At 44.5% G+C, this 71,531-nt stretch overlaps 4 protein-coding genes and 1 non-coding gene across 7 annotated transcripts in view; 2 read left to right on the top strand and 3 right to left on the bottom strand.

The window, feature by feature from the left end:
• Positions 1-12,395: 12,395 nt before the first annotated feature.
• Positions 12,396-27,012, bottom strand: stx12 (syntaxin 12). The gene is made up of 10 exons (XM_046361389.1): positions 26,392-27,012; positions 22,525-22,702; positions 21,729-21,798; positions 20,631-20,730; positions 19,973-20,110; positions 19,820-19,863; positions 19,577-19,682; positions 17,341-17,413; positions 15,520-15,602; positions 12,396-13,892 (listed from the first exon to the last, which is right to left on the bottom strand). Exons 2-10 carry the CDS (start codon positions 22,622-22,624, stop codon positions 13,800-13,802), a joined length of 807 nt encoding a protein of 268 aa, XP_046217345.1. The 5' UTR covers positions 22,625-22,702; positions 26,392-27,012; the 3' UTR covers positions 12,396-13,799.
• A 504-nt stretch (positions 27,013-27,516) lies between these two features.
• LOC124043150 (tRNA selenocysteine 1-associated protein 1-like) lies at positions 27,517-40,771 on the bottom strand. 2 transcript variants are annotated; one of them, XM_046361387.1, is made up of 9 exons: positions 40,610-40,771; positions 40,198-40,295; positions 34,700-34,802; positions 34,364-34,416; positions 34,069-34,200; positions 33,690-33,806; positions 33,179-33,365; positions 28,173-28,206; positions 27,517-27,883 (listed from the first exon to the last, which is right to left on the bottom strand). In XM_046361387.1, exons 1-9 carry the CDS (start codon positions 40,631-40,633, stop codon positions 27,723-27,725), a joined length of 909 nt encoding a protein of 302 aa, XP_046217343.1. In that variant the 5' UTR covers positions 40,634-40,771; the 3' UTR covers positions 27,517-27,722. The 2 variants fall into 2 exon arrangements, with proteins under 2 accessions (XP_046217343.1, XP_046217344.1); XM_046361388.1 differs by having other exon boundaries at positions 34,700-34,799.
• Positions 40,772-41,632: 861 nt separating this feature from the next.
• LOC124043149 (phosphatidylinositol-3-phosphatase SAC1-A-like) lies at positions 41,633-62,285 on the bottom strand. Its single transcript, XM_046361386.1, has 20 exons — positions 62,153-62,285; positions 60,476-60,573; positions 59,619-59,693; positions 59,110-59,237; positions 55,811-55,960; positions 54,134-54,193; positions 53,829-53,862; positions 52,690-52,791; positions 52,399-52,484; positions 50,187-50,273; positions 49,800-49,868; positions 48,120-48,199; positions 47,878-47,976; positions 47,299-47,437; positions 46,746-46,815; positions 45,604-45,676; positions 45,172-45,265; positions 44,874-44,966; positions 44,437-44,494; positions 41,633-44,228 (listed from the first exon to the last, which is right to left on the bottom strand). Exons 1-20 carry the CDS (start codon positions 62,194-62,196, stop codon positions 44,092-44,094), a joined length of 1,776 nt encoding a protein of 591 aa, XP_046217342.1. The 5' UTR covers positions 62,197-62,285; the 3' UTR covers positions 41,633-44,091.
• A 6,119-nt stretch (positions 62,286-68,404) lies between these two features.
• On the top strand, positions 68,405-68,487 carry LOC124044782. The gene has a single exon (XR_006840721.1). It is a non-coding gene; the product is annotated as a small nucleolar RNA Z195/SNORD33/SNORD32 family (small nucleolar RNA).
• Positions 68,488-70,479: 1,992 nt separating this feature from the next.
• LOC124043148 overlaps positions 70,480-71,531 on the top strand; it is a 5,167-nt gene continuing 4,115 nt past the window's right edge. The window contains exons 1-2 of one of the 2 annotated variants that reach the window (XM_046361385.1): positions 70,480-70,866; positions 71,045-71,531. The exon at positions 71,045-71,531 is cut by the window's right edge and continues 1,103 nt beyond it. The gene's annotated coding sequence lies outside the window, so the exon portion shown is untranslated. The remainder of the gene's footprint in view (positions 70,867-71,044) is intronic. The other variant, XM_046361384.1, reaches the window with a different exon arrangement.

Genomic DNA, 71,531 nt, shown 5'->3' with positions numbered 1-71,531 from the left:
TTTGAAGAGAGAGGGGGGGGGGGGGGGCTTTAGACAGCATCCAAAATGGTACCATATTCCCTATTTAGTGCACTACTTTAAACCAGAGCCACTAGGGAGCTAATTGGGACATGGCCTATTGTGTTCCTCCACATTGGGGGAAACCTGCTTGGTCCTAGCTGTCTTTATCCAGTTTCCACTCTGTTCTGAATCCACTCGCTAGTCTGGTAAATTAACAAGACATCTACTGACAACGTAGGCACCGAAATATAACATGTGCAGGACACTGAGTCACAGCCAAGACATGTGAGCTCCCTCCAAGTAATGAAGGACTGGAGGGTTTCTTTATTTCCACTCTGCCTCTTTCATCTTCTTTCTCATGCATCCTGTTGGTGCAGGAAAAAGAAATGGATGATTAAAGCTGGCAGCAATAAGAGGCTGCCATTGGCTGTCCTGTGAGTTAGCCAAGAAGAGGGAAGTCAGACTTGAAAATAAGAAATTAAACATCAGATAAATCCATTGGGCTCAGCTCTTATATAACTGGTGGTGAGCGTGTAGGAAAACAGAGCATGTGTGTATGGTCTACTGTTGACTGTGAAAACAGAGCATGTGTGTATGGTCTACTGTTGACTGTGAAAACAGAGCATGTGTGTACGGTCTACTGTTGACTGTGAAAACAGAGCACGTGTGTACGGTCTACTGTTGACTGTGAAAACAGTGCACGTGTGTACAGTCTACTGTTGACTGTGAAAACAGAGCACGTGTGTACGGTCTACTGTTGACTGTGAAAACAGAGCATGTGTGTACGGTCTACTGTTGACTGTGAAAACAGAGCACGTGTGTACGGTCTACTGTTGACTGTGAAAACAGAGCATGTGTGTACGGTCTACTGTTGACTGTGAAAACAGAGCATGTGTGTACGGTCTACTGTTGACTGTGAAAACAGAGCATGTGTGTACGGTCTACTGTTGACTGTGAAAACAGTGCACGTGTGTACGGTCTACTGTTGACTGTGAAAACAGTGCATGTGTGTACAGTCTACTGTTGACTGTGAAAACAGTGCACGTGTGTACAGTCTACTGTTGACTGTGAAAACAGAGCACGTGTGTACAGTCTACTGTTGACTGTGAAAACAGAGCACGTGTGTACGGTCTACTGTTGACATTGTTGTAATGTTGTTGAGACTGGGAATGAAGCCAGCTGGTTCTGTTGTTGAGACTTGAATGAAGCCAGCTGGTTCTGTTGTTGAGACTGGGAATGAAGCCAGCTTGTTCTGTTGTTGAGCCTGTGAATGAAGCCAGCTGGTTCTGTTGTTGAGACTGTAAATTAAGCCAGCTGGTTCTGTTGTTGAGACTGGGAATGAAGCCAGCTTGTTCTGTTGTTGAGACTGTGAATGAAGCCAGCTTGTTCTGTTGTTGAGACTGGGAATGAAGCCAGCTTGTTCTGTTGTTGAGACTGGGAATGAAGCCAGCTTGTTCTGTTGTTGAGACTGGGAATGAAGCCAGCTTGTCCTGCTGTTGAGACTGGGCATCTGTGGGTGATCAGGGGCCGTCACATGGGAAGAAAGCATGACAGATTTACAAGACACTGATCTTATGGTATTCATAGTTACCGCAGTAAAAAACATCTAAATCTAGAGATTTTCACATTTCTTCAATGTTTTGGTTTTATACATTTATGGAGAATAAAGAAAAGTAAAGTTAAAGATATATGGTTCTTTATTATCATCACTCAATGTAAGCACAGAAAGTGCTGTGTCGTAACGCAACCCGTCACACGAATCAGCAATGACGTGTCAGAGTGACACCTCTGAAGGAAACGGGGTTGGCTGGGTGTAAAGAAACATGACGTGTCAGAGTGACACCTCTGAAGGAAACGGGGTTGGCTGGGTGTAAAGAAACATGACGTGTCAGAGTGACACCTCCGGAGGAAACGGGGTTGGCTGGGTGTAAAGAAACATGACGTGTCAGAGTGACACCTCTGAAGGAAACGGGGTTGGCTGGGTGTAAAGAAACATGACGTGTCAGAGTGACACCTCTGAAGGAAACGGGGTTAGCTGGGTGTAAAGAAACATGACGTGTCAGAGTGACACCTCTGAAGGAAACGGGGTTGGCTGGGTGTAAAGAAACATGACGTGTCAGAGTGACACCTCTGAAGGAAACGGGGTTGGCTGGGTGTAAAGAAACATGACGTGTCAGAGTGACACCTCTGAAGGAAACGGGGTTGGCTGGGTGTAAAGAAACATGACGTGTCAGAGTGACACCTCTGGAGGAAACGGGGTTGGCTGGGTGTAAAGAAACATGACGTGTCAGAGTGACACCTCTGAAGGAAACGGGGTTGGCTGGGTGTAAAGAAACATGACGTGTCAGAGTGACACCTCTGAAGGAAACGGGGTTGGCTGGGTGTAAAGAAACATGACGTGTCAGAGTGACACCTCCGGAGGAAACGGGGTTGGCTGGGTGTAAAGAAACATGACGTGTCAGAGTGACACCTCTGAAGGAAACGGGGTTGGCTGGGTGTAAAGAAACATGACGTGTCAGAGTGACACCTCTGAAGGAAACGGGGTTGGCTGGGTGTAAAGAAACATGACGTGAGACACCTCCACACACAGGCTGAATGGTTACCAGACCATGGTAGCGTCCCAAATAGCCCCGTATTCCCTTTATAGTGCACTACTTTTGACATTGGCCTGTTCAACAGTAACACACTACATAGGAAATATTATGCCATTTGGGACACAGACCAGGATGTGACATAATGCCTTAGTACCATTGAGCGCCGTGGCAACGCCCCGGCTGTTTAACCTTGACCAAACGTGTCTCAAATGCCACCCTATTCCCTATGTAGTTCAAAAAAATAAATTTAAAAAAATAAAATAAAAATATGCCATTTAGCAGACACTTTTATCCAAAGCGACTTACAGTCATGTGTGCATACATTCTATGTATGGGTGGTCCCGGGGATCGAACCCACTACCCTGGCGTTACAAGCGCCATGCTCTACCAACTGAGCTACAGAAGGACCACTACTTTGGTCAAAAGAAGGGCTCCAAGGGCCTCCCGGTTGGCGCAGTGGTCTAGGGCACTGCATCGCTAGCTGAGCCACCAGAGGGTTCGCGACCAGGCTCTGTCGCAGCTGGTCGTGACCGGGAGGTCCGTGGGGCGACGCACAATTGGCCTAGCGTCATCCGGGTTAGGGAGGGATTGGCTGGTAGGGATATCCTTGTCTCATCGCGCATCATTGCGCACCAGCGACTCCTGGACCGTGCCCCAGGACTACCTGACATGATGGCTCCTTGCTGTCCCCAGTCCATCTGACTGTGCTGCTGCTCCAGTTTCAACTGTTCTGCCTTATTATTATTTGACCATGCTGGTCATTTATGAACATTTGAACATCTTGGTCATGTTCTGTTATAATCTCTACCCGGCACAGCCAGAAGAGGACTGGCCACCCCACATAGCCCGGTTCCTCTCTAGGTTTCTTCCTAGGTTTTGGCCTTTCTAGGGAGTTTTTCCTAGCCACCGTGCTTTTACACCTGCATTGTTTGCTGTTTGGGGTTTTAGGCTGGGTTTCTGTACAGCACTTTGAGATATCAGCTGATGTACGAAGGGCTATATAAATAAATTTGATTTGATTTGATTTGGTGCGCGGGCCGGGCGCAGTGTGCGCTAACCAAGGTAGCCAGGTGCACAGTGTTTCCTCCGACACATTGGCTTCCGGGTTGGAGGCACGCTGTGTTAAGAAGCAGTGCGGCTTGGGTTGTGTTTCGGAGGACGCATTGTTGTTAGTAAAGTCTATTTAAAATGAAGTAATTATTTTTACTCAAATTTGTCTCCTTTCAGCACCTCGAGCTGTCCATTTCTGATTGATTGTGCCGAGGCTGCTGCTTCAAGTTTCAGCACCATGTAAGTTATTCAAATTTGGCTTATATTGAGGTCAATAAGTCTGATAAGTACATCATGGGCAAAGAAACATAGTTTTTAGCAAGATGAACTCCGATTCTCCTCAAACTGAACAGAACATAGGCTCTTCTAGGCTAGTCCGTGAGCAAGACGGTGAATATTTCTGGACTAGGCCTAAACAAAACAAAAAAAGAAAGCTTTGACTCTCTGCCCGAACTGCCACCGAAGCCCTACACAGTACAGATACTGGTTATGCAGGACACAAGAACATTTTGATCAGCAAGAGCAGAGCAGGCCGGGGCTGGAATATATAAAAAAAAACAATTGTTAACCTTTATTTAACCAGGCAAGTCAGTTAAGAACACATTCTTATTTTCAATGACAGCCTAGAAACAGTGGGTTAACTGCCTGTTCAGGGGCAGAACAACAGATTGTCAGCTCGGGGGTTTGAACTTGCAACCTTCCGGTTACTAGTCCAACGCTCTAACCACTAGGCTACGCTGCCGCCCCTATCCACTGTAGTGTGTAATGCATCCTAGTTTTAATTACACCATCCCCAGCAGCTATATTAGGAATACAACTTTTTTCTCCAAGCAGATTTTTAGTAGCCTATAGGATTGAGACCACACTAAATAGCCTATAGGATTGAGACCACACTAAATAGCCCATAGGATGGAGACCACACTAAATAGCCCATAGGATTGAGACCACACTAAATAGCCCATAGGATGGAGACCACACTAAATAGCCCATAGGATGGAGACCACACTAAATAGCCTATAGGATTGAGACCACACTAAATAGCCCATAGGATGGAGACCATACTAAATAGCTTATAGAATTGAGACCACACTAAATAGCCTATAGGATTGAGACCACACTAAATAGCCCATAGGATGGAGACCACACTAAATAGCCCATAGGATGGAGACCACACTAAATAGCCTATAGGATTGAGACCACACTAAATAGCCTATAGGATTGAGACCACACTAAATAGCCCATAGGATGGAGACCACACTAAATAGCCCATAGGATGGAGACCACACTAAATAGCCTATAGGATTGAGACCACACTAAATAGCCCATAGGATTGAGACCACACTAAATAGCCCATAGGATGGAGACCACACTAAATAGCCTATAGGATTGAGACCACACTAAATAGCCCATAGGATGGAGACCACACTAAATAGCCTATAGGATTGAGACCACACTAAATAGCCCATAGGATGGAGACCACACTAAATAGCCCATAGGATGGAGACCACACTAAATAGCCTATAGGAGGATTGAGACCACACTAAATAGCCCATAGGATTGAGACCACACTAAATAGCCCATAGGATTGAGACCACACTAAATAGCCCATAGGATTGAGACCACACTAAATAGCCCATAGGATGGAGACCACACTAAATAGCCCATAGGATGGAGACCACACTAAATAGCCTATAGGATTGAGACCACACTAAATAGCCCATAGGATTGAGACCACACTAAATAGCCCATAGGATTGAGACCACACTAAATAGCCCATAGGATGGAGACCACACTAAATAGCCTATAGGATGGAGACCACACTAAATAGCCCATAGGATTGAGACCACACTAAATAGCCTATAGGATGGAGACCACACTAAATAGCCTATAGGATGGAGACCACACTAAATAGCCTATAGGATTGAGACCACACTAAATAGCCCATAGGATGGAGACCACACTAAATAGCCCATAGGATGGAGACCACACTAAATAGCCTATAGGATTGAGACCACACTAAATAGCCCATAGGATGGAGACCACACTAAATAGCCCATAGGATGGAGACCACACTAAATAGCCTATAGGATTGAGACCACACTAAATAGCCCATAGGATTGAGACCACACTACATAGCCCATAGGATGGAGACCACACTAAATAGCCTATAGGATTGAGACCACACTAAATAGCCCATAGGATAGAGACCACACTAAATAGCCCATAGGATGGAGACCACACTAAATAGCCCATAGGATTGAGACCACACTAAATAGTCCATAGGATTGAGACCACACTAAATAGCCCATAGGATTGAGACCACACTAAATAGCCCATAGGATGGAGACCACACTAAATAGCCTATAGGATTGAGACCACACTAAATAGCCTATAGGATTGAGACCACACTAAATAGCCCATAGGATGGAGACCACACTAAATAGCCCATAGGATTGAGACCACACTAAATAGCCCATAGGATTGAGACCACACTAAATAGCCTATAGGATTGAGACCACACTAAATAGCCTATAGGATTGAGACCACACTAAATAGCCCATAGGATGGAGACCACACTAAATAGCCCATAGGATGGAGACCACACTAAATAGCCTATAGGATTGAGACCACACTAAATAGCCCATAGGATTGAGACCACACTAAATAGCCCATAGGATGGAGACCACACTAAATAGCCTATAGGATTGAGACCACACTAAATAGCCCATAGGATGGAGACCACACTAAATAGCCTATAGGATGGAGACCACACTAAATAGCCTATAGGATTGAGACCACACTAAATAGCCCATAGGATTGAGACCACACTAAATAGCCTATAGGATGGAGACCATACTAAATAGCCTATAGGATTGAGACCACACTAAATAGCCCATAGGATGGAGACCACACTAAATAGCCTATAGGTGCAATTTATATTGCTCGCCTAGCGGAGAATCCGGGATGAGGGGCAGCATTGGGCACATCAATATATAAAGCCTAATAAGCAGCTCATTCAAAAGAAAAAAAGGAGAAATATTGAAATTTCATCAACTACAAATTACATGACGCTCCCCTGGACTAGATTTCAAAAACACTAAACCCCCCCTTGACTGAAATTGAAAAAGCATGACCCTCCCCATTGTCTTTCAAGTAACCATTCTGTACATTTGTATCTAACCCTAATCTAAATGACAGTGGGAAAATAACTAAGCCTGTACAGAACAAAAATATATTTTTAAATGCATCCTGTTTGCAATAAGGCACCAAAGTAAAAATAAATTGTGGCATAGAAATGTACTTTATGTCCTGAATACAAAGCGTTATGTTTGGGGCAAAACCAACACAACACATCACTGAGAACCACTCCTCATATTTTCAAGCATGGTAATGGCTACATCCTGTTATGGGTATGCTTGTCATCGGCAAGGACTGGGAGTTTTCTTTTAAATATAAAAATAAACAAAATAGAGCTAAACACAGACAAAATCCCAGAGGAAAACCTAGTTCAGTCAGCTTTCCAAACAGACACTGGGAAATAAATTCACCTTTTAGAAGGACAATAACTGAAAACACAAAGCCAAAATATACACTGGAGTTGCTTATCAAGATGACCTTGAATGTTCCTGAGAGGCCTAGTTACAGGTTTGACTTAAATCGGCTTGAAAATCTATGGCAAGACCTGAAAATGGAGGTCAAGTGATGACGAACAAAAAACTTGACAGCGCTTGAATAATGTGCAAATATTGTACAATCCAGGTGTGCAAAGCTCTTAGAGAGGTGTCTAGGAAGAGTCATCGCTGCCAAATGTAATTCTAACATGTATTGTGAACACTACATGAACAAAAGTATGTGGACACCTGCAGGTCGAACATCTCATTCCAAAAACATGGGCATTGATATGGATTTGGTCCCCTCTTTGCTGCTATAACAGCCTCCACTCTTCTGGGAAGAGGGGACTTGCTTCCATTCCACCACAAGAGCATTAGTGAGGTCAGGCACTGATATTAACCGATTAGGCCTGGCTCGCAGTCGGCATTCCAATTCATCCCAAAGTTGAACGATGGGGTTGAGGTCAGAGCTCTATGCAGGCCAGTCAAGTTCTTCCACACCGATCTCGACAAACCTTCTGTATGGACCTTGCTTTGTGCACGGGGAAACAGGAAAGGGCCACAAAGTTGGAAGCTCAGAATGGTCTAGAATGTCATTTTATGCTGTAGTGTTAAGATTTACCTTCACTGGATCTGGGGCCTGGCCCGAACGATGAAAAACAGGCCCCAGACCATTATTCCTCCTACACTAAACTTTATAATTAGCACTATGCATCGGGGCAGGTAGTGTTCTCCTGGCATCTGCCAAACCCAGATTTGTCAGTCGGACTGCCAGATGGTGAAGCGTGATTCATCACTCCAGAGAGCACATTTCCACTGCTCCAGAGTCCAATGCTTTACACCCCTCCAGCTGGCGCTATACGCATTAGGCTTGTGTGCGTGCAGCTGCTCGGCCAGATAAATCCATTTCACAAAGCTCTTGAAGAACAGTTATTGTGCTGACTCTGCTTCCAGCAGCAGTTTGGAACTCGGTAGTGAGTGTTGCAACAGAGGACAAACGAACGGTCCCGTTCTGTGAGCTAGCGTGGCCTACCACTTCACGGCTGAGCTGTTGTTGCTCCAAGACATTTCCGCTTCACAATAACAGCACTTACAGTTGACTGGGGCAGCTCTAGCAGGGCAGAAATTTGATGAGCTAACTTGTTGGAAAGGTGGCATCCTATGACGGTGCCACATTGAAAGTCACTGATCACTTCAGAAAGGCCTTTCGACATCCAATGTTTGTCTATGGAGATTGCATGGAGGTGGGCTCGATTTTACACACCTGTGGCTGAAAATGCCGAATCCACTAATTTGAAGGAGTGTCCACATACTTTTGCATATATTGTTAATCTCTGTATTTCCAATACAATTGCAAAAAAAAATAAAACATGATTTCACTTTGTCGTATTGTGTGTAGATGGGTGAGAAAATATATTTCATCCCTTTTAAATTCAATTCAATTTTGTGACAACAAAATGTGGAATAAGTCAAGGGGTATGAATATTTTCTGAAGGCACTCTAGAGTATGTCTCACCAGATGGTTTGTAGTTTGCAGCTCCTCTTTTAGAACTAAAGTTGCGTAGACAATTACATGTTTTCCCTAGCCTGTAGTCAGAGCTCCACTGACCCCTGCTGGCTGAGGTCATAACTGTTTTCCCTAGCCTGTAGTCAGAGCTCCACTGACCCCTGCTGGCTGAGGTCATAACTGTTTTCCCTAGCCTGTAGTCAGAGCTCCACTGACCCCTGCTGGCTGAGGTCATAACTGTTTTCCCTAGCCTGTAGTCAGAGCTCCACTGACCCCTGCTGGCTGAGGTCATAACTGTTTTCCCTAGCCTGTAGTCAGAGCTCCACTGACCCCTGCTGGCTGAGGTCATAACTGTTTTCCTCAGCCTGTAGTCAGAGCTCCACTGACCCCTGCTGGCTGAGGTCATAACTGTTTTCCCTAGCCTGTAGTCAGAGCTCCACTGACCCCTGCTGGCTGAGGTCATAACTGTTTTCCCTAGCCTGTAGTCAGAGCTCCACTGACCCCTGCTGGCTGAGGTCATAACTGTTTTCCCTAGCCTGTAGTCAGAGCTCCACTGACCCCTGCTGGCTGAGGTCATAACTGTTTTCCCTAGCCTGTAGTCAGAGCTCCACTGACCCCTGCTGGCTGAGGTCATAACTGTTTTCCCTAGCCTGTAGTCAGAGCTCCACTGACCCCTGCTGGCTGAGGTCATAACTGTTTTCCTCAGCCTGTAGTCAGAGCTCCACTGACCCCTGCTGGCTGAGGTCATAACTGTTTTCCTCAACCTGTAGTCAGAGCTCCACTGACCCCTGCTGACTGAGGTCACAACTTCTACTTCACATATAAGATTGTATGTTTTGCATTTCACCTTATATAACAGAGAACGGCAATTATATATATATTATATAATTAACACAATTATAACTCCATTATAACACCATTATAACTCCATTATAACACCATTATAACGATCCAGTACATTGAAAAATTGGAGGCCCCTTACACGTCAACATGGTGAAGCAAAAACAAATCGAGCAAAATGCGATTCACATAGAATTAAAAAGGTATTGTCGGATATTATTCATCCTAATCAGACAGGTTTTTTATTTTACATGGACAATACATTCGAGATAATATAAGACAAGTACTGGAAACAATAGAACACTATGAAATATCTGGGAAATCAGGCCTGGTATTCATAGCTGACTTTGAAAAGGCTTTTGATAAAGTATGACTGGAGTTTATATATAAATGCCTGGACTATTTTCAATTTTAGGAGAATCTCCTACAAAATATTATGTACAGTAACCCTATGTGTAAAATAGTAAACAATGTCTACATCTCAGAAAGTTTTAAACTGTCAAGAGGAGTAAAACATGGTTGTCCACTATCAGCATATCTATTTATTATGGCCATCAAAATGTTAACTATTAAAATCAGATCAAACAATGTTGATCCCTCCACAACCTCATAGATGAAATAGATACTTGTTCCAACCTCTATGGATTACAACCAAATTATGATGTGTACTATATTACGTATCGGATCACTGAAAAATACACACAAGTCCGGGCTCTGACTGGGTCACTCAACATTCAGAGACTTGGCTTGAAGTCACTCCTGTGTTGTCTTGTCTGTGTGATTAGGGTCGTTGTCCGGTTGGAAGGTGAAGCGCTCTGGAGCAGGTTGTCATCAAGGATCTCTCTGTACTTTGCTCCGTTCATCTTTCCCTCGATCCTGATTAGTCTCCCAGTCCCTGCTGCTGAAAAACATCCCCACATCATGATGCTGCCATCATCATGCTTCACTGTTTCCTCCAGACGTGGCGCTTGGCATTCAGGCCAAAGAGTTCAATCTTGGTTTCATCAGACCAAAGAATCTTGTTTCTCATGTTCTGAGAGTCCTTTAGGTGCTGTCATGTGCCTTTTACTGAGTAGTGGCTTCCGTCTGGCCACTCTACCATAAAGGCCTGATTTTTGGAGTGCTGCAGAGAAGGTTGTCCTTCTGGAAGGTTCTCCCATCTCCACAGAGGAACTCTGGAGCTCTGTTAGAGTGACCATAACATGCTTGGTCACCTCCCTGACCAAGGCACATCTCCCCAGCTTGCTCGGTTTTGCCAGGCAGCCAGCTCTAGGAAGAGTCTTGGTAGTTCCCCCCCACACAACCATAAACTCACATTCTCAACAGTTGCACCATCCCAGAGCCCAACTTAAGAAAGGTCCTGATTTACAAATGCACTTACTGTTGCAGCTGCAAGAATGCGCAAAAAAATGGGCAGAAATTAAAATATTTTATTTAACATTGTCACGTCCTAGATGATGGAGGTCAAATGTACACCTTTTCCCTGAAACACCCACAAAACGGTCCCCCGTACTGACCATATTCCAAAGCATCTCCATGCAGTCAGACCTTTGATTTTGTGCCACCAGGGCCACAATAATATACCCCCTCTCTGAATGTCTGAGTGTGACCCCCTCCTCATGGGTTACTGCAGCTAGTATTGCCAGCACTGCCACTGCCTGGGTGGGGGCACACCACCGGCTAGGTACAAGGTCGTTGATGGCAGCTTTGCAAACTTGTTAATTGAAATGCAATCCAGGTGACTACCTCATGAAGCTGGTTGAGAGAATACCAAGAGTGTGCAAAGCTGCCATTAAGGCAAAAGGTGGCTATTTTGAAGAATCTAAAATATATTTTGATGTGTTTAACACTTTTTTGGTTACAACATGATTCCATATGTGTTATTTCATAGTTGTGATGTCTTCACTATTATTCTAAAATGTAAAAAAAAACAACAGTAAAATAAATTAAAACCCTTGAATGATTAGATGTGTCTAAACTTTTGACAAGTACTGTATATGGGGGATAGAACCATCCCAGCTCTGCAGCTTTTTCTGTGAAGAGACAGAATCATTAGATCATTTGTTTTGGTACTGTCCCCATATGTAACTTGTTTTTGGTGGCAGGTTCAGGAATGGCTGAAGAATTGCAACATTTCCCTGGAGCTAACTGTGCAAATAGCACTGCTGGGTGATTTAAAATGTTTATCTTTAATTTACAATTGGTAGAACCTAAAAATAACTAAAGTAACTAAAGTAAAATATAATGTGCCCGTAAAATATATATAGTATGTATAAACTGGAAGTAAAAACCTAAGTGTAGGGGTAGGGGAAAATAATAAAAGGAAACTATATATCTTATATATTTACGGCAGGTAGCCTAGTGGTTAGAGCGTTGCACTCGTAACCAAAAGTTGCAAGATCGAATCCCCGAGCCGACAAGGTAAAAATCTGTCGTTATGCCCCTGAACAAGGCAGTTAACCCACTGTTCCTAGGCAGTCATTGAACATAAGAATTTGTTCTTAATTGACTTACCTAGTTAAATAAAAAAGGTCAAATTCAATAAATATATTTACGAAAAAAATATATGGGGGATTAGAAATTATGCAGATAATTACATTGGATGGAATCTACAATATTCAAGCTGATCCACCCACTAAAATATGAAAACAATTATAACAATTATAAATTGGATAATAAAAAGATATACAAAAAATATAAAAACAGCTTTACAAAGGTACAACAGTGATTATATTTACACTATTGTCTATTTGGAAGGAAAAGTCATGACAAAAAAGTCTCACAAAAAGGAACTTGTATTTAAGAGTTTTTATTTAAGCATATTGATAGAAGCCATAGATATCAATAAAACAGGTTGACAATTACTTTTGTTTTGTTTTTAAAACTATGGTTGCAATTAACAGATATAATATTGTCATTATAATGGGTTTGTAGTCCAAGATTGTAATATATAACCAAAAATAATGTGCATCATAACGAGAACATCTGTCATAAATTATGTTTTACAGCACATCAACAACTATGGTCATCGTATCCAGTCAACACCATCTACGACAAGGATTATAAACTAGATTTGAACCGCGGGATGATTAAAAAAAAAAAAATTATTGAGCGGATGGTTGGTCAAGGTGCCGGAAACATAATTACAAATAATTTGAAGCTTAAATCGGTGTTTTGAAAACTGCTAAGAGGTTTGTTCTTCAACAGTGTTAATAAATGTGTTTATTACGACCAGAGAGTTTGTTATTATCATGTAGACAGTTGGATAAAAAACAAAAAGTTACAAAACAAAAAGGTTCACTATCAGAACCTGATCTCACCTGAGCAATATAAGGACTATGGGGTGGTTTTCCCGGACACAGATTAAGACTAGTCCTGGACTAAAATGCAAACTCAATGCAGAATCGCCATCGAGGCTCAATCTGTGTTCAGGAAACCTCTCCTATAACTTGAATGGAGTGTGGCACTCTAAACTGTTTTACATACCAGAAAGGTGCAGGAAATGTACAGGTTACCAAAATCATTTATCTCCCTACAAAACCCAGAGATGAATTTACAAAAACAACAGTTTTATTTTCTTTCCCATATCGGTGTCCGTCCCCAATTGATATATAATAGTTCATCAACAATGATATAACAATAATTATGTATTATGTGTTTGGAAATACAATGAATGTTAGTGTAGTAAATATCACAAGTAGAATTAAACAGAATATTTTTATATTAATCCACACTCTCCTGCCCCATTTTACTCCAATACTCTCCTTCATTTGAATAGAAATACTACTGCCTTGTCTCAGGGTAAATGAGACAGGAGTTTAGCTGGAGGCCTTGAGCTCAGGTAGGGAGTGTCAGGTTACATATCCCAGACCCATCCCTTCGCCCTGATGCCACTCCCCTGACCCTGGCAACAGTGAGATGGCTGGGCATCGCTCCGGGCATCCATCCCGGGCTGGTGTTTCAGGTTGGAGGAGATCCATCCCGGGCTGGTGTTTCAGGTTGGAGGAGATCCATCCCGGGCTGTTGTTTCAGGTTGGTGGGGATCAATCCCGGGCTGGTGTTTCAGGTTGGAGGAGATCCATCCCGGGCTGGTGTTTCAGGTTGGGTGGGGATCTATCCAGGGCTGGTGTTTCAGGTTGGGTGGGGGAATTAAATAAATAAAGATGTGAAAGAGAGGAGGGTTGTCTGTCTCTCTTCTCATTTGGTGGCTTGCCAGATGATGATGCCTAGTATGGTCAGTACTATGGACAAGACCATGGCCAAGATGCACATCTTCTTACGGGACTTTTGCTGAGGGGAGAAACAGAGTAGAGGGATGGTAGGTTGGTGACAGTCGATGTGCAGAAAACATCATGGCACCGATTAATTTAATGACGACAGCTCAACGCTATGTGGGCGATCTTTTTATCAAGCAGCAAACCCACAGCATGCGAGGTCGTGCTTAGCGGTGTAGTGGAGGGTATTACGTCGTATGCGCACATTTTCTTATCAGTGGGCTTTGTCTATACTCACTCCTCAATCCCCACTGACGTGTAATCAAAGTAGTGTAGGTGGAGGGTACACGGCAAATCAATCATGAACAACGTAGCCTACACAAATGCAAGTCAGTAAAATACTTGGCAAATATATATGGGTGTGAAAAGTGCGAGTGTGAAAACATAAAAGAAACCTATATTATTCCGCACCCAGGGTAGATAATGTGGCCCGGCGCTTGTTGCACCCGGCGAGAGTCGGCTCAAAGGTTTCAGCACCGGACCGGAAGAGTTTAAGGGACAGGTTATGAGGTTTAGGCCCTGACTTGAACAGGTAGCCACGATTCCCACTAGATTAAATAGGCTGGGTTTCTGTACAGCACTTTGAGATAAACTGATGTACGAAGGGCTATATAAATAAAATTTGATTTGTCTCATCGCGCACTAGCTACTCCTGTGGCGGGCCGGGCGCAGTGCACGCTAACCAGGTCGCCAGGTGCACAGTGTTTCCTCCGACACATTGGTGCGGCTGGCTTCCGGGTTGGATGGCGCTGTGTTAAGAAGCAGTGCGGCTTGGTTGGGTTGTGTTTCGGAGGACGCATGGCTCTCGACCTTTGTCTCTCCCGAGTCCGTACGGGAGTTGTAGCGATGAGACAAGACAGTAACTACTAACAATTGGATACCACAACATTGAGGAGAAAAAGGGGGTATTTTCTTTTGTTGAAAAAATAAAGAAAGGTTATACAAGAATAGTAATATTAGCGTAGAAATGTAGCCTTGTTTTGTTACCCATAACTCTCCTCCAGCAAAGCGCCTGTTGCTGATCTCAGCAGCGAGTAGCATCCAAGCCTTTAGCTGAGGTGAAGTGCAGGAACTATCCCGTTCTCATGTAACGCTGTGCCACCAGAGACTCTGGGTTCGAGCCCAGGCTCTGTCGGTAAGCTGGTCTTTTTCTGAACTCTGTGCTTATCGGGTCCCTTAGCCTAAAGTATCAGCCATAAGGGCTGAGCCTATTGTTTCATTCTAGATATCATGGTCCAGGACCATATCATGGTCATTGCCATGATTTAGGTCATTCAGAGTACACGCCACCGTTTCTCAGAATTGTTCACGCCCCTTTCCTACACCGGGAAGGCCATTTAGAAAATTAGAGTATACCCACTTCTCCATGGCATCAACAGCCAATCAAGCACGGCCTGGAAGCTATAACGATCCTCGATTGGTCAGTTGCACCATTATATATCGTGCTATGATATCGACCTGGAATTTACATAATGTTCAGCTTTTGTCAACTTTAATGTTCTGTTCACACTTTGTTCAAACTCAGTTCGCCGTGATGCACTTTCCTTCTATTGAAATGTAATGGGTTCCCTCATTTTGTCGGCAGTCATCGCTAGCTAGCAGCGGACACACACTTACTCTGCCGCAGTGACACTCAGTCTTACCTGGTAGTAGGAGGCTCTCTGGAGCTGTTCTGTCCCTCGGTCTACGTGGACCTCAGCACTCTCCACGTTGGCCTCTATGCTGTCTGTGGTGTAAACACAGAGGGTCAGACGTACTGCCTTAACAAGGTACGGCAGATTTTTTAAAACTTTTTTTGTATTTTTTAAATGTATTTTTTACACATATGTATCGTGCCTTCAGAACGTAGTCACACCCCTTGACTTTTTCCACATTTTGTTGTTTTAGAGCCTGAATTTAAAATGGATTAAATTGAGATTTTGTGTCACGGACCTACACACAATACCCCATAATGTGAAAGTGGTATTATGTTTTTTGACATTTTTACTATGTCTTCAGTCAACAAGTATTCAACTCCTTTGCTATGGCAAGCTTAAATAAGTTCAGGAGTAAAAAATTGCTTAACAAGTCACATAAGTTGCATGGACTCACTCTGTGTGCAATAATAGTGCTTAACATGATTTATGAATGACTACCTCATCTCTGTAAGGTCACTCAGTCGAGAAGTGAATTTCAAACACAAATGCCTTCCTCTTGCAGGAACTGCTGACACACTCCAGCCACATGAGGTCTAGCATTGTCTTGCATTAGGAGGAACCCAGGGCCAACCGCACCAGCATATAGTCTCACAAGGGGTCTGAGGATCTCATCTCGGTACCTAATGGCAGTCAGGCTCTCTCTGGCGAGCACATGGAGGGCTGTATGGCCCCCCAAAGAAATGCCACCATGACTGACCGACCGCCAAACCGGTCATGCTGGAGGATGTTGCAGGCAGCAGAATGTTCTCCACGGCGTCTCCAGACTCGGTCACGTCTGTCACGTGCTCAGTGTGAACCTGCTTTCATCTGTGAAGAGCACAGGGCGCCGGTGGCGAATTTGCCAATCTTGGTGTTCTCTGGCAAATGCCAAACATCCTGCACGGTGTTGGGCTGTAAGCACAACCCCCACCTGTGGACGTCGGGCCCTCATACCACCCTCATGGAGTCTGTTTCTGACCGTTTGAGCAGACAGATGCACATTTATGGCCTGCTGGAGGTCATTTTGCAGGGCTCTGGCAGTGCTCCTCCTTGCACAAAGGCAGAGGTAGCGGTCCTGCTGCTGGGTTGTTGCCCTCCTACGCCCTCCTCCACATCTCCTGATGTACTGGCCTGTCTCCTGGTAGCGCCTCCATGCTCTGGACACTACGCTGACAGACACAGCAAACCTTCTTGCCACAGCTCGCATTGATGTGCCATCCTGGATGAGCTGCCTTACCTGAGCCACTTGTGTGAGTTGTAGACTCCGTCTCATGCTACCACTAGTGAAAGTGAAAGCACCGCCAGAATTCAAAAGTGACCTAAACATCAGCCAGGAAGCATAGGAACTGAGAAGTGGTCTGCGGTCACCACCTGCAGAACCACTCCTTTATTGGGGGTGTCTTGCTAATTGCCTATAATTTCCACCTGTTGTCTATTCCATCTGCACAACAGCATGTGAAATTGATTGTCAATCAGTGTTGGTTCCTAAGTGGACAGTTTGATTTCATAGAAGTGTGATTGACTTGGAGTTACATTGGGTTGTTTAAGTGTTCCCTTTATTTTTTTTGAGCAGTGTATATAATATAATAATAATATAATATATTTTGAATTCAGGCTGCAACAACAAAATGTGGAATAAGTCAAGGGGTATGAATACTATAATACAGATGTTTTGGGGTCAGTTATTTTTTTTAGAGAGTTCAAATCACGTTTCAGAGACGTGGTTTTTATGAAGGAAGTAACTGATTGGGCACTGTACTCCAGTACTACAACAGTGATGGGACTCACCAATCATCTCTCCCTGATCATGGATCATCACTGCTAGATCCTTGAAGATCTGGTTCACATCCAAGATGTCCGACTGAAATTACACAATAACACTCAATAAAAAAGGCCACGCTGAAATAACACATAACTCAATGAGAAAGGTAAAGCATTCCTGTTTATTCCATGTGCTCCCGAGTGGCGCAGAGCTCTAAGGCACTGCATCTCAGTGGTCGAGGCGTCACTACAGACACCCCGGGTCGAATCCAGGCTGTATTACAACCGGATGTGTTTGGGGGCACAATTGGCCCAACGTCGCCCGTGTTAGGGTTTGGCCGGGGAGGCAGTCATTGTAAAATAGGAATTTGTTCTTAACCGACTTGCCTAGTTAAATAAATAAAAATAAATGTAAAAAATGTGATGAGCATTGGTCCCCAGGCTCTGGATACATCCTGAAGGGCACCCTATTCCCCTGGGCATTAGTTGGGACCAGCACCCTATTCCCCTGGGCATTAGTTTAGACCAGCACCCTATTCCCCTGGGATTAGTTTGGACCAGCACCCTATTCCCCTGGGCATTAGTTGGGACCAGCACCCTATTCCCCTGGGCATTAGTTTAGACCAGCACCCTATTCCCCTGGGATTAGTTTGGACCAGCACCCTATTCCCCTGGGCATTAGTTTGGACCAGCACCCTATTCCCCTGGGGATTAGTTTGGACCAGCACCCTATTCCCCTGGGCATTAGTTTGGACCTACTCCCCTGGGCATTAGTTTAGACCAGCACCCTATTCCCCTGGGCATTAGTTTGGACCAGCACCCTATTCCCCTGGGCATTAGTTTGGACCAGCACCCTATTCCCCTGGGCATGAGTTTGGACCAGAACCCTATTCCCCTGGGCATGAGTTTGGACCAGCACCCTACTCGCCTGGGCATTAGTTTGGACCAGCACCCTACTCCCCTGGGCATTAGTTTGGACCAGCACCCTACTCCCCTGGGCATTAGTTTGGACCAGCACCCTACTCCCCTGGGCATTAGTTTGGACCAGCACCCTACTCCCCTGGGCATTAGTTTGGACCAGCACCCTACTCCCCTGGGCATTAGTTTGGACCAGCACCCTATTCCCCTGGACCAGCACCCTATTCCCCTGGACCAGCACCCTATTCCCCTGGACCAGCACCCTATTCCCCTGGGCATTAGTTTGGACCAGCACCCTATTCCCCTGGGATTAGTTTGGACCAGCACCCTATTCCCCTGGGCATTAGTTTGGACCAGCACCCTATTCCCCTGGGGATTAGTTTCTGACCAGCACCTTATTGGCTACCCTGGGCATTAGTTTGGACCTACTCCCCTGGGCATTAGTTTAGACCAGCACCCTATTCCCCTGGGCATTAGTTTGGACCAGCATCCTATTCCCTGGGCATTAGTTTGGACCAGCACCCTATTCCCCTGGGCATGAGTTTGGACCAGAACCCTATTCCCCTGGGCATGAGTTTGGACCAGCACCCATCGCCTGGGCATTAGTTTGGACCAGCACCCTACTCCCCTGGGCATTAGTTTGGACCAGCACCCTACTCCCCTGGGCATTAGTTTGGACCAGCACCCTACTCCCTGGGCATTAGTTTGGACCAGCACCCTCTCCCCTGGGCATTAGTTTGGACCAGCACCCTACTCCCCTGGGCATTAGTTTGGACCAGCACCCTATTCCCCTGGACCAGCACCCTATTCCCCTGGACCAGCACCCTATTCCCCTGGACCAGCACCCTATTCCCCTGGACCAGCACCCTATTCCCCTGGGCATTAGTTTGGACCAGCACCCTATTCCCCTGGACCAGCACCCTATTCCCCTGGACCAGCACCCTATTCCCCTGGGCATTAGTTTGGACCAGCACCCTATTCCCCTGGGCATTAGTTTGGACCAGCACCCTACTCCCCTGGGCATTAGTTTGGACCAGCACCCTATTCCCCTGGGCATTAGTTTGGACCAGAACCCTATTCCCCTGGACCAGCACCCTACTCCCCTGGGCATTAGTTTGGACCAGCACCCTATTCCCCTGGGCATTAGTTTGGACCAGCACCCTATTCCCCTGGGCATTAGTTTGGACCAGCACCCTATTCCCCTGGGCATTAGTTTGGACCAGCACCCTATTCGTTTGGACCAGCACCCTATTCACAATGTAGGGAACCGGTATAATAAGGGACATGACCACTATTTCAGATTGTAGGAGGTGGGGTGGGGACGGGCAGAGACAAACAGACTGACCTCCAGCTGTCTGATGTTGGTCTCTCTCTCCTTGATAAGCTCCAAGTCCTCTTCTGTTATGGCCTCCTCTGTCGTCTGTGTGGTTGTCTGACCCCAATCTTCTTGGCTACAAAAAAAGAAAGAGCGAAGAAACACTTGTATGGAGAGAAGGAGATACAAACAATATTTAAGAAACCAGGCACCATATCCTAGAGTAGAGAAGTATCAAAACATCCTCCCTCAGAGAGAGAAGCTTGAACCTACTTATCAAAAGACACGAGCTGTTCCTCAGAGGCACCATCTTCAGCCTGACAGAGAGGAACCAGACATCACTTGAAGTATGATCATAGAAAACCTGCCAATGGTATGATACTCAGCATTCCAGCCATTGTTCTATCTGTATTTTCAAAGCCTTCCAGAGAGACGGGAACCACCTCTGGCTCTGGCCACAGACTCCTTCTCCTTCTGTGCTGCCTGGCGCTGTACGGCCTGGAAGTTGTTGAGGGCAGCGGAGAATTCATTCATCAGCCGGTCCTTCTGGATCTTCTGTTGCCTCTGTGGGTTGAGAAGAAGAAATGGGTCATTCAAACACATTGTCCCTGTCAAGGAGTTGTCCCTGTCACCGAGTCCCCCCCCCACCCCTAGTTCCCCCCAGGCACCGAGTCGTTCCCCCCCCAGGCACAGAGTTCCCCCCAGGCACCGAGTCCCCCCCCAGGCACCGAGTTCTCCCCCCCAGGCACCGAGTTCTCCCCACCCAGGCACCGAGTCCCCCAGGCACCGAGTTCTCCCCACCCAGGCACCGAGTCCCCCCAGGCACCGAGTCCCCCCAGGCACCGAGTTCCCCCAAGGCACCGAGTTCCCCCAGGCACCGAGTTCCTCCCCAGGCATCGAGTTCCCCCCTAGATCTTGGGCCAGTTCTGCATTTCCCCCACTAACGGTTAAGGTTAGGATCGGTGAAGAGGGGATGCTAGATCTGTACCTATGGGAAACTTCAACCTGGAGCCATTCAAACACACAAATGGTTACTCAAGGAACTCCCATTGTCATTGTTGGGATGTCCGTCCCACACACAAACCTGCTCTGAAGGTGCTGAAGATAGTGAGACGGAGCCCAGGTCTTTCAGGTGCTTGTTGGTCTCCTTGGCCAGCTGGTTTGTAAAGTGCTGTATGTGCTGCCTGAAAGAACATGAACAGTAAGGGAGATACTAAACTCTCAGGGAGAAACATAGAACACACACACACTGTTCTGTATACAGCACATTAAAAAAGTTTGTCAGTGTATGTACTGTAAGTACATTACCAGTCAAAAGTTTACACTCGCCTTCTCAGTCAAGGGTTTTTCTTTATTTTACTATATTGTAGAATAATTGTGAAGACAACAAATATGAAATAACACATATGGAATTATGTAGTAACCAAAAAAAAGAAACAAATCTAAATATATTTTAGATTCTTCAAAGTAGCCACCCTTTGCCTTAATGACAGCTTTGCACACACTTGGCATTCTCTCAACCAGCATCAACTGGAATGCTTTTCCAACAGTAGTGAAGGAGCTCCCACATATGCTGAGCACTTGTTGGCTGCTTTTCCTTCACTCTGCGGTCCAACTCGTCCCAAACCATCTCAATTGGGTTGAGGTCGGGTGATTGTGGACGCCAGGTCAACTGATGCAGCACTCCATCATTCTCCTTCTTGGTCAAATAGCCCTTATAATGCCGGGAGGTGTGTTTTGGGTTATTGTCCTGCAGATTGTATTTGCATTTATTTGGGTTGCAAGTTCTGAGGCTGGTAACTCGAATGAGCTTATCCTCTGCAGCAGAGGTAACTCTAGGTCTTCCTTTCCTGTGGCGGTCCTCATGAGAGCCAGTTTCATCATAGCCCTTGATGATTTTTGCGTTTTTGTGACTGCAAAGCTGTCATCAAGGCAAAGGGTGGCTACTTTTGATAATCTCAAACATATTTTGATTTGTTCAACACTTTTTTGGTTACTACATCATTCCATATGTGCTAGTTCATAATTTTGATGTCTTCACTATTATTCTACAATGTAGAAAATAGTAAAAATAAAGAAAAAACCCTGGAATGAGTAGGTGTGTCCAAACTTGACTAGTACTGTATGTACATTAATACCTTTATCAACGTATGTACAAGCAAAACATTTTGAGAATACTTACAGACGGTCCTGCAGTTCGCTTGTGTCTTGTCTCGTCCCCAGCTGATTCACCATGCTCTTTATCTGAGCAGCTGGGAAAAGAGAAGACGTACATTCTCTAAACTGTAGGCCAGGGCTGCATAACCCTCTTCCTGGTGATCTACTGTCCTGTAGGTTTTCAGTCCAACCTTCTTCCTGGTGATCTATAGTATTGTGGGTTTTCAGTCCAACCCTCTTCCTGGTGATCTATAGTCTTGTGGGTTTTCAGTCCAACCCTCTTCCTGGTGATCTATAGTCTTGTAGGTTTTCAGTCCAACCCTCTTCCTGGTGATCTATAGTCTTGTGGGGTTTCAGTCCAACCCTAATTTAACACACCTGATTCTACTAATTACATGCTCAACAAGACCTTAACTAGCTGAATCAGATATGCTAAATTAGGGTTGGACTGAAAACCTACAGGACAGTAGATCTCCAGGAAGAGGGTTGGAATGAAGACCTACAGGACAGTAGATCTCCAGGAAGAGGGTTGGACTGAAAACCTACAGGACAGTAGATCTCCAGGTAGAAGGTTGGACTGAAAACCTACAGGACAGTGGATCTCCAGGAAGAGGGTTAGACAGAAAACCTACAGGACAGTAGATCTCCAGGAAGAGGGTCGGGCAGCCCTGATGTAGGCTATAGGATACATCATGTATAGATCATTAAAGTACTGTAAGTCGCTTTGGATAAAAGCGTCTGCTAAATGGCATATATATTATTATTACTGACTGAATTATCTTCCATCACATCAACTCTTCTCTTTCTGTAGCAATACTTACTGTTCTGTGTGATCTTCTGGATGTTTGAGCTGCATGTCTGGATGAGGGTATTGGAGTCCCGTGGCTGGGTGCGATAGCTGTCTGCTTTACTATAAGACATTGCTGCCTGTGTGGCGTGCTCTTAAGTCTCACGGTGAAGACTGTTGGGTGGTTGCGTGGCAGGTGTATTGGGAAAACTCTGGGAGAGGAGAAAGTTGTTTAAAAGTTTTGTTATCAAGACAGAGATATACAGAGGGTGCAATCTGGGACACAGCCTAAAAATCCTATCCAGCTGTTAATAATGGAGAATAGAGCATGATGTCCACTATATAGTGCATTCGGAATGTATTCAGACCCCTTCCCCAACTTTGTTACTTTACAGCCTTATTCTAAAAAGGATTAAATTACTTATTTGCCTCATCAATTTACACACAATACTCCATAATGACAAAGCAAAAAAAAACGTTATTTTTATATTTACATATAAAAAAGAAAATAATACATTTACATAAGTATTCAGACCCTTTGCTATGAGACTCGAAATTGAGCTCAGGTGCATCCTGTTTCCATTGATCATCCTTGAGATGTTTCTACAACTTGATCGGAGTCCATCTGTGGTAAATTCGATTGGACAAGATTTGGAAAGGCACACACCTGTCTATATAAAGGTCCCGTCTGGATTACTGCAACTCGCTGTTGGCTAGGCTCCCTGCCTGTGCCATTAAACCCCTACAACTCATCCAGAACGCCGCAGCCCGTCTGGTGTTCAACCTTCCCAAGTTCTCTCACGTCACCCCGCTCCTCCGCTCTCTCCACTGGCTTCCAGTTGAAGCTCGCATCCGCTACAAGACCATGGTGCTTGCCTACGGAGCTGTGAGGGCAACGGCACCTCAGTACCTCCAGGCTCTGATCAGGCCCTACACCCAAACAAGGGCACTGCGTTCATCCACCTCTGGCCTGCTCGCCTCCCTACCACTGAGGAAGTACAGTTCCCGCTCAGCCCAGTCAAAACTGTTCGCTGCTCTGGCCCCCCCAATGGTGGAACAAACTCCCTCACGACGCCAGGACAGCGGAGTCAATCACCACCTTCCGGAGACACCGGAGTCAATCACCACCTTCCGGAGATACCTGAAACCCCACCTCTTTAAGGAATACCTAGGATAGGATAAGTAATCCCTCTCACCCCCCCCCCCTTTAAGATTTAGATGTACTACTGTAAAGTGACTGTTCCACTGGATGTCATAAGGTGAATGCACCAATCTGTAAGTCGCTCTGGATAAGAGCGTCTGCTAAATGACTTAAATGTAAATGTAGGTCCCACAGTTGACAGTTCATGTCAGAACAAAAACCAAGACATGAGGTCGAAGGAATTGTCGGTTGAGCTCCGTAACAGGATGGTGTCGAGGCACAGAACAGTGGAAAAATATTTCTGCAGCATTGAAGTTCTCCAAAAAACACAGTGGTCTCCATCATACTTAAATGGAAGAAGTTTGGAACCACCAAGACTCTTCCTAGAGATGGCCGCCCGGCTAAACTGAGCAGTCGGGGGAGAAGGGTCTTGGTCAGGGAGTTGACCAATAACCCGATGGTCACTCTGACAGGGCTCCTGAGTTACTCTGTGGAGATGGGAGAACCAGACAAGGACAACCATCTCTGCAGCACTCCACCAATCAAGCCTTCATGGTAGTGTCCAGACAGAAGACACTCCTCAGTAAAAGGCACATGACAGCCCGCTTGGAGTTTTCCAAAAGGCACCTTAAGAACTCTGACAATGAGAAACAACATTCTCCGGTCTGATGAAACCAAGATTGAACTCTTTGGCCTGAATGCCAAGCGTCACGTCTGGAGGAAACCTGGTACCATCCCTACGGTGAAGTATGGTGGTGTCAGAAATCGACGGAAAGATGAACGGAGCAATGTACAAAGAGATCCTTGATGAAAACCTGCTGCTTAGCCCCCAGGGCCTCAGACTGGGGCGAAGGTTCACCTTCCAACAGGACAATGACCCTAAGTACACAGCAAAGACAACGCAGGAGAGTCTCAATGTCCTTGAGTGGCCCACCTGTAAGTTGGAGCAACAACAGCTTAGCTGCAAAGTGGTAGACCACACAAGCTCACACAACAGGACCGCTGAGTGCTGAAGCATGTAAACATCCTATCTTCGGTTGCAACACTTACTACCGACCTCCAAACGGACTCTGGAAGCAGAGTCAGCCCACATAGGGAGCTTCATGAAATTAGTTTCAATAGCCGAGCATCTGAACACAGGCCAAAGTTCACCATGCGCATTGTCAAGCATCGGCTGGATTGGTGTAAAGCTCGCCGCCATTGGACTCTGGAGCAGTGGAAAGGAGTTCTCTGGAGTGATGAATCACGCTTCACCATTTGGCAGTACGAAGGACAAATCTGGGTTTGGCGGATGCCAGGAGAACGCTACCTGCACCAATGCATAGTACCAACTGTAAAGTTTGGTGGAGGGATAATGGTCTGGAGCTGTTTTTCATGGTTCGGGCTAGGCTCCTTCGTTCATGTGAAAGGAAATCTACAGCAAACAATTACATTCTTGATGATTCTGGGCTTCCAACTTTGTGGCAACAGTTTGGGGAAGGCCCTTTCATGTTTTAGCATGACAGTGCCCCCTTGCAAAAAGCTAGGTCAATAGAGAAATCGTTACAGATCGGTATGGAAGAATTTTACTGGACTGCGCAGAGCCCTGACCTCAAGACCATCAGGACAAATTGGAACGCCAACTGCGAGCCAGGTCTAATCGCCCATCAGTGCCCGACCACTCTAACGCTCGTGGCTGAATGGAAGCAAGTCCCTGCAGCAATGTTCCAACATCCAGTGGAAAGCCTTCCCTGAAAAGTGGAGTCTGTTATAGCAGCAAAGAGACCAACTCCATATTAATGCCCATGTTTTTTAAATGAGATGTTCGACAAGCAGGTGTCCACACACTTTTGTCCAAGTAGTGTAAGAACTATTATCAAACGTATCAGTCAGGTTTGTCCTAAGATAGGCCTAATTACAAAGTGTCACAAGTTAAATATTAAAAGTGAAATGCCTTGTCATAACTGGAGAGAAGTGCTGTCACAAATTTATGTAAAAGTGGCTTTATAAATATATTTTATTTTAGTGTGAAGTATGATTTAAAAAGGTAATGACTCCACACACTTATTTCACGATCCATCCGGAACAGCTCAGATACATATAGTAGCAAACACTATCTAGCCATTTAGGACAATCATTGGTTTAATCGATTTTCTCTTCCACAAGCTTTTAGACAGAAGAGTTCCAGGGAACGAACACAAAGTGCCAGGTCACACAGTAGCAAATCAGACAGTGTATTGAGTGACACACTATTTTGAAATAGCAGTTTCTCACTCCCAAAACATCAGACTGCCACATAACTACCTAGCCAGATATTTTGAGTAGGTAAGCTATTAAAATCGACCACAAGCGAGATTTAGCCCTTGTTGCCGTCGGCTTTTTCTTCCGAATTTAACTAGTTATGTTACGGCTGCTAGCTAGTTGGCTTGCTAGATGATTTACAGCTAAAGTTATGTAGCTTGCTTGCTTGCAAGCTAACTGGCTTTTCACAAAACAGCTGTTGTTTAATACAAAGTTAATGAATGTTTCCAAATTGTATACTTTAATTGGGAGTTGTAATTGCTTACACAGGCCTGCTCTGATGACGCAAGAAAATAGCCGCGCTAGCTAGCTAGCTTCAATGCTAATCGTTAGCACAAAGACATCAGAAGCGTTTACTCGACTCCCAGCAAATTGTAGACATTTGTCAACAAAATGTGACTTTTTAAAACGTCAAACAGCGAGTTAAACATTAACGCAGGTTTAAACTGAAAAATAAATAAAAAAAAACCCCAATCTTACTTGTTTTAGTAGGCTGTTGCACATAAAACATCCGCTGTGCTTTCACTTTGTTCCACCGTCAAGAAGCTAGCCTCCCAAAACGGTCAAATGACGTCATTGCGTACATAAAATAAACCTTTGGGTGGCGCCAACAGTAATACATAAGAGTAATAAAAAATTAATAAAACATTAACGTACATATTGTCAAAAAAATAGTGTTGACGCGTTTTTACAACTTTCAATCGGGGGCAGAAGACGATTACCTACAAAATGCTATTCAGAAACTAAACAAACTCAAGAGTAGGCTTAGTCATGCAAAAATAATAGCTCAAATCCTGTCCAGCGTGGGATTCATTCAATGGGCATCCCGTCCCTCCCTTTCAGTCACTGGGAAATCTTGTGACTCGTGGTTTTCTGCTGATGAAACCAGCGCTCTCACTTTGCTCAACAGAGACTGGGGCACATTTAGCAGTACACGCCGTTAGAGAACACGCAGATAGAAAAATACAACCATCACGCCTCTGACATGTAGAATAAGGAATCATGTCCACTCTTAGTCATGACATTTCTATCCGCAGCGTTCCATAACGTTGTGCTGGCTAAACTCTCCCCAGTCTATGAGACTTTAAATGTTTAATTTATTTTACCTTTATTTAACTAGGCAAGTCAGTTCAGAACAAATTCTTATTTTCAATGACGGCCTAGGAACAGTGGGTTAACTACCAGTTCAGGGGCAGAACGACAGATTTGTACCTTGTCAGCTCGAGGATTTGAACATGAAACCTTTCGGTTACTGCTGCCCCAGGGTAGCCTAGTGGCTACTCCTCCTGTAATTTTGGTTGGGTCATTTTATAAGACATCTCTAACTGGCAACATGATACATACACGTTTACTCCATCTTTACAAACACATATGGAAACAGACAGAAGGCAGTTTAACAGCAGATTACACAATCACTCAATTGAGGAAAACGTATGTTCCAAATGGTACTCTATTCTTTATATAGTGCAATACTTTTGACCTAAGCACTTTTAGGCCCTAGCTAAAAGTAGTGCTGCACTAAATAGAGAATAGGGTCCCATTTGGAAATTTGGAATACATTCTTCTGTGCAGTTTAGCGAAGCATAACAAATGGAAACAGGAAGCTTATTCTTAGGCACAGCATGACTTTTATAAAGATACACAAAATAAAACATTTGTCCAAAAAAAAAAAAGTATTGTAAAGCAAATGGCAGTTATGGCCAAGGACTGGGGATATGTCTTTAACCTTTCCATGATCAAACATTTACAGAATATAATATGAAAGACCAGAGAACATGGCAAAAGAGGATATTGCCATTCCATTGTATGCCTCAACAGTAGACAGGTTCTGGAAGGCTACTCGTGGTTCCAAATGCTTGTTCTGAGGATTCCAAGGGTTGCCAGTGGCACTGGATAAGGGCATCATACAGTTCCTCACTGTGTTCCATAAATATCCTGTTGGCTTCCAACACATCCAGCTCTGGGTTAGGATCTACAATGGAGGAAAAGGCTAGCAGTGATTATTTGTTGACTGATGTAAAACAACCCCAGTCTCCTGCTCGTGAAACGAACGCCTTAAACATTAGACCAAGAGGAGCACAAGTCTGACTCCGCTAAATTCCATATGCACTGGTAAACCCTCAGAACATGCAGGATATCAATCTAAGTTCATTATGAAACACCTCAATGTCATCAAGTCAATGTCACCAAGAGCCTTTAAAGACAATAGGCCACAAAAGTCTGGAGAAAAACAAGTAGGAACAACAAAAGAAAACACTTACCTTCCAGACCATCCTCTTCAACAGCTTCATTTTCCTGAAAATGTTAAGAGTTAATAAAATGATAAGAGTATATTGAAAAAGTCTTAACTACACGAAGGAAATGACAATGCATTCAGGGTGTTAATATTGTCTAAGAAGCTGTAGTGACGTTGTGCTACGTAACAAACCAAATCAAAATTCTATTGGTCACATACGCATATTTAGCAGATGTTATAGCGGTTGTAGCAAAACGCTTGTGTTCCTAGCTCCAACAGTGCAGTAATATCTAAAAATTCACAACAATACACAAATCTAAAGTAAAATAATGGATAAGAAATATATATATATATATATATATATATATATATATATATATATATATAAATAAGAACGAGCAATGTCGGAGTGACATTGACTAAAATACAGTAGAATACAGTATATACATATGAAATCAGTATAGCAGTATGTAAACATTAAAGTGACTAGTGTTTCATTATTAAAGTGAACAGTGATTCCTGTATGTACATACAGTTGAAGTCAGAAGATTACATACACCTTAGCCAAATACATTTAAACTCAGTTTCACAATTTCTGACAATCAATCCTAGTAGAAATTCCTCGTCTTAGGTCAGTTAGGATCACCACTTAACTTAAAATGTGAAATGTCAGAATAATAGTAGAGAGAATGATTTATTTCAGCTTTTATTTCTTTCATCACATTCCCAGTGGGTCAGAAGTTCACATACACTCAATTATAATTTGGTAGCATTGCCTTTAAATTGTTTCACTTGGGTCAAACGTTTAGGGTAGCCTTCCACAAGCTTCCCACAATAAGTTGGGGGAATTTTGGGCCATTCCTCCTGACAGAGCTGGTGTAACCGAGTCAGGTTTGTCGGCCTCCTTGCACACACGCCTTTGCAGTTCTGCCCACACATTTTGTATGGGATTGAGGTCAGGGCTTTGTGATGGCCACTCCAATACCTTGACTTTATTGTCCTTAAGCCATTTTGCCACAACTTTGGAAGTATGCTTGGGGTCATTGTCCATTTGGAAGATCCATTTGCGTCCAAGCTTTATCTTCCTGACTGATGTCTAGAGATGTTTCTTCAATATGTCCACATAATTTTCCCTCCTTCATGATGCCATCTATTTTGTGAAGTGTACCAGTCCCTCATGCAGCAAAGCATCCCCACAACATGATGCTGCCACCCCCGTGCTTCACAGTTGGGATGGTGTTCTTCAGATTGCAAGCCTCCCCTTTTTTCCTCCAAACATAACAATGGTCATTATGGCCAAACAATTATATTTTTGTTTCATCAGACCAGAGGACATTTCTCCAAAAAGTACAATCTTTGTTCCCATGTGTAGTTGCAAACCGTAGTTTGGCTTTTTAAAAATGGCAGTTTGGAGCAGTGGCTTCTTCTTTGCTGAGCGGTCTTTCAGGTTATGTCGATATAGGACTCGTTTTACTGTGGATATAGATACTTTTGTACCTGTTTCCTCCAGCATCTTCACAAGGTCCTGCTGTTGTTCTGGGATTGAGTTGCACTTTTCGCACCAAAGTACGTCCATCTCTAGGAGACAGAACACGTCTTATACTTGCGTACTATTGTTTGTACAGATGAACGTAGTACCTTCTTGTGTTTGGAAATTGCTCCCAAGGATGAATCAGACTTGTGGAGGTCTACAATCTTTTTTCTGAGGTCTTGGCTGATTTGTTTTGATTTTCCCATGATGTCAAGCAAAGAGGCACAGAGTTTGAAGGTAGGTCTTGAAAAACATCCACAGGTACACCTCCAATAGGCTAATTGACGTCATTTGAGTCTAAAGGCATGACATCATTTTCTGTAATTTTCCAAGCCGTTTACAGACACAGTCAACATAGTGTATGTAAACGTCTGACCCACTGGAATTGGGATACGGTGAATTATAAGTGAAATAATCTTGTCTGTAAACAATTGTTGGAAATACTACTTGTGTCATGCACAAAGTAGATGTCCTAACGGACTTGCCAAAAACTATAGTTGTTAACAAGACATTTGGGGAGTGGTTGAAAAATAGAGATTTAATGACTCCGACCGAAGTGTATGTAAACTTCAGACTCGGTATATGGAGCAGCAGCCTCTAATTGATTAACTGATGGTAGCCAGTTAGTGATGTCTATTTAACTGTTTGTTAAACAACTGTGGCTGTATATAGTAGTATATATGTATGCATATGAGAAGAATAATGTAGGGTATGTAACATTATATAAGGTAGCATTGTTTGAAGTGGCTAGTGATATATTTTACATCATCTCCAATCAATTCCCATTATTAAAGTGGCTGGAGTTGAGTCAGTGTCAGTGTCAGTGTGTTGGCAGCAGCCACTCAATGTTAGTGGTGGCTGTTTAACAGTCTGATGGCCTTGAGATAGAAGCTGTTTTTCAGTCTCTCGGTCCCAGCTTTGATGCACCTGTACTGACCTAGCCTTCTGGATGGAAGCGGGGTGAACAGGCAGTGGCTCGGGTGGTTGTCGTCTTTTTGCCTTCCTGTGACATCGGGTGCTGTAGGTGTCCTGGAGGGCAGGTAGTTTGCCCCTGGCGATGCATTGTGTAGACCGCACCACCCTCTGGAGAGCCATGCGATTGCGGGCGGTGCAGTTGTCTTACAGACAGTGATACAACCCGACAAGATGCTCTCAATTGTGCATCTGTAAAAGTTTGAAGGTCTTAGGAGGCTGAAGAAATGTCCAGGACCCAATTGCATGGCCCGGTCAGGATGTCCAGGACCCAGTTGCACAGGGCGGGGTTCAGACCCAGGGCCCCAAGCTTAATGATGAGCTTGGAGGATACTATGGTGTTGAAGTCTGAACTATAATCAATGAACAACATTCTTACGTAAGTATTCCTCTTGTCCAGATGGGTCAAAGCAGTGTGCAGTGCGATGGCATCGTCTGTGGATCTATTGGGGCGGTATGCAAATTGAAGTGAATCCAGGTTGACAGGTAATAACACTCAACAGGTGACAGGTAAGGTGGAGGTGACATGATCCTTCACTAGTCTCTCAAAGCACTTCATGATGACAGGAGTGAGTGCTACGAGGCAATAGTCATTTAGTTCAGTTACCTTTGCATTCTCGGGAACAGGAACAATGGTGGACATCTTGGAGCAAGTGGGGACACCAGACTGTGATAGGGAGGGATTGAATGTCCGTAAGCACTCCAGCCAGCTGGTCTGTGCATGCTCTAAGGACGTGGCTAGGGATGTTGTCTGGGCCGGGAGCCTTGCAAGGGTTAACATGTTTAAAATGTCTTACTCACTTCGGCCACAGAGAACGAGAGCCCACAGACCTTTGGAGCGGGCCGCGTCGGTGGCACTGTGTTATCCTCAAAGCGAGAGAAGAAGGTGTTTAGCTAGTCCGGAAGCAAGACGCCAGTGTCCGCGACGGGTTTCCCTTTGTAATCCGTGATCGTCTGTAGACCCACATATGTCTCGTGTCTGAGCCGTTGAATTGCGACTCCACTTCGTTTCTATACTGACGTTTTGCTTGTTTTGATTGCCTTACGGAGGGAATAACTACACTGCTTGTATTCAAACATATTCCCAGTCACCTTGCCATGGTTAAATGCAGTGGTTCACGCGAATGCCTCCATCTATCCACGGTTTCTGATTTGGGTGAACCCAGTCAGTGTATATGTCAATGTTCTTCTCAGAGGCTCCCAGGAACATATCCCAGTCCGCGTGATCAAAACAACCGTGAAGCATGGATTCCGATTGGCCAGACCAGCGTTGAACAGACCTTAGCACAGGTACTTCCTGTTTGAGTTTCTGCCTATAGGAAGGGATGAGAAAAATCGAGTCATGATCTGATTTGCCGAAGGGAGAGCAGGGGAGGGCCTTGTAGGCATCCCGGAAGTTGGAGTAGCAGTGGTCAAGTGTTTTAGCAGCGAGAGTACTACAGTCAATGTGTTGATAAATCTTTGGTTGTGTTTTCTTCAAATGTGCTTTGCTAAAATCCCAGCTACAATAAATGCGGCCTCAGGATATGTGGTTTCCAGTTTGCACAAAATCCAGTGTAGTTCCATGAGGGACGCCATGGTTTGAGGGGGAATATGAGGGGGAATATACACGACTGTGCCTATAACCAAAGATAATTATATCGGGAGGTAATACAGTCGGCATTTGATTGTGATTTAGGTCGGGTTAAAAAAGGGACTTGAGTTTCTGTACTAGACCGCAATCACACCATGAGTAGTTAATCATGAAACATACACCCCCGCCCTCCTCGTTCCTGGAGAGTTCTTTATGCCTGTCTGCGCAATGTACTGAGAACCCTGCTGGCTGTATGGACAGGGACAGTATATCCAGAGAGAGCCATGATTCCGTAAAATTTGTTATAGACCCTGATGTCTCTCTGAAAGGATATCCTCGCCCTGAGCTCGTCAACTTTATTGTCCAGAGAGTGAACATTAGCGCTGGATGTTGTGCAGAAGTCCACTCCGAATACCTCTTCTTTGCCGGGTATGTTTTGGAGCAGCCTCTGTAATAAGTTCAATAGCCCTGGGGGTTACGAACAAAGGATTCAATTCGGTAATGTCGTATTCCAGGTCGTAATGCTGGTGAGTTACTCCCACTCTGATATCAAAAAGTTATTTCCAGCTGTATGTAATAACACAAAAAACTTTCTGGGCTAATAATGTAAGAAATGACAAACCAAAAAAAAATAAAAAATACTGCAAAGTTGCTAATGAGCTAGAAGCAGAGCTGCCATGTCTGTCAGAGTAATCTTGCCATCACCAGTAAAGGTGACGTCGAGCTACGTAAACACATCACCAGTAAAGGTGACGTCGAGCTACGTAAACACATCACCAGTAAAGGTGACGTCGAGCTACGTAAACACATCACCAGTAAAGGTGACGTCGAGCTACGTAAACACATCACCAGTAAAGGTGACGTTGAGCTACGTAAACACACATCACCAGTAAAGGTGACGTTGAGCTACGTAAACCACATCACCAGTAAAGGGGAAGCAGGGCAGCAATCTTACCTGTGCAGGATTCTGTGTGTAATCATACTGGTTGTAGTTGTAGCCGCCATAGTTGCCTCCATTCTGGTCGTAGCCCCAAGAGCCCCATCCACCACCATATGACTGTTGATTGTACTGTTGCTGGTTGTGTCTGTAGCCTCCTCCATGTGACCCCCACCCCCTGTTGTCTGATTGATTATGCCTAGTTCTGTGAGTGAGAGAGAATTATTGGTAACCGAGGCATCTGACAGTGATTATTAAAAAACATATCTTCATGAGTTGAAAAACTATTATTTTGGGGAAAGATACTCTCTGCTCAGGTCTTCATGAGCACGTTGCAAAATCTGACTAACAAAGGGAATAGTCAAATATTATGTTGGAAATATAGCTACAGTTTTAAAGGCTATAAAAAAAAGGTGGTTTGGAAACTGAATGGGTTATGCTACAACCCTGGTTTTTCGAATGCCATATACACACCATGTCGGGAGATGGCTTATAACACAGGAACAGTAAGAACTGAAGTAAAACTGACTTGTTAGCAGCTAGGCTCAGTCGTAGGGGCTTGCTCCCGAGCCCCACCGCTCCCTGACACTCCTCCAGGGCCAGCTTTTGAAGCCTCTGGTCTGGGAACTGGACAAACCCACAACCCCTGGAAACAAGAGAAACGTTCAGACAAGTATACAAGTAAATAACTAGCTTCGTCTGTGAATATGTTTTTGGGGTAGTGGAAGAAGTTAAGACGTTTAAAAATTGTTAGTGTAGAAGTAGTGACTGTTATAAAAAGTCGTGGAAGAGTAACAGATGATGTTTTGGAAACGGCCGTATCAATTTTATTCACATCCTATTAGATCACATCAACATTGATATATTGAAACCCTTCTAAAGGGATTATAATATCCTACGGGACTCACTTGGAGTTCCCCGTGCCATCCAGCACCACCTTCCCCCCACGACAGGAAGGGTAGCGGTTGTAGAAGAACTCGTAGAGCATCCCGTCATCCACTTCAGGTGTGAGATCCCCAACAAACAGGGAATGGAGTGGACTGTAGCAGAGACAAGGGGAGGAGGAGTTGTGTGTTACATTTTACATTACATTTAAGTCATTTAGCAGACGCTCTTATCCAGAGCGACTTACAAATTTCCAAAGTTTCTATATGGCATCTCATGACATTTAGTTTGACTTTACAATCAAGCTGGTTGATATACCTGCTTTCTCCTTGCTTCCCAAAAGTGGCCCGGTTTAATTTAAATCTTCTGGGCTGTGAAGTACAAAAAGGCTTCCTTAGAAATGCTCATTTACAATATCATGACAATATGCATTCATTTATTACAAGCGCTAATGAGGCAAATTGCATAAATATCTTGTTTGTCTCAGGCTACCAAAAAGCATTATGTATAAACTGATACAATCTAGGTCTGCATTTCCACCGGGTCCCGGGTCAAAAGTAGTGTACTATATTATGGGGATGAATAGGGTGCCATTTGAGATGCATAAACAGAATCCATAACATTCAAGCAGCCTTGTTAAAACGGTATATTTACCGGTGTGGCTCCTGGCAGTGCTTTTCCATTGACTTTACGAAGACACCTCTCAGCTGTGGCTTCATCCGTCAGCTCCACGAAGCAGTAGCCTGCTGCACCCCTACTGAAGAGCAACACAGAGAAGTGATATCAGTCCAATGTTGCATTCAAAGGATGGATTGTTTAACTGTGTATGGTGTGTAGCTATAATACAATGTTGCTAGCCTGGGTAACAGCCTGTTTGTGCCCTCGTGCCACGCCTTGTCATGTCAATGGCACAAAAGCTCACTAAGCTCAGGACTCTCTCTGCAACCGGGTCGCCCCCAGGTGGTGAGGGTAGGCAACAACACGTACGCCACACAGACCTTCAACATGGGGCCCCACAGGTGTGTGAGCTAAGTCCCCCGGGGCGTTGACTCAAACATCGTTATTCATTATTAAGTTTGCTGACAACACAGCAGTGGTAGGCCTGAACACCGACAACGTGACAGTCTATAGGGAGGAAATGGTGGTGGTGGTGCCAGGACAACAACCTCTACCTCCAGGTCAGCAAGAGAAAAGGTGCTGATCGTGGACTAAAGGAACCTGAGGGCCGAGCACCCAAGGACTTAACTTGTTGGCAATCACTTTGGGTACTGGTGTCTTGCAGAATAATTTTAGAACTGTTTTTATTATAAGGCTCCCCTTGATTGTTTTACTTAACCTTTATTTAACTAGGCAAGTCAGTCTCATTTCCTCTACCCTCACCACCCCCCTCCTCTCCTCCACCCTCACCACCATCCTCCTCCTCTCCTCTACCCTCACCACCATCCTCATCCTCTACCCCCACCATCCTCCTCCTCTCTTCCACCCTCACCATCCTCCTCCTCTCTTCCACCCTCACCATCCTCCTCCTCTCTTCCACCCTCACCATCCTCCTCCTCTCTTCCACCCTCACCATCCTCCTCCTCTCTTCCACCCTCACCACCCTCCTCCTCTCTTCCACCCTCACCACCATCCTCCTCTCCACCATCCTCATCCTCTACCCTCACCATCCTCCTCTCCTCCACCCTCACCACCATCCTCCTCCTCACCACCATCCTCCTCCTCTCCTCTCACCACCATCCTCCTCCTCTCCTCTACCCTCACCACCATCCTCCTCCTCTCCTCTACCCTCACCACCATCCTCCTCCTCTACCCTCACCACCATCCTCCTCCTCTCCTCTCCTCACCACCATCCTCCTCCTCTCCTCTACCCTCACCACCATCCTCCTCCTCTCCTCTACCCTCACCACCATCCTCCTCCCTCTCCCCTCACCACCATCCTCCTCCTCTCCTCTACCCTCACCACCATCCTCCTCCTCTCCCCTCACCACCATCCTCCTCCTCTCCTCACCACCATCCTCCTCCTCTCCCCTCACCACCATCCTCCTCCTCTCCCCTCACCACCATCCTCCTCCTCTCCCCTCACCACCATCCTCCTCCTCTCCCCTCACCACCATCCTCCTCCTCTCCCTCACCACCATCCTCCTCCTCTCCCCTCACCACCATCCTCCTCCTCCTCACCACCATCCCCTCACCTCTCCACCATCCTCCTCCTCTCCCCTCACCATCCTCCTCCTCTCCTCACCACCATCCTCCTCCTCTCCCTCACCACCATCCTCCTCCTCTCCCCTCACCACCCTCCTCCTCCTCCTCTCCTCACCACCCTCCTCCTCCTCCTCTCCTCACCACCATCCTCCTCCTCTCCTCACCACCACCCTCACCACCATCCTCCTCCTCTCCCCTCACCACCATCCTCCTCCTCTCCCCTCACCACCATCCTCCTCCTCTACCCTCACCACCATCCTCCTCCTCTCCCCTCACCACCATCCTCCTCCTCTACCCTCACCACCATCCTCCTCCTCTACCCTCACCACCCTCCTCCTCCCTCCCTCCCCTCACCACCCTCCTCCCTCCTCACCACCCTCCTCCCTCTACCCTCACCACCCTCCTCCTCTCTCCACCACCATCCTCCCTCACCACCATCCTCCTCCTCTCCCCTCACCACCATCCTCCTCCTCTCCCCTCACCACCCTCCTCCTCCTCCTCACCACCCTCCTCCTCCTCTACCCTCACCACCCTCCTCCTCCTCTCCTCTACCCTCACCACCCTCCTCCTCTACCCTCACCACCCTCCTCCTCTACCCTCACCTCCTCCCCTCTACCCTCACCACCCTCCCCCTCTACCCTCACCACCCTCCTCCTCCCCTCTACCCTCACCACCCTCCTCCTCTCCTCTACCCTCACCACCCTCCTCCTCTACCCTCACCACCCTCCCTCTACCCTCACCACCACCCTCCTCCTCCTCTCCTCACCACCATCCTCCTCACCACCATCCTCCTCCCCTCACCACCATCCTCCTCCTCTCCCCTCACCACCCTCCTCCTCCTCTCCCCTCACCACCCTCCTCCTCCTCTCTCTACCCTCACCACCATCCTCCTCCCTCCTCTACCCTCACCACCACCCTCACCACCCTCCTCCTCTACCCTCACCACCATCCTCCTCCTCTACCCTCACCACCATCCTCCTCCTCCTCCCCTCTACCCTCACCACCCTCCTCCTCCCCTACCCTCACCACCCTCCTCCTCCCCTCTACCCTCACCACCCTCCCCTCCCCCTACCCTCACCACCCTCCTCCTCTACCCTCACCTCCTCCTCCTCTACCCTCACCACCCTCCTCCTCCTCACCCTCCTCCTCCTCTACCCTCACCACCCTCCTCCTCCTCTACCCTCACCACCCTCCTCCTCTACCCTCACCACCCCCCTCCTCCCCTCTACCCTCACCACCCTCCTCCTCCCCTCTACCCTCACCACCCTCCTCCTCCCCTCTACCCTCACCACCCTCCTCCTCCCCTCTACCCTCACCACCCTCCTCCTCCCCTCTCCCTCACCACCCTCCTCCTCCCCTCTACCCTCACCACCCTCCTCCTCCCCTCTACCCTCACCACCCTCCTCCTCCCCTCTACCCTCACCACCCTCCTCCTCCCTCTACCCTCACCACCCCTCCTCCTCCCCTACCCTCACCACCCTCCTCCCTCCCCTCTACCCTCACCACCCTCCTCCTCCCCTCTACCCTCACCACCCTCCTCCTCCTCCTCTACCCTCACCACCCTCCTCCTCCTCCTCTACCCTCACCACCCTCCTCCTCTCCTCTACCCTCACCATCCTCCTCCTCTCCTCTACCCTCACCATCCTCCTCCTCTCCTCTACCCTCACCATCCTCCTCCTCTCCTCTACCCTCACCATCCTCCTCCTCTCCTACCCTCACCATCCTCCTCCTCTCCTCTACCCTCACCATCCTCCTCCTCTCCTCTCCCCTCACCATCCTCCTCCTCTCCTCTACCCTCACCATCCTCCTCCTCTCCTCTACCCTCACCATCCTCCTCACCTCCTCCTCTCTACCCTCACCATCCTCCTCCTCTCCTCTACCCTCACCATCCTCCTCCTCTCCTCCTCTCTCCCTCACCATCCTCCTCCTCTCCTCTACCCTCACCATCCTCCTCCTCTCCTCTACCCTCACCATCCTCCTCCTCTCCTCTACCCTCACCATCCTCCTCCTCTCCTCTACCCTCACCATCCTCCTCCTCTCCCACCCTCACCCATCCTCCTCCTCCTCTCCTCTACCCTCACCATCCTCCTCCTCTCCTCTACCCTCACCATCCTCCTCCTCTCCTCACCCTCACCATCCTCCTCCTCTCCTCTACCCTCACCATCCTCCTCCTCTCCTCTACCCTCACCATCCTCCTCCTCTCCTCTACCCTCACCATCCTCCTCCTCTCCTCTACCCTCACCATCCTCCTCCTCTCCTCTACCCTCACCATCCTCCTCCTCTCCTCTACCCTCACCATCCTCCTCCTCCTCCTCTCCTCTACCCTCACCATCCTCCTCCTCTCCTCTACCCTCACCATCCTCCTCCTCTCCTCTACCCTCACCATCCTCCTCCTCTCCTCTACCCTCACCATCCTCCTCCTCTCCTCTACCCTCACCATCCTCCTCTCCACCACCCTCACCATCCTCCTCTCCACCATCCTCACCATCCTCCTCTCCACCATCCTCATCCATCCTACCCTCACCACCATCCTCCTCTCCTCCACCCTCACCACCCTCCTCTCTTCCACCCTCACCACCCTCCTCTCTTCCACCCTCACCCTCCTCCTCTCTTCCACCCTCACCATCCTCCTCTCTTCCACCCTCACCATCCTCCTCTCTTCCACCCTCACCATCCTCCTCTCTTCCACCCTCACCATCCTCCTCTCTTCCACCCTCACCATCCTCCTCTCTTCCACCCTCACCATCCTCCTCTCTTCCACCCTCACCATCCTCCTCTCTTCCACCCTCACCATCCTCCTCTCCACCATCCTGCTCCTCTCCTCTCTTCCACCCTCATTACCTCATTGTGACGGCCTTGGAACAGTGGGTTAACTGCCTTGTTCAAGGGCAGAATGACAGATTTTTACCTTGTCAGCTCAGGGATTCAATCTAGGAAACTTTCGGTTACTGGCCCAATGCTCTAACCCAGGCCTGGGCAATTCCAGTCCTTTAGGGCCTGAATGGTGTCACAGTTTTTCCCCAGCCCCAGCTAACACACCTTACTCCAATAATCACATAAATTTGATTAATCAGGTGTGTTTGCTAGGGATTGGAGAAAGAGTGTGCCACCAATCAGGCCTTAGAGTTCCCCATCCCTGCTCTAACCAGAAGGCTACCAGCAGACCCCAGCCAAAAAAAAGAGACCCTTGATCACACTCCTCTAAATACATTTTGAAACAATTGTTGCAGCAGCACATGCAGTGGCTGATACGGAAAACATATCTGGCAATAAAAGTTAGCTTTAGATAGTCTTGAACATTTGGGACCCTTAACGATTTCACCCAAGACATGTTGTTTTGTTTTGTCTCATTTATCAATATGGATATAATCTCTGTGTGATGAAGTTGTGCAACGCAAATGGCTATAACAAGCCTACATACAGAGTGGAATTCACTAATGCAACAGTCAAAATCCCTATTATAAAAAGCCTAGAGACCATGCTCCCAAATACATTTCCCCAAAATAAGGCTAAATTACTACACAGTACACACTTTTATGGGATTATGGTTCCCCCAAGGCCATATCTCATTGCTTGTTTACAGATGCCAGACAGAAGAAATCGGTGGCTACCTGTGCTCATTAGCTATCTAGCATGCTCACCTGTGTGTAAGTGGGGAGTAAGTGTGGTTGTGCAAAACTGCTACAGTAAGTATCTTTATTTGAAAGATGAGTTATTTCTGATGTGAAAGATACAGGTTATATCAGAATATGTTTCTCAAACCGGTTTGAAAGCTATGATCAACTTTCCCAAATGTTTATAACAACGTTGGACTTGTAGTTTATATGGAGCCAAATGTGGGCGAATATAATCGCTGAAAACCCCCTAACATACCGTTACATACGGAGAAAGGGGTTAGAGAGCTAGTGTAGTCTTTAACTCGGGTCAAACATCATGGATAAAATACTCACCCGGTCATCTTGTTGCGTATAATCCGTACACTCACCACCAACTCCCCCATAGTGCCGAAGGCTCGGGTTATGAAGTTTTCGTCCATGTAGGGCTCCAACTAACAAACAGACTTCATTATCATAACATGTACGGTTAGCTAACGTTAATTTAGCTATGAGTTAGCTACCACATGTCCCTTGCAAATATTACAGAATGCTGCGTTTAGCTAGTAATGTGTTAAAATGTTCCATCTGCAGCAAATTAACCGATTTAGCACTAAACTAAGTTAACCTCAGCTGGCTAGTTATGTTACTACTAGCTAGCATGCTAGCAAACAACTTAAGTTGAAGCTAGCTACTTAGCTTCAACTAGCTAATTTACCTACAACCTGAAGCGTTAAAAATATCGACTGAACTGGTTTGAGATACTCACGTTTCCCATCCATAGCGTGCTCATGTTTTAAGACCTGTAGTTGTTATTTAATTGTTTTTACATTTACAGTTGTTAATCCCCGAAATAACACATGCAGCCCCTTGTAAGTGTCGTGTCGGAAGAGGCAACAGGGACGTTTCTGCGCAGGCGCCTTGGAAACAAGTCCAACTGACTGCTCTCTAGCCTGGTCCCAGATCTATTTGTGCCATCATACCACTCACGCCCAAAATGTAAAAAAATATAAATAGAACACGAAACATTTTTTTTATTTTTTAAATAGTCCTTTATTGATAAATCATCCATAAACCTCACATGGAATTACAAAGTGGGTTATAATGTGTCAATTGACAGTTTACATAATTGCATTCACAGCAAGGTCATCGCCTAGATCTCGGACAAGAGGATAGGATAGCCTATCTTCGGGTATTTGACCATTCATTATGAAAATAGGACATCTGCAACTACCCTCTAAATTACATTGAGAGTTAAATATCTAACTTTGTTTAGGTTATAGCCAATCAGATTGCAAAAGTATAAACATGTGATGTTAAGTTTTTAAACTGTAGTAAGCTACGGATCCTGTCATATCGCTGAACCACTCAGTAACATTTTTTGAAGGATGTCATTTTCTGAAGTTACACGGCACCAACTGGGAATATGGTCTTTCTAGCAAACCACTGTCACAGCACGTGACAATAAATAACTAGTTTCGTAGTAACAGCCTGCTACGTATATTTGCAAAATGAAAAAAAAAAAAAAAAGTCATGAGAATTGACCATATTTAGGTATGTGTACAACTGACCTCGATTTACTAGCCTGAATCTTCAAAGCTAGCCTGGGTTCCATTCTTTGTGCTATCATGCAAATTCCATGGTCACCCATTTTCATACCAAAATTTGTCATGACAAGGACTGGCATTATAGCAAAAACAGATCTGGGACCAGGCTACATCACAGTCCAGTTAAAATGTATTATGGTCATAGGAAATGAATGTTCAGGGTTTTGAATAACAACCAATGAGGAAAGAGAAAAGAAAAAAATATATATATTATCCACTACCACATCATGAATTACAACAACCATATTCCAAAATAAAGACATTCAAAACATAAGCCCAAGATAGTTTCCAATCCCCATATAAAAACAGAAATATTCACCAGGCAAAAATCATACACCTTCAAAAAAATGCTCTTGTTGACTCACACGAAAGACCAGGAAACACCTCTTCTAAAGTCTCATCCAGAAAAACAAAGAGTCACTGCTTGATCTTCACATTTAGTATCTACAACTAAGTGCTCAGCATACAATCTTAATGTAAAAATATACAGTATATATAATTACAAGGATATGTTCATGGAAACACAACGGTAGCACAGTAGACAAGCTAGAGTTGGTCCTCCCCTCTGGTGTTACCACTGCCCAGCTTGAATAAAACAGTTCTAGCATATCAACATGATTAACTTAGCTAAAGATCTAAAACTGCTTGTAGTAAGTCACTGGCAGATTACAATATACACATTCTAAATGAGCAATGGAATTGCAATTATGTTCTAGAATATTTACACCATGACAACTACTTCTGTATTATGAATGCAAGATCGAAATCCAAGCTGGAAAGCAGGCACAGAAAGGCATAGCAACATAAACAGTCTACAATACAATCTCTAATGAATACAGTACATCTGGAAACACCCTGAAAACCATTAATCATACGCAATCATATTCATGAGAACAAGGAATGATTCTCTTAAGTCCACCCAGTCATCCATTGAGGGGCGAGCTTGTTAAGGCAGCATCTAAAAAAAAATGTTTTCCAACCCTGGTCCACCAACAGTAGAGTTTAATTGTCAAGGGCTACAAACACACCTCGTTCAACTCATTGATGGGCTTGACGATTAGTTGAATCAAGTGTGCTTGTAAAGGGTTTCAATAGTGTTATATATATGCCATTTAGCAGACGCTTTTATCCAAAGCGACTTACAGTCATGTGTGCATACATTCTACGCATGGGTGGTCCCGGGAAGCGAACCCACTACCCTGGCGTTACAAGCGCCATGTTCTACCAACTGAGCTACAGAAGGACCAGGTTACTGTTGGGGGTACTGGAGGACCAGGTTTGGAAAACACTGATCTAGAGCAGGAGTTTCAAACTCAATCCACTGAGGGTTTTAGTAGTGCTAGGGGAAACCCTCAGCAAGACCATAACACTTCCCAACGTGTGAGACGTCAACTAGAACACACTGACAAGACAAGGTTATTATAAACAGCTGGAAAATGGCCACCACATGACAACTACGGTATTAGCGCAGGGCTCTCCAACCCTGTTCCTGGAGAGCTACCCTCCTGCAGGTTTTTGCTCCAACCCCAGTTGTAACGAACCTGATTCAGCTCATCAACCAGCTAATTATTAGAATCAGGTGAGCTAGGTAAGGGTTGGAATGAACTTACAGGACTGTAGCTCTCCGGGAACAGGGTTGGAGAACACTGGTATAATGACCACTACAACCAAACAATGAATGAACATTGAAAGATTTCACACCTCTCATATCAAATACTATGTGCAACTTGTTAGATGTTCACCCAAAATGCAACAATAAGATGGTAAGACAAGCACAAAACCCTTACTTATAAATATAGAATCATAAATACTATACATGATTATGTTCATAGTAGGAAGACATTCTCCCCCACGTCATTCTTCTCTAGGATAACTAGCTAGTTTAGTTGTATAGCGCTTTTTAAAATGAGTTTAGTAAGGCTTATCATGTTCAATAGGACAACCAAAACTTTCTGAACAATGTACCCCAGTCATTCTAGTGCCTGTGAAAATGCCAACCGTTTCTCTGTGGATTTCTATAGTTTAAAATGCATAATTGCATTTTAAAATGACAGTAAACAGAAACATTCAACCAAAGAAACCATTCATTAATGTATAACATGAATATTCTCTTGTTTTTAAGTTGCCTTCGTGGAAAATGAAGAATTCTCCTGCAATTCATTGAAGTTATGACGTGTTTTACGAGAACTCTAATAACCCCGTGTGCCTTAAGTTGGTTAAACCGTCACCACGGTTGGCCGACTACGCCAACCACCAACCCTCTCCAACACCAGACAACAAAATAAATGCGACACCATGATCTAAGGAATGTGGAATAGGATGATGGCCTGGAAAGTGAAGGAGGTGAGAGTGTCTGATAGGAGACTACAGTTCAGCTCAACGGGTTTGCTGCCTGATAAACAGGAGTTCAAGGTTAGAATAGAAGCCCCAATAGAAACTACAAGGCTACCTCCCAAATGGCACCCCATTAAAGTGCCCTATATAGTGAATAGGGTGCCATTTGGTATGCCCGCCCCTAGGACGACAGCGTAGAGAGCAGTTATGTGCAGAGTCCGAGCCTCGAGCAGCCGGGAGGAAGAAGAAGAGTTGAATGAAGAGGTATAGGAGTCTGCTGAGCCGAGCTGCTTTCCACACACACACAGGTTCAGTCCATCTTCTCTTTCTGCACCAGTTTGGGGGCGTCCACAAAGTCCCGGCCGTTGAAGACGATGACAGCAGCGGTGACAGTGGCAGCAGTGCCCCAGAACAACACATAGGCCAGGGTCTCAGTCCACGTGTCACCTGGGAAAGAGGGGGACGTGAGAACAACCAATAAAGTACACAAAAGATATACAGAAAGAAACAGCGATGTTTGTGACCAGATGTGAACACATTTGATGGATATAGACATAACCAGAACAAGCTAGCATGCCCTAGCGTCCTGAGGTTAGTAGAGCTAGCGTTAAAAGGGCTCAAATTTGACTTGTCAGATGAACAGTGGTTTTCTTACCAGCCATGAGGAGACAGATGATACACATGGAGAACGCGACCACCATGATGATGGGCAGCTGCAAGCAAAGATAACATACAGAACTCCATATTAGAACTCCATATTAGAACTCCATATTAGAACTCCATATTAGAACTCCATATTAGAACTCCATATTAGAACTCCATATTAGAACTCCATATTAGAACTCCATATTAGAACTCCATATTAGAACTCCATATTAGAACTCCATATTAGAACTCCATATTAGAACTCCATATTAGAACTCCATATTAGAACTCCATATTAGAACGGGAGGAGAGGACCAGAGATGTAGTCGTGTAAAGTGAATGACAAAACATGACTGATCAGTCTGGACATCCCCAAAAAAAGGCATCTCCTGACTCCTATGATGATACCGGTCTCCATCTCTCAGCAGTAATGGGGATGCAACTGACCGTGAGGAACTTCCAGTCCTTCTGGATACGGAGTGGAGTGGGGCCGTCCGTTTCATCAACAGCATAGTTTCCAAGGAACAAATCAATGGAATCCTGGAGACAAGAAACACACGTACCCGTTGAGCAACAAACGAGCTGACAACTAACAAAGCAAAAACAGAAACGAAGAAAGCAATATTGGTCTATGGAAAGACTTCTCCACTATACAGTAGATATCTGATATAATCATTTATTACTGACTACCTTACGTTGTTGTAGTTCACTAAAATTATTTCATGTCCTGAAAAACCAGACGTACTTGTCTGAACCCGTCAGAGAAGTTATTCTTGTAGTAACGGATGGCAGAGTTCACGCCGTCCATCACCAGACCCATCTGGGTCCTCTTCCCTGTCCTGATGAAGGACAGGAAACAACAATAACAGACACCTGTCAACACATATCAAATAACCAGAAAGACAGAGATAGTCTGCCATTTTGTCCACATAGCAATACTAATTGAATGGCATCAATCTGGTGTCGGAGAAATAACAAACCAACACACTACATCTCATGGCCAAAAGGCACATTATCTACTTGTACACGCCAACCAGCTAGTACCTAGAAAGTCCACATATAAATTAAAGCACAAGGGACCTCAAATTGAAGCCGCGCAACGAAACAGTTGACCTTCATCAGTCGCAAGAATAATGTCTTAAGACATGTAGGTCAGCAGCACACTGACGTTCAATACCTTGTGAAGTCAGTCTTTAGGGCTCCGGTACCGGCGTACTGCTTGGCGCATGCGTTGGCATTGTCAGCCCAAGCTAGCGCAGAGAAACAAAAATAAATAACAAGGACAGACATTATTAGTGAGCAGAGAAATACCCAAAATGCAGGACAAGAGAATGACTTTGCGGGACAGTGTAGCCTGCACGAATACAAAGTGTTGACAGCACCCCCATCCCCTGTAAATGACATCATAATTTCTCAAAGTTTGTACCGACAGAGTAGTCCATTAAATATCATTACAGAATACACATCAAATGCATCCTCCATTTGCAACGTTTGCCTATGCCCACACACACATTGTATCAAGAAAAGTGGACATTTAACTACCGTAAACACCAAGTTGGGTATAACTCGTAACGAGCTAATTGATGCGCGTGTAGCCTACTCTTATTGCCTCGCGCAAAATGTGGTGATGCAGAAACGAGACCACGTGGAGCTGGGAATATTTGGCCAAGGTTTCTCCGGTAATAGAAAACAGTTAGGGAGGCTTTTAAAAAAACAACAGTGAAGTAGCAGAAAATCTGTTAATGAAAGAACATGGAGAACATAAGTTTGAGGAAATAACCGGATATATGAAGCTCTTCCTCAGAAGCACACTTTTTGTAGTTATTAGGGACATTATTGTTTGGTTGCAGGACTGTCCCACACAATTCGGGACATGTGGTCACCTGAGAATAGTGTGAGGGACCACACGGATCAACTTCTTATTTTATTTGTTTAACTCGGCAAGTCAGTTAAGAACAAATTCTTATTTACAATGACGGCCTGGGAACAGTTGGTTAAAGAACGACAGATTTTTACATTGTCAGCTCAGGGATTTGAACTTGCAACCTTTCGGTTACTAACCAACGCTCTAACCATTAGGCTACCTGCCGCCTCATGTCACTCAAAAGCTGCATATACACACACACACACACACACACACACACACACACACACACACACACACACACACACACACTTATCCCAGGGCTGACAGACTCTCCTTAGCCCAGGGCTGATTTTAACTAAGGGTTAGGAGAAGTCCTGGGCTAAGAGAATGCAGTGTGAAAAGGCCTAAAGCAGCTGCCATTCATAGGTTGTAGAGGGGCGGGGCCCACTTACCATTCTTGTAGATCTTCTCAAAATCGGCCTGTTCCTCAATCCGCTGGGCCACATGCAGGACACCCATCCTCTGTGGACAACCACCAAACAAGCATACATAAGTCCATTTAGAAGGGGATAGGTTTGGGAACTGGCCTCAGTCATTCAGCTTGTTCTCTAAAATAAACTGGCAATGATACTGTGGGAAACAGCCACTGGTTGTCTTTGTTCAAACCTTTGCCTCTCATCTCTAACTCTCTCATCTAAACCTGAAGCTGGGACTGTATGGAGCGATGGGCCAGCTCGGGGGGACTTCCTACCTGTAGCTGGGACTGTATGGAGCGATGGGCCAGCTCGGGAGGACTTCCTACCTGTAGCTGGGACTGTATGGAACAGCAGGCCGGCTCGGGAGGACTTCCTACCTGAAGCTGGGACTGTATGGAACAGCAGGCCGGCTCGGGAGGACTTCCTACCTGAAGCTGGGACTGTATGGAACAGCAGGCCGGCTCGGGGGACTTCCTACCTGAAGCTGGGACTGTATGGAACAGCAGGCCGGCTCGGGGGGACTTCCTACCTGAAGCTGGGACTGTATGGAACGGCGGGCCAGCATGCTCTGGATGACATTGGTACGGTCCAGACAGTCCATGCAGTTACTGCGGAACGTCCCCTTCTGCTGGGACAACACCTTCCCCGCTGTGTCGACCATGAAGTAGCTGCAGACAGACAACAGAGGAGTCAGGAGACAAGGCTAGGAGAACGCATATCCACGGAGCCAGTGACAGCACTGTAAAGTTGGAACAACCTACCACTCCCTCTGCAGGGAGACAACAGAGGGGCTACAGGAGTCCCAAATGGCACCCTATTCCCTATATAGTGCACCATCTACTTGAGCCCCAATGGAAGGGAATAGGCTGCCACTTGGGATGCAGCCCGGGAAAACTCATATGCCCAGAGGAATTTCAGAAGTCACTGACTGTAATGTAATCACTGGCATTGTTCCCTGAAGACAGACCAGAGATAAAGGGCAGAGGAGAAGACAATTAGCCTCGTCTGTGTTCATATGCCTATCGTCTTGCTAAAGAACATTAACCCGAGTCCGAGTATAGTTGTGGGTGTAGACTAGCAGCTTATTGTCAATATAGGAGAGTAATACCTGTATTCATCTTGCGTCTCAGCCACATTGTCCACCAGGATATTCAGACGATCCCATCTCATGCCACTGCACTCCTTGTGGAAGTCAAATGCTACGTACCTGCAGTCATAAGAAACAACGAGTGGCTGTGCTAGATCCATCCATCAATGAACCCATTCACCTAAAAAATGATGTATAAAAATCATAGGAATGATAAGACGATGGGTGACAGGGTGTTCAGGAGTGCGGTGTTTGGGTCTTACTTGATCATGCCGTTCTCCATGCCAGACACCATCTTGGCAAAGGCTTGCTCCAGTGGCTTCTCTGAACCCTTCTGGTTGATCTGGAGGAAGGAGGGGGAAAAAACACCATCTTTCTCTGAACAAAAATGGTAAAAATATATATTTAAAAAAGCAACATGTTAATTGTTTGTCCCATGTTTCATGAGCTGAAATATTAGATACCAGAAATGTTCCATACTGTACAAAAAGCTTATTTCTCTCAAATGTTACCAAAATGTTTTATACATCCCTGTCAGTGAGCATTTCTCCTTTGCCAAGATACTCCATCCACCTGACAGGTGTGGCATATCAAGAAACGGATTAAACAGCATGATTATTACACAGGTGCACCTTGTGCTGGGGACAATAAAAGACCTCTCTAAAATGTGCAGTTTTGTCACACAACACAATGCCAGAGATCTCAAGTTGAGGGAGTGTGCAATCGGCATGCTGACTGCAGGAATGTCCACCAGAGCTGTTGCCAAATAATTGAATGTTCATTTCTCTACCATAAGCCATCTCAATGTTGTTGTAGAGAATTTGGCATTATGTACAACCAGCCTGACAACCGCCTGCCAGCTCAGGACCTCTACATCCAGATTCTTCACCTGAGACGAGCCACCCCGGACAGCTGATGAAACTGGATTTACACAACTAAAGTATTTCTGCTCAAACTGTCAGAAACCGTCTCAGGGAAGCTCATCTGTCTGCTCATCAACCTCACCGGGGTCTTAATCTGACTGGAGTTTGGTGTTGTAACCGACTTCAGCAGGCAAATGCTCATCTTTGATGTCCACGCTGGAGAAGGGTACTCTTCAAGGATGAATTCTGGTTTCAACTGTACCGGACAGATGGCAGACTGCATGTATGGCGTGGTGTGGGAGAACGGTTTGCTGATGTCAACGTTGTGAACAGAGTGCCCCATGGTGGCAGTGGGGTTATTGTATGGGCAGGCATAAGTTAGACAACGAACACAATTGCATTTTATCGATGGCTATTTAAATGCACAGAGATACCATGACGAGAGCCTGAGGCCCATTGTCGTGATATTCATCTGCCGTCATCACCTCATGTTTCAGCATGATGGTGCATGGCCCCATGTCGCATGAATCTGTACACAATTCCTGGAAGCTGAAAACGTCCCAGTTCTTCCATGGCCTGCATACTCAGACATCTCACCCATTGAGCATGTTTGGGATGCTCTGGATTGACAGAGTGTTCCAGTTCCCTCCAATATCCAGCAACTTCACACCGCCATTGAAGAGTGGGACAACAGTCGACAGGCAATAATCAACAGCCTGATCAACTCTATATGAAGGAGATGTGCTGTGCTGCATGAGGCAAAAGGTGCTCACACCAGATACTGACTGGTTTCAGAACCACGTCTGTACTTTATTTTTTTTAATGTGTGGTTTCTGTGCATATCTGTATTCCCAGTCATGTGAAATCCATAGATTAGGGCCTAATGAATTTATGTCAATTGACCGATTTCCTTATATGAACTGAAATCTTTGCAATTGTTGCATGTTGGGTTTATATTTTTGTTTAGTGTATATCAATCTTTCTAATGCTTCTCTCACAATGTTTTGACAGGGATTTGTTTTAGCCATCGTGAGGCTTAAAATAAAAAATATATATAAAATTTTAAAAAGAGGGTCCTACCAGGTTCAGAATGGTTTGCTTTCCATAGATGAGGACCTGGGAGTCAAAATGCCTCTGGAAACCATCCATCTAGGAAGACAGTTGGGGGAGAATTAGTTAATTGAGGATTTGGTCGACAAGAGATCCACAGAGTGGGTTTACCTATAATATAATATAATAATAAATGCCATTTAGCAGACGCTTTTATCCAAAGCGACTTACAGTCATGTGTGAATACATTCTACGTATGGGTGGTCCCGGGGATCGAACCCACTACCCTGGCGTTACAAGTGCCATGCTCTACCAACTGAGCAACAGAAGGACCTAACCTTTGACCTGTTATACTGACAAGACAAATAGTGCAATAGATAAGAGGGGAAAGCTGCCAGAAGATATGAAAACCCTTACGTGATTAGTGTTCTTGCTGATCAGTGGTTTGGGCTTGTATTTCAGGTTGGGTCTCTGAGACCAGAAGAAGGGCATGGAGCCTCGTGTCTGTGGACGGAAAACATATTAAAAAAATAAACTCTTATTTCTCTGTATTGGTTCAGAATAGGGTTGTGGAGGTCTTTCAATTTTGCCAGCCGGTTACTGTCATGCAAAAGACTGCCGGTCTCACGGTAATTGACATAAACACGTTGAGCATCTTCAGGCCTCCATGCATCTAAGGCCTCCATGCATATAAGCTGAATAAATACAAGCAGCTGATGCACACCTTGGGAAATTATACATACATTTTTTTTTAAAAGTCTAATAGGTCAATTTAATATACACCATCAAAATAAATCTATTATTTACTTTAGTCTGGTCTAAAGAAGCATTATATCAAAAAATATATGTATTTACTTAAAACAGAACATGAATTGGTCTGCTGTATGTTATATGGCTGTAGGCTTGTTCATTTATCAGACTAGATACTGTATGTTATATGGCTGTAGGCTTGTTCATTTATCAGACTAGATACTGTATGTTATATAGCTGTAGGCTTGTTCATGTATCAGACTAGATACTGTATGTTATATAGCTATAGGCTTGTTCATTTATCAGACTAGATACTGTATGTTATATGCTATAGGCTTGTTCATTTAGCAGACTAGATATCCTTATAAGTCCAGCACCATTATTTTATAGCAAGAAGAATAGATTTCAACTTATCTGAATAAAATATAATGGCTATTTTTCCCCCATTCCGGGACCAATACACAAAGTGGCTACGATGAGTAAAAGTGATAATTTGAAACAGGTCCTGTAAATAATAAACCTGCACGTCTTACAAATCAAAGCATATATGGGCTGCATGATGCTGTTGAAGATATTTTTTTAAAGCTTGTGATCTGTTCTTTTCCTCAGGCTGCACGGATGATCATATTTTTACCCACCAGCCTATTCTCTATTTTTTAATTGTACCCCCTTTTCTTGCCAATTTCGTGGTATCCAATTGTTTTTTAGTAGCTACTACGTTGTCTCATCGCTACAACACCCGTACGGGCTCGGGAGAGACGAAGGTTGAAAGTCATGCGTCCTCCGATACACAACCCAACCAGCCGTACTGCTTCTTAACACAGCGCGCATCCAACCCAGAAGCCAGCCTCACCAATGTGTCGGAGGAAATACCGTGCACCTGGCAACCTTGGTTACCGCGCACTGCGCCCGGCCCGCCCACGGGAGTCACTGGTGCGCGATGAGACAAGGACATCCCTACCTGCCAAACCCGTGCGTCGCCCCACGGACCTCCCGGTCGTGGCCGGTTACGATAGAGCCTGGGCGCGAACCCAGAGTCTCCGATGGCACAGCTGGCGCTGCAGTACAGCGCCCTTAACCACCCGGGAGGCCCTCCCATCAGACTATTCTCACTTTAATCTAGTCTTTACTAATACATACAACTAGTTTTGATTTAGAATGGCCCGTTATTAAGTGGGCAGGAACAGGAACAAGAGATGAAATACATGTTATCTGAATACACTCCAGCACGTTTTCCCGCGTATCTGTTTACCATGACACCGGGTAGGCTACTTCGGTTTTATAGCGGAGCTGTACGGAATATGAGCAGCTGAGAAATAAATCTAAGAACACTGAGTTCACTCTGTGTGTAAACCACTGTTTGAGGTGCATGCTCTCGCTGCGTGACAGGTGATATTCTGTGTCATGATCTCGCCAACCATGTTCCTGCAGCTACCCAGTGCTTACATTTTGGGAAACCAAGTGAAATCTGTTAGGGAACATTGACAGTAACATGTTTTCACAACGAAACATATTTCATTAAACTGTTGATAGCCCCACTCATACTGCAGAAATTAATAAAGGAGAGAAGAGGAGATGGGAACACATGGTGGTGAGATATTCTATATAGCTAAAAGGTAATGAGTCACCCAATTAATTATTAAAATGTACAAAAATTCCCTATAAGTAGGCTTTTCAAAATAAAAGACAAATTCACTATAATTGTAGGCTTACTGTAAGCCGCCCTGCACAATCAATGAACCAACAGCATCGCCTAGGGCTATACGTTCTCTCCCAGACTATTCCTAAACCGCCATCTACCACTACCACCTCTTCCCCTGCTACTGCCGGCGCTGCCATTACTAACACTACCATCGCTGCGAGCACCACAACTACTCACCTGTACGAATGAAGCCCTTCCTCCATTGTACAGGACTATTTGCTCAGTCTCCACAAAGTTAGCAGCGTGGCCCTCAGAATCGATACCTGAGGGGGGAAAAAAATCATGAGAAAATTATTATTACCTATTCAACATGCCAGTAGTGCTGCTCAGTACCATGGTTCCATCCCAATTGGCACCCTATTCCCTATGTAAGTGCACTACTTTTGACCAGAGCCCAATGGACCCTGGTCAAAAGTAGTGCGCTACATAGGGAACAAGGTGCCAATCGGGACATGACCTGTGTCTTACCTCTGACGTAGTACCTGACCCCAGCCCTGAAGCAGCTCCTCCTGGAGATGAGGATCCATTCAAAGATCTTCCCGTTGACACGGCACGGTTTCATCACGATGACTGGATCAGGGTCAAGGACCTCACAGAATACACTGCTACATCAGGACAAATTGTACCAAGATCACGTCCAAAATGGCACCCTATTCCCTATATAGTGCACCACTACTGATCAGGGCAAAAGAAGTGCCCTATATAGGGAATAGGGTGCCATTTGGGACTTATCCCAAGTGGAGGACGCCACTGCGCCGGGTACGCCAAGTGGAGGACGCCACTGCGCCGGGTACGCCAAGTGGAGGACGCCACTGCGCGGGTACGCCAAGTGGAGGACGCCACTGTACCGGGTACGCCAAGTGGAGGACGCCACTGTACCGGGTACGCCAAGTGGAGGACGCCACTGCGCCGGGTACGCCAAGTGGAGGACGCCACTGCGCCTGGTACGCCAAGTGGAGGACGCCACTGCGCCTGGTACGCCAAGTGGAGGACGCCACTGCACCTGGTACGCCAAGTGGAGGACGCCACTGTACCTGGTACGCCAAGTGGAGGATGCCACTGTACCTGGTACGCCAAGTGGAGGACGCCACTGTACCGGGTACGCCAAGTGGAGGACGCCACTGTACCTGGTACGCTAAGTGGAGGACGCCACTGTACCTGGTACGCTAAGTGGAGGACGCCATTGTACCTGGTATGCTAAGTGGAGGATGCCATTGTACTGGGTACGCTAAGTGGAGGATGCTATTGTACCGGGTACGCTAAGTGGAGGACGCCATTGTACTGGGTACGCCAAGTGGAGGACGCCATTGTACCTGGTACGCTAAGTGGAGGAAGCTATTGTACTTGGTACGCTAAGTGGAGGACGCCATTGTACTGGGTACGCTAAGTGTAAATGTAAATGTAAGTGGAGGTGGAGGACGCTATTATTTGTGACCTTGCAATGGATTTCTAAAGTGCCCTGATGGGAATGATTTAAGTTCCACTGAGTTGAAATTGGATCTTGAAAACACTCAGAGACCCATTCAAAGTTATGTTCGGATGTGGTTCCACTGATTATTACTACAAGAAAGATCAGTGTGAGCAAAGCAAGGCCGTGAAAAGGATACAGCCATGGACAACGGGGATCGCAAACTTGTGGAGCTGAAAAGGGGAACAAAGATAATATTGTTTTTAAAAACTTTGTCACTAGCTACATTAGAACAAAGAATAAAACACGGGTCATCTATAGTGTGTTATTGTTAAAACAGACCATTTCAGAGGGGTATGGTTGATGTCATCTTGTCCATATTCTAATACTATTACCTCTGGTACATCAGAATAAGAAAACAACCGAATGAAGACTGTGGACATGTGTAATGTATTATAATGCAAACAGGTGGAGGTGTTGTGCTGTCCTCTTCATATCACTCACCTCCGGCTGGGCATGGAACTCTCTCAGGAGGCTTCCATTCCACACAAACCTCTGATCTGCCTAGAAACAGGAGAACCAATCAGTCAGTCAGAGTCAATCAATTCCTTAAATCTGTCCAATCTGCAGTAAATTATTTCCACTCAATGAGTTTTAGCAGACAATGGCCAGGTTTCCATTGACAGAGTTCCATTTATTAAAGATTATTTTTATTTTTAAATCACTGCGACGTGTAATGGAAAAGGCAGATATAGGAAACCTTTTTTAAAGATCGTACAACATGTTTGACGGGTGGATTTTAAAATTTTGTCGAGCTTTCCTTATGACGACAAATGATGGAAACTGTCGTCCCCCCCAAAAAAATTATAATTATGAAGGTACGTGCATGTGATTTCTCCGTAACTACAAAATTCCACATCTAATTCTAAATGCCTACAGCTCGCTAAAATCTATTTCTTCAACCATATAAAACTTTTACATTTTTTTTAAATTGTTTTTATTGACTTTCAATTGTGCCCGAATTGCTTCGCTTTTCTGATTGGCTGACAAGTTTCACCATCCAATTATTACAGATATTCAAGTTCGCCATGGCGATACATTGGCACAAGAGAATTGTTAGAATATGGCAAATATTAGTTAATTATTGCATTCAATAAATGCTGGCTTTCGCAGACTATTACCCTGAGACATGAAACGTATGTGGGATGGGTATACAGGCTTTCTCCAATGTATTAGTGCACAATTCTCCTAAAAGCTTCAACCACTACTTTGATTAGACGAGGGCAAGGTGAAGCTACCAGCCTATTGCTTATAACTAACCTATTCTTTCAAATCTAGATGAAGTGCTTATTTTAGGAGCATAAGAGTTGTTTTTTTGGGGGGCCACGGCCAGAGTTCTCCTACTGCGTACAAAGCTAGTCAACCACGAAGGCTGAGGTCAGAGTGTATTATCAAAAGATGTTTGTCTAAAATAGATATTTCACAGGATGTGGTCTGTCATCTATCTGTGGTATTGTCCCATTAGATGAGATCCATGGCTCATCCATATTGGAGGAGTGTCACTGCCAGATTAACTGTGGTGTTTGGGCTCCTGCCATGCATGTACACCACACTAGTCACCTTGCCCTCATGTGTACGCAGATTGACTTTTTCAACCCCCCCCTCAGCCTCAGCTGAGGCATTACTCTCATGTGCAGAATGTGTACATTGTGTACAGGATTTTCCCTTTCTTCTCCAATGAAACCGTGTTCAACTGGTTTGTTGGTGAGTAGAACGTGTGCCCCTAGTTTAGACATGGAACAGGAGTCACTATCTATCCCCCTCCGCCCCCATACCGTACCCCCTCCGCCCCCATACCGTCAGCCTATGGACAATGTTTCAAAGTAAGGCACTAAATATAGTGAAGACTGCAGCCTCTAGCAGTGTTCTGTTAGTTTGTCCTGTGATTTATAAAACTTTTTTTTTTGCATATAAATTAGAGGAGACAAGTTCCTGCTAGGATGCATTTCCATTTAACTACCTTGTGTCGAGTAAAAACAGCTGGACTCAATGTCACACACAAAAAAAAAAAAATGGTGTCTGCCCTCTGATAGAGGTAGATCGTTTGCCATATTGCGAATATCCAATCTTTCCAGGTCTACAAAAGAGCCTAGAAGGTTATGTAAGGTCTCCCCCTCCTACCCTCTCCAGCAGGCTCATCTCCTGGAAGTCGTGGCTGACGTCAGCCAGTCTCTGGAGGGTGTGGGTCAGGTCATAGTCAGTGCAGAAGTAGAATCCATCTGTAGTCAGCACGTTGTTAATCATGGACAGGAATGTCTTGTTGTCTTGCATCTGGAGAGAGAGAGAGGGGAGAAAATAGATTAGCTGGCTGGGCACAACTCATGACAGTGCAGTTTGTAGGAGTTGTATGTGTGAAGTGTGAGAAGAGAGGCTGTTAAACCAGGGATGTTTTCATATATGAAATTAAACAGCATGCTTTAGAAACATGGAAATAAAGTCTTACTTGGTGACCAATAAACAAATGAAAAACATTTTAATCAGATTGACAATATTAGCAGTATCACATCCTCAATTGACTCCAGTGGATTAAAAAATAATAATAATAATAATATATTTTTTTAAAAGGTGGCCTTATTGCATGGATGATGACATCATTGACATATTACAAAAGATTTCCACCTAAACCTTGTCCACTTCACCTCCCTCACAGGGCTTTACTGCACGTGGAGGTTAGGATGCATAACCGCTAATGATCTCTGCATCCCAAATGACAGCAGCCTATTCCCTATATGGTGCAGGTGTCTTACTTCAGCTACCGAGCAACCCCAGGCATTAAGGCCCCTCCCTCCCTCCACATGTCTAATAGGATCTGTATTCTGAATGCTAAGCCAGTTAGCCCAGAGAGAGAGAAGACGGACATGAAGGACTCTACGACTACAAGGATTTCTCCCCAAGTGTCTTTACGCGATCCCTCACATCCCATCTACTTGTGTCCTTCTCAACAGTATTGGAGAAAAGGTCCAAGGTTCCTCCTCAGGTCTTCTCCAATGCGTTCTGAAGAGGCGGCAAGGAGAGAGGATGCAAGGAAATACACATGAGAATCGTCCTATACCTCCTCACCCGCTACAAGGCTGCTACCCTGCATTATATGTCAGCACTTTATATCCTGTTTTTGCCAGTGAGTGCAGTCTGTCTCCTCTCCCTGCGCCCCAGGTGCTCTGGTCAAATGTAGGGCACTGCATAGGGAATAGGGTGGCATTTGGAATCATACATGTTTCTTAACACCTCCAAACTAATCTCCAGCCCCAGTTTCCACTATGGCACTCATGGAAATATGAAAAGTATTTAAAAACGCTTGACTCATTTAGGTCTAAACTTACCTTTCACTGACCATTCTAATAAGATATAGGTATTTCTTTACATGTCAAGTAAACAGTGTGACAACCATGTACTAGTAGTATGTGGACACACCCCCGTTGCTGAAAGGTGTATAAAAATAAAACAAACATTGGCAGTAGACTGGGCCCGTGTTGAAATTCACTGAGCTCTTCAATGTGGCACCATCATAGGATGCCACCCTTCCAACAAGTCAGTTAGTCAAATTTCTGCCCTGCTAGAGCTGCCCCCCCGGTCAACTGTAAGTGCTGTTATTGTGAAGTGGAAACGTCAAGGATCAACAACGGCTCAGCCACAAAGTGGTAGGCCACACAAGCTCACAGAACGGGACCGCCGAGTGCTGAAGCGAGTAAAAAAAAAACGTATATCCTCTGTCGCAACGCTCACGACCGAGTTCCAAACTGCCTCTGGAAGAAACATCAACGCTATAACTGTTCTTCTGGAGCGTCATTAAAATTGGTTTCCAAGGCCGAGCAGCCGGATACAAGCCTAAAATCACCATGCGCAATGCCAACGCACATTGCCAACTGTAAAGTTTGGTGGATGAGGAATAATGGTTCGGGCCCCTTAGTTCCAGTGAAGGGAAATCTACAGCATGCAAGGACATTCTGGACTTTCAACTTTGTGGCAACAGTTTGGGGAAGGCCCATTCCTGTTTCAGCATGACAATGCCCCCGTGCACAAAGCGAGGTCCATACAGAAATGGCTACAGAGCGGTATGGAAGAACTTGACTGGCATGCACAGAGTCCTGACCTCAACCCCATTGAACACCTTTGGTATGAATTGGAACGCCGACTGCTAGCCAGGCCTAATCGCACAACATCGGTGCCAGACCTCACTAATGCTCTTGTGGCTGAATGGAAGCAAGTCCCTGCATCAATGTTCCAACATCTAGTGGAACGCCTTCCCAGAAGAGTGGAGGCTGTTGTAGCAGCAAAGTGGGGGGGACCAACACAATATTAATGTCCATGACTTTGGAATGAGATGTTCGATGAGGGGTCCACATACATGTGGTGCATGTCAAATCTGTGTAGTTTACATGTAACAACAAAAGAAGTGTAAAAAACATATATATATATATTTCTGTCCTCTGAAGAGTTGTGGTGTATGGGCCAAAAACAAAGTGTAAATATATATATATATATAATATATATATATATATATTTTAAACAGTGACACAACTTCCATAATAAAGGCAATAGAGTGTAAACTTAGTCAGCCGTTAGCCAGCGTTGTTCTGACTGTGCTGTGGTGCGTCTATAAACTCCCCGGTGTCAGTTGCAGTGACTTAAGTTCTGTCCCAAACGGCACCCTAGTCCCTTTGATGGGACTCTAGTGCACTACAAAAGTAGTATAGGGAAAAGGATACCATTTGGGATGTAACCTTACAGTCTCAAGCCAAGGCTGCTCTTTCAATTAGCACTACAGGAATAGCCAGCCTTGATGAATAATGTACATGGCCTGCGTCACTGAAATGACATACTAACTTTGTCATTGTGTGATTCCAACAGTAGGGAATAAAGGCAAAGGAGCTTGTTGTTGAAACAGGAGGTCCCCTCTGGTTCAAAAGCTACTGTCTGTTAGCTGTCCTAACGCTACTGTAGCCAGGTCCCCTCTGGTTCAAAAGCTACTGTCTGTTAGCCATCCTAACGCTACTGTAGCTAGGTCCCCTCTAGTTCAAAGACACGGTATATAGGCCACTTCTTCAGGGCTGTGGACTGTTTCCATGGGAGTGTGCTTTCCCTACTGCTTGGCAAACACTAGCATAAATTCTAACCAAATTCTCCCTGTGTACTGATGGAGTGATAACATGCACCAACTATCAATGAATACACATACAGTATCTAGAAAGAGGCTGAAACAGAATCAGCTGACAGTGGTGCATATTGGAATTGGTAACAACCCTGCCTCGTCAGATATACGTTATTTACCACCAGAGACTGGGGTTAAATAAACACAACCACCCTTCCTGTTCTCTCACTTGCCTGTCTCCCCCTCTGTTTCTAAATCTAGTCTAAAATTAAACAAATTTAAATAACAAAAAAATAATATCCACAAAAATGTGCCAGAGCGTGATTGTCACCTGGTTCTCAGTGAGGTGAAGCACAGTCTTTTTGTAGGATATGACATCAAAATCCACTGCCTTCCACACAGCGTGACCCAAGAGGCTGCCCACATTCCTCTTCTTGGTGATGACAATCAGGTACATCCCTGTGAGAGGGGAAATCCATGGGTTAACATGGCAGCCTGGTCAGCCCCATATCTAAACAGTAGCAGTGTTACAGGGGTACATCTTGTGGGACAAGATGGAAGTTACGTACAAATGATCTCGCCGTTCTTCCAAAGTGTGCACTTGGTTCACTTCGAACTCATTTGAAAGTAAATTACTGCTCGAAGGAATATGGTGGAAACACCCGCTAGTGGCTAGGCCACGCCTCCACCAATCCAGTGTTTTTAGATTAGTGGCAAGTAGTGAACGAGTACACACTTCAGAATGAAGGAGATATTGTTGGGGCGCACAAAGTGGTAGTCCTACATCTTGTGTGACAACATATACAGGACCAGCCCAGTGTTGTCAGGCTGTGGACCTACCTGCCACCAGGCGGACAGTTCCCATGATGCCACAGATGGGCCTGGTGTTGGCTGATGACGGAACATCCTTTTTCCCTAAAGAAACGAGACTAAAATCAGTTTTTCACCTTTAATCATTTAGTTTTCGAGATGGTAAAACCTTTCAGTATAAAACAACTTAAACCAGATGTACCGTAACATACGTAGAAAAGATAATACTTCTTGAAATATAAATCTTTGAGAACTAACAAATCACCAAAATAAAATAAAAAGACAGTCCGGGAGAATCAACATTTCCCAAAAAGGTAATGGAATTGATTTTGAAATAAATGTTTGGGTCACTCAGATAGCATAAGAACACAGCGTAAGCCACGGACACACGCGTAGAACTGCAGAAAACTAGCTTTAAAAACAGCTAAATGTCTCTGTGGCCCAGAGGACGGTCTATAAAACGTCAGTCAGAAACCATTGGCCACTATTCATAACTGCCTCATTTCAGGAACTCCACTGGATACCTAGAAAAACCCTCTCGGCAATGAGGCAAGGCACTCGTACTGAGCCATTAAAGGGTCAAGGCATGGTTAGAACCATGAGCAGGGGTCCACTATTTACATAGCAACTCAGAGCATCTTCATGTCCATATCAACTGACAGGAATTCTAATGGTATTGACCCTGAACTCTTGACTCACGCCAGTCAATGGCAACATAGTTCTGTTTTGTGTTGACAATCTTCCCATTGAAGCCATCAGCGTCGTATTCACTAGAATCCAAATGGAGGCCAAAACTGGGAGGACCCAAACTGATTTCATCCCATAAGAAAAGCTTATTGTTTTCTGTTGCAAAGCATTTTGCTACTACAATGTGCACTGTGTCTTACCAGTCAGGGTCATCTCATTGGAAACCCTGTCGATGGCCAGAACTGCATCCACCCCATCATCACAGGCCTCAATGTAGAACTTCTCTGGGCTGGTGTGCCTGTGGGAAGGGAGGGGTTAATAATGAGGTTCAAGTATGTTGCGGACTAGGCTGAAGTACCTAGGGAATACGTCACCCCGGAGAAGGTTGACAGAGAACATCCAGTGACACGTTGGGTCAAGAGAGCATGGCATGTAATGATGTGAGCTTAACATCACAACAGATCTGCACCGTCAGATCATTTAAACAGGTTCGCTCAAGAGGACTGAGCATTGCAACTGTCTGTCTGCATTAAGGCAACTCTCTTGTACACCGCTGCCTGTCCGTGAGTATTGTAGTGCATGAATCTCTTCAATGATTAGGCTTAAAATGGTGCATTCAGCAAGAGACTGAAAGAAAGATTGCAACACTTGTCTTAGCCGAGGCCTTGTATGACACAAAGCCACATAAGCCAAGCCTACAACAGCTCATCCACACCTGTGCAAACAAAGAACATTTTGGCCTAAAAGGCAAAGAACAATGTACCGTGTAACAAAGGTGTTTCTCTCTCTCTCTGGCTATGATTGCTTTCCTATAGCAGCATAAACGGGCTGAACAACTTAACCTGCATGCAGGCTTTCTAAGAGCTTGAAAATCAAGCACCAGAAAAATGTGACCTCATTTCTGGGCGACAATAAAGTCTGTAGAATGGAGTGCCGTCATGCACTACCCTGAGCTATAAGTGAGGACTGAGGAGAAGTGGCTGCCAGACAAAAGCCTTATTGTTAGGGGTTTTTCAACACATTCTCATGCCACAGGAAAGCCTGGGACAACCGGATATACTGCTGGCATAACAACCACTCCATATTTCAATTAGCTGCTCTCATGACTTAACATGAAAAAGTAGGCTAGAACCTGTTCATGGCCATTGTATGGGCAGATATCTATTCTCAACGAGCTAACGGTGCAACTCTGATACAGCATCAATACTTCATGAGCACCATTGTTGTGGTAATACATCTACTACTGACTTGGCCCATTTACTTGTCGTTTTAAGCCACTCAGTCAGCTATTCAGCACCCCACCCCAATGTTGCCCAATATGTCCTGCAAACTGTCACACCCACTACAAAGACGGCACATTAAAAAAAATGTTATACAAAACTTGGATTGTAGGCTACTCCATGTATTGTATATCATATAGCTGAAAGACCAGATCTCTGGTCAGTGTTATCCCCAGTGTTATCCCCTGCTGCTTATCCATATGACTTGTCTACTAGCAAACATTAAGACAATTATGTTAGTATTATTTATATTTTTTGCAACTACACAAGCTAATAAGTTGACCTGAAATGACAGGCAACTGCTTATACAACATTAATGGGATTTCGTCGTTTCCATTAATCTAGACAAATAGATAGTTAGCTTGTTAAATAGGTATTTAAGCGAGTTCTAGACTGGATTGCAATTGATTGTTAGCTTAGCTAGCATACAGCAAGCAATCAAGCTAACTAGCTGATGTCAACCCGAATTTTGAAATTAATGACAAGATATTGACACATGTCCACTGTACGTCTCTTCGGGTGAAACCGTGAACCTGATATTGAGTATACTTGATCGGTGTCGTTTAACTACATTTAAAAGTGAAGCACAATACTTACAAATTGAACCTCTCGTAGGCAGTCGGCATCTTCACTTCTTGCATCAATCTGACCTTAATATTCTTCTTCGGTGGTGGTGTTTTACGGCGGACAACACCGGAAATGGTATATTGCCGCCCACTACTGGTTGCGGGAAATGATTAAAAAACGTAATTATTTTTTTTTTTTTTAACTCAGTGCACTGAGGTATTAGAGAGGAAGAGGAAGAGAGAAGCCCAACTCCGAGGAAAATCAGTCTTCCTCCAGCGGGTGGCGGTTTTTCGTTGTTAAGCCCTCCAAGCATAGGAGTTTTTGTATGTCGGTCAATGAGTGCCGAATTTGGGAAACAAAAAAATGGCTTATTTGCTACTTGAGGTTAATTTGATCGAATATAAGTTTCGTAAGGCTTAAGTTGGTACGATTGTAAGTAGGACACGTGACATCCCTGAAAATTTGAGAAAAAAAACAGTTCATATCAAAGTTGTCTCGAGATATTTATGCATATTCATGACATGAGGCTAGTTGAATACAGGCGATTGACGTCAATAACCCTCATCGAATATTCAGAAAAGGATTACAATAATGCAGTGGCGACCCGTCATTCGGGGCAGGGCCTGTTTTGAGACCCACATTTTTGTTCAAAAAATAAAATGGAGGCTTTCCTGTTTTGCCTGTCATTTTGGCATTAATAGGTGTCACATATCAGTTTGAAAACAATGTAAAAAATAATTATATATATATATATATAATTGAGTTAATTAATAAAGCCACATACAAACATGGTCTCTTTTTTGTTTTCTTCAGTAAGGCAGCTCCAAAATGCAGGTGTTTCAGCCTAGCTCAAGGAAACCTGTGCCGGTGGAAAAATATTTTGATGTTGGGCGCCGTCCTCAAACAATCGCATGGCATGCTTTCGCTGTAATAGCTACTGTATATCTGACAGTGCAGTTAGATTAACAATAATTTAAGTTTTCAACCGATATAAGACACTTGTATGTACCTAAATGTTTAATATCCATAATTTTTATGATTATTTATTTGAATTGCATGACCTCCACCGGAAGTTGTCCCTCTAGTTGGACGCCAATCCCAGAGAGTTTTAAGACAATTCTTATTCACAATGACGGCCTAGGAACAGTGGGTTAACTTCCTTGTTCAGGGGCAGAACGACAGATTTATACCTTGGGGATTCGAGCCTTTCGGTTACTGGCCCAACACTCTAACCATTAGGCTACCTGCCGCCTCTTTCTAGAGCTACTATCTGAAGATCACTGATGACATCATGATTGCATTTTTTCCCCCAGTTGACTTGAAAGCACCATCAATCCAGAGAGTTACAGACTTTGATGACACAGTGAATCTAAAAATGTCTTGTATGCTGCTAAATAAATGATGTCACGGAGATATGTATACTGTAGATAAGAAAGTAATACTCAGTGTATGTTGTGTAATAAGCTGTTAGTAGCCCATGTGCCTCACCTAATAATTTGGTCTATTTTCACCTCTTAATTTGGCCTATTCTCCTGACTTGTGGTGCACAAGCTGTTTTTGAGAAATGTAATCATCGAATATTGTAAGAGCTTTCATTGTCTGCTTATACCCCCTCTTTATTTATCCTACGGTTCTGACTTGGTGTACAGGGAGAATACTGTAAGATCGACCCATGTTCTGAATTCTGTCGCTGTACATTTAAAAAATGCTGAACAAATAGTTATATTGACTACGTCCGTCCTAGCTCGCTCATTCATGTCGAAATTACGGATGACCTCTTATCCGCTTGTCGTCCCCTTATGCCATAGTTTTTACATCTCAATTGTCAGTAGAAACCAACCACATTTGTTTAAGCAAGTCAGCCATATTTATACATTTTTTTGTTTTACCGTTATTTAACTAGGCAAGTCAGTTAAGAACAGATCCTTATTTTACAGTGACGGCCTACCCCCGGCCAAACACTAACCCAGACGACGCTGGGCCAATTGTACGCCGCCCTATGGGACTCCCAATCATGGCCAGTTATGATACAGCATGGAAGCGAACCAGGGTCTGTAGTGACACCTCTAGCACTGAAATGCAGTGCCTTAGACCACTGGTACTGTTGTGACAGCTTTATGTTGGCCCTAACCGTTTGTGGGCACCATTTGTCACCGTTATAGTGCAATGAATGATATCACCACTGCAATAACGTATCCAAAGCCACGCACGCCTCCAACTCAATCATCAAGTTTGCGGACGACACAACAGTGGTAGGCTTGATTACCAACAACGACGAGATGGCCTACAGGGAGGAGGTGAGGGCCCTCGGAGTGTGGTGTCAGGAAAATAACCTCACACTCAACGTCAACAAAACTAAGGAGATGATTGTGGACTTCAGGAAACAGCAGAGGGAACACCCCCCTATCCACATCGATGGAACAGTAGTGGAGAGGTTAGCTAGTTTTAAGTTCCTCGGCATACACATCACAGACAAACTGAATTGGTCCACTCACACTGACAGCGTCGTGAAGAAGGCAACTGCTCCGCCCTCAACCGTAAGGCTCTCCAGAGGGTAGTGAGGACTGCACAACGCATCACCGGGGGCAAACTACCTGCCCTCCAGGACACCTACACCACCCGATGTTACAGGAAGGCCATAAAGATCATCAAGGACATCAACCACCCGAACCACTGCCTGTTCACCCCGCTATCATCCAGAAGGCGAGGTCAGTACAGGTGCATCAAAGCTGGGACCGAGAGACTGAAAAACAGCTTCTATCTCAAGGCCATCAGACTGTTAAACAGCCACCACTAACATTGAGTGGCTGCTGCCAACACACTTTAATAATGGGAATTGATGGGAAATGATGTAAATATATCACTAGCCACTTTAAACAATGCTACCTTATATAATGTTACTTACCCTACATTATTCATCTCATATGCATATGTATATACTGTACTCTACATCATCGACTGCATCCTTATGTAATACATGTATCACTAGCCACTTTAACTATGCCACTTTGTTTACTTTGTCTACACACTCATCTCATATGTATATACTGTACTCGATACCATCTACTGTATGCTGCTCTGTACCATCACTCATTCATATATCCTTATGTACATATTCCTTATCCCCTTACACTGTGTATAAGACAGTAGTTTTGGAATTGTTAGTTAGATTAGTTGTTGGTTATCACTGCATTGTCGGAACTAGAAGCACAAGCATTTCGCTACACTCGCATTAACATCTGCTAACCATGTGTATGTGACAAATAAAATTTGATTTGATTTGATATACTACACACCACTGCGACCTGTACACTCTCGTTGGCTGGCCCTCGCTTCATACTCGTCACCAAACCCACTGGCTCCAGGTCATCGACAAGTCTCTGCTAGGTAAAGCGCCGCCTTATCTCAGCTCACTGGTCACCATAGCAGCACCCACCTGTAGCACGCGCTCCAGCAGGTATATCTCTCTGGTCACACCCAAAACAAATTCTTCCTTTGGCTGCCTTTCCTTCCAGTTCTCTGCTGCCAATGACTGGAACGAACTGCAAAAATCACTAAAGCTGGAGACTCTTACCTCCCTCAGCTTTAAGCACCAGCTGTCAGAGCAGCTCACAGATCACTGCACCTGTACATAGCTCATCTGTAAATATCCCATCCAATCTACCTTTTAATATATATATATATATATATATATATATATTTCACCTTTAAATAAAGATACATAAATAAATACTGCATGGGGATGAGGTAGGTAGATACCATAATGTATTTATTTATCTTGCTCCTTTGCACCCCAGTATCTCTACTTGCACATTCGTCTGCTGCACATCTACCATTCCAGTGTTTAATTGCTATATTGTAATTACTTCACCACCATGACCTATTTATTGCCTTACCTCTCTTATCCTACCTCATTTGCACATGCTGTATATAGATTTTTCTACTGTATTATTGATTGCATGTTTGTTTATTCCATGTGTAATTCTGTGTTGTTGTATGTGTCTACCTGCTTTGCTTTAACTCGGCCAGGTCGCAGTTGCAAATGGGAACTTTAACCAGCCTACCTGGTTAAATAAAGGTGAAATAAAATTTAAAAAATAAAAATTGTCATGGCGGAGAGAAGTGTATTTTGTCAGGATATCTATAAAAGTGGGCGTGCCAGAGGGTGTGGTTTGTAGGCCTGTCATGGATATTTAGTGGGAAATACGCCACCTAGTGCGCATAATAAGTATTTGTCGGAGGTTTCGAAATCTCAGAAATTGTCGATATTTTCCAGTTTATCACCTTGTAAATATTTACCTGAAAACAAACGTGGAAATATAGACGTTACAATATTGTATCTAAACATCATTATGGGATATGTATGAATGACAATATAAAAACAGGCAGTATATGTGCTAGCCGTATAGCTGTAAGGACCCAGCCGTATAAATAAAACGAACCCCGTTCATTAGGCCTCTCTCCAGTCAAGACGCTTGAATGAGTGGTGTAGGCAAATGAGAAAAAAAAGATGAAGACACGTGTTACATTTATGTCGGGAAAAATACATCCCAAATGGGTTTGTAATGCTTGTTATAAAGACGGCGAGTGTGGCTGAGAGGTTGCTCAAGTCACCAGAAGTTTGCAAGGTAAATCTAACTAGTTTATATACCTACTTTAGCTAGCCAGCAACACCATGTGCGCATGCATGAAAGACGTGCACCGCTGACCCTAATAATGAAATGTGTCTATGTGAGGGTGTTTATGATTATTTACTAGACTAGAGTCTCTGATTTTACAGTGATGTTCTTTCACAGTGCACTGAAACACTTCCCTCAATTATGTATCATTCACTAACGTTACCTATATAGCTGAAATAATTTAATTAATGCAACATGTTTGGTTGTCTCAGGGAAGTGGACGGGCGTCTCAAGCAGTGTATCATTTGATGGTGAGTTTCTGGGGCACCTGGAGGTTGACAAATAATGTTATTGAAGTAAGATCCATTGTTTGCTTTCCGCCCGTAAATGTTGTATATTTTACTCTGCAATGAATTTAAAACTCTACATTTTGCGTGCTAAAACACGTGTTTTTTTTATTATATTATGGATCCCCTTCCTGTCCAGCAAAATTACGCCAGTTATTACAATTTAATAAAACAGTACACTTTATTCAGATTTCACAAGTGTGCCCTCAAGCCACTACCACATCTACAATACAAAATCCATGTGTAAGCATAACACATCTGTGCCTGTGTTCCATAAGTTGTATAAGCAGTAAACTTACATCAGTTACTTGATGTGGAATAGAGTTCGTTGTAGTACTGTGCGCCTCCCCTAGTCTGTTCTCGTCTTGGGGACTGAAGTTTTAATGTTCCGAGCTTGCCTAACAAACATTTAGTTAACCATGTAATTTTGTCGGGACAGTAATGATGACTTGACTCCTGAGTGGTGCAGCTTTTTACGGCACTGCATCTGGGTCGGTATAATTTGGTGAACGTTCCAAAAACGTCGTAAATAACAAGGTTGGCAACGAACGCATACGACGTATCATGGCAGAATTAGATACCGGGCAGGGAGTGGCAATTCTGTAACGTTTTTCACACGCCATGTTTATTCCCCAAAAGGTCTGTCCTATTAAGAATAAGTTACGTTGATACCTATTCGGCAGCTAGGTTATTTGCAAATGCTACTTTTGTATGCGTTTGGCGTTGTTTTTTAGAATGTAACAGAGTTATTGGTTAAATATAATGAATCATTGATTTGTTTTGCAAACTATGCTGAAATTTGACATAATTCTTTTGGTTCTGATTTAACAAATATTCACACTAGTTACATAATGTCATGTGTTAACTATTTCTCCTTCCTCTAAATGCTGCATTCTCAGATTCCATGACGTTGGTCTCCAGTATTCTGCTCAGTGGGGGAAAATGGCTGGATCGCAATGAATGCCAACTCCTGCAAGTGTTCAGCCAATTGGTGAGATTAATGCACGGAAGCCCTGTTGGCTCCATCAGTGTATGCATTAATGATTTCCTAGACTAACCTTTGACTACATCATGAAGTTCACGCCACTGCTCTGGAAATGCATACCGGGTATCATGCCATCAAGTACCTTTGGATTCTAATGTATTTCATTACTTTCTAGACTGATTGAAGATGCTTTCATGCAAGGCTTTTAACCTTTGTGTAATATTTGTTATGCATTAAAGTAGTTTTCATTTGAGGTCTCTTCGTGGCTGAGACCAGTGAATCAATTCTCTAAACTGTAGTTATATACATTTATCCAGAGTACATATTTTTGCTTGTCAGTGATGTTTACCACAGTAATGTATTTGAGTTTAACGACCATGAGAATACTTTACATGCACTACCATCTGAGACATAAAAGCAACCTTGTTGAATCATTTGAACCTCAGGCTGTAGCAAAAAAGCTTAGTCTTGCTGTGTTACTTTCCCAGGTTCTGCTGCTCCGTGGCAGGGGCCATTTTAATTTGTCTGCTTGCTGCCATTGTGGCAACATGCGTTCTGCTGGGTGAGTTGTGAAATCAATTATTTTGATCCATTAGTACCATCTAATGACTAATTATCCAGTCCAAGGATTTCATGTCACTTGACATGTGTACTTACACCATGATCTAGCTATGTTAATATATAACTTGCTACAGCTGTCAGTGATTCTGCTTAACATACATTGCTTGAGTAACTACTATGATAACTCACATTACAATCTGAGACAGTGGATATTATACAGTGGTCCTGTGTACTTGTCCATGTTTCCATATGTAATCATGGATTTCTCTGCATTCAGGCCACAAGGTGGTTGTTTGAGGGTGTCACCATCTTTGGAACAAATGTAAGTAATTGACACTTTGTATTTTTGTGACATTCGTGTTATTGGTTTACTTGTGTTATGGGATAATGCCTGTAGCGTCTATGATGATTGCGATTTCGGTTCCTGAATTAAACTGATGCTTTCTCGCAGCGCACTGAGACACAAATGCCAAATATCAAGAGCATGTGAATTAGTCCTGACTCTTGTCATTCACTACATGATCACTTGCACTGATAAGAGTCTATCGGTTGGTTTCCCCAGTCACTTGTTTTGCAAGTGATGAGACCTTACTGTTTCAACAGAGTAGCTGATGAATCCGATTGGTTAGATGTTTTCGTATGTACATTGTAATGGAGGTAGTAATTGCTGCTTTCTCATTTCTTGAGGTTGAGTGTTGCTCCTTTGCCCTGCCCAGACCAGACCGCGGACTCCAGGATCACTTGTATTAGTTCACAGGTCAGTACAGAAGGTTGTTTCCTTGCTGTGTTGGTGCCATGTTGTCTCTTTGAATATACCAGTTGACGGTGTCTGATTACCATTAAGCTCTTTCAATGCACTGACACTGCAATTTGTTTGTCTTAAGTTCCTAATCATGTTATGTGTTTGTAACTGCCACATTTGTCTTTTTAGGACTTGGAGGATCTTGAAATAGATGGGAGATTCTTCAAGAGCTTCAGTTGTGAAATGAAATGCTTAACGTAAGCATTTAGTTGATTGGGGGACTTTGCCGTATGAACAGTTTATCTTGGCTTTGATTCCCTAAAGTTGGCAAGACTACAATCAAGGAATTTCGTTGGTGATATCTGACACCTTCCTACAAGGTTAACACTCTGACAACTGCTGACGTAAAAGGGATATTTAATTGAAAGTCAATTGCCACTTATCATGCAATTTGTGCTTGCAGTGTTTGAATAAAAAAAAACGTGGAGTCATCAGTGTACTGTTTTTGACTGGGGGTATGGGCTTGCAAATTGTTTGTGATATCTAACACTACCCCATACCTCTTATAATGTTGCCCCTGTAAGAAAGGTCACTAACCAACAAGCATTCAATGCAGAAGTTTCACATGAATAGTAAATACTTTCTACTGTTTAATTTAGTCAGGTTTGGCTAGTGTATCAATTCTAACCAGCAGTCGGACTAAGCCACTACAGATCACAGCCAACAATGGTCATGTCATTCACGGGTACACGCAGAACAATGGCTGCATAACCGGGTGTGTTAATGTGAAGCATCCGGTTAGCGTTTCCACTCGCCACCAAATTTGGTGATGGGAGAAGGTGGATTTTTGGCGAACACTGCCACTTTTCTCATCCGTGACACATTTGCTCCTCCTACGGGTTTATTTCCGAAACTAGAATCTAACAGGACTGGAGGAATTGTAGACTGTACCTTAAAAGTAAAAAAATAATAAAAAAATGCGTTGAAGGCATGCATGGCCTAATTGAGTTATTACGCATCACAGATCAGGCGTTCCTAAAATGTAATATGCAAATAAATGCTAGAACGCACCAATCGGAACTCACTAGTTTATGCTTGACTCTGCCTGCTATGGTTAATTTCTACAGTGGAAAGACTGACCGTGGCCTATCTGGGGTTATATAATCTTTGGTACAGAACTCGTTTCACGCGGCTCGGAAGTATGCCAGCTATTTCCGGTTCCAGGTGCGTTCTATTGAATGCTAACTAGTTAGCAGCTTCAATTACTGCAGATAATCGGCGAGTTTCGCAGTTTTCGGAATGAACGTCTAGCTGATATCGTATGGACGTAATTGTGAAAGATGCCAGTCGTTTAAGCGGATACATCCACGACGTTTAGAGAACAGTTTCAGTACGTTTGGCACTCAAATGAACCTACTTTGCCAATAAGTTGATAGCTAGCTACGTGGACGTTTTCGGATCTTGATTAGCGAACTGTTATAGGGAACAAGGTGAGTTTTTGCTTTAGCGAGTGACAACTAACTTTAACTTGACTACCGTTAACTTTATCTAGCTATCAATATGTAACTTTTTTTGTAAGATTATCTAGCGCTTAGCTGGCTAATGTTAACCATCTTGCTAGTTACTATTTTTGTTATGATGTAACGAGTTGACTTTAACCCCCCACAGATCAAGAAGTGGAAGAGACTCAAGAGAAACGCTGTCAGAGATTTAATATTGGCCTGCTACATTCCTCCACTAAACGTCTTTACCCTGTAAAGTTGGACATGTTCTTCAGAAAGTACCTGAAAATATTGTAGCCAAGTACATATATATATACAGACTAAGATATCTTACAATTGAATCCCTCCTCTTTACACTGTAGACGTAAAACTGGCTATTTGATTTACTCAAAGTTGTATTTTGGTATGGTTTGTTTGTATGGCACTCACTGTTATAAGAGAGAAATTGGCTAAAGCAAGGTGAAAGTCTTTTTGGGGAAGACATGTAGCTAGTACCTCACATTGGAATTTTCCCTTGGGTGTAGGTGTTGTGCTGTGTAGGGGCTGTATTGTTGGTTTCGATATAACATTGAACACCTACAGGTCTTTCATGTCCTGAGGTGCACACCCTCTAATTGTTAATTTGACTCATTCATCTAATGTACTATACTCTA

This window comes from Oncorhynchus gorbuscha, linkage group LG09 (assembly GCF_021184085.1).
Source record: "Oncorhynchus gorbuscha isolate QuinsamMale2020 ecotype Even-year linkage group LG09, OgorEven_v1.0, whole genome shotgun sequence".
Taxonomy (NCBI): Eukaryota; Metazoa; Chordata; class Actinopteri; order Salmoniformes; family Salmonidae; genus Oncorhynchus; species Oncorhynchus gorbuscha.
The sequence above is the reverse complement of the archived record's forward strand: the minus strand, read 5'-3'. Positions and strand labels throughout refer to the sequence as shown.

Bases quoted from the DNA above. Each gene is read 5' to 3' on its own strand.
- stx12 (XM_046361389.1), bottom strand. From the start codon at position 22,624: ATGTCTTATAGTAAAGCAGACAGCTATCGCACCCAGCCACGGGACTCC. The intron at 20,111-20,630 runs GTTTGTGTGTGG...CTCAACCCACAG, and splicing joins CTTCAGCACCTTCAGAGCAG to AGGCAACAGAAGATCCAGAA. The intron at 17,414-19,576 runs GTCAGTCTGTTT...GTGTAATTTCAG, and splicing joins CCAACATCAGACAGCTGGAG to TCGGACATCTTGGATGTGAA.
- LOC124043150 (XM_046361387.1), bottom strand. From the start codon at position 40,633: ATGAGCACGCTATGGATGGGAAAC. The intron at 34,417-34,699 runs GTAAATATACCG...TGTACTTCACAG, and splicing joins CACTGCCAGGAGCCACACCG to CCCAGAAGATTTAAATTAAA. The intron at 34,201-34,363 runs GTATATCAACCA...TCTCTGCTACAG, and splicing joins GGGAAGCAAGGAGAAAGCAG to TCCACTCCATTCCCTGTTTG.
- LOC124043149 (XM_046361386.1), bottom strand. From the start codon at position 62,196: ATGCAAGAAGTGAAGATGCCGACTGCCTACGAGAGGTTCAATTT. The intron at 49,869-50,186 runs GTAAGGGTTTTC...CTGTCTTCCTAG, and splicing joins TCAGCAAGAACACTAATCAC to ATGGATGGTTTCCAGAGGCA. The intron at 45,677-46,745 runs GTAAGTGGGCCC...TCTCTGCGCTAG, and splicing joins TGAGAAGATCTACAAGAATG to CTTGGGCTGACAATGCCAAC.